Consider the following 71,014-nt stretch of genomic DNA (forward strand, 5'->3'; position numbering starts at 1 on the left):
GGCTAAGCCACCCACTGGGGGATTTGAACACATATGCTTATGTGATACAATCATTGAGATACTGCGAAAATCATGTCTTTGATAAGCAAACTGAAAGATTCTTTATTACAACTCGTCGATCCGAGTGTTCTAGGTATAAAAGCGGCGGAGCAGATCCGCATTCCACGAGCATGGCTTGTCTTCTTTCTTGGTTACGTTGTAGAGGTGATATGCCCTGTTGTGGAGCACCTTGGTGATGATGAAGGGCCCTTCCCATGCCGGAGCGAGCTTGTGAGGCCGTTTTTGGTTCACTCGGAGCACAAGGTCTCCTTCCTGAAATGCTCAGCCTCTGATGTTTCGGGCATGGAATCGACGCAAGTCTTGTTGATAAATGTTGATCGGATCAGAGCCATCTCTCTTTCTTCCTCCGGGAGATCAACTGCGTCCTGGCGCGCCTGTTCTGCTTCAGCTTCTGAGAAAAGTTCCACTCGGGGGGCATTGTGCAGCAAATCACTCGAAGCACGGCTTCAGCACCAGACACCATGAAGAAAGGGGTTCGATCGGTCAACCGATTGGGAGTCGTTCTCAGTCCCCATAGGACAGATGGCAATTTAGTCTCCCAATCTCCAGCAGCATGCTTGAGGTCGCGCATCAATCGGGGTTTTAGCCCTTGAAGGATCAAGCCATTTGCTCTTTCCGCCTGCCCATTCGACTACGGGTGCGCAACGGATGCGTAATCGACCCGAGTGCCTTGGGACGCGCAAAATGCTCTGAACTCATCAGAATCAAGGTTGGAGCCGTTATCTGTGATAATGCTGTGAGGGACTCCATATCTGAATATCAGCTCTGTGATGAAACTAATGGCAGTGCTTGAGTCGAGATTCTTGATAGGCTTGGCTTCGATCCACTTGGTGAACTTGTCGACTGCTACGAGCAAATGAGTGAAACCGCTTCTGCCACTCTTGAAAGGTCCAACCATGTCCAACCCCCAAACTGCAAAAGGCTAGACAAGTGGAATAGTCTTCAAGGCAGGCGCAGGCTTGTGAGACGTGTGTGAGTAAAACTGGCAGCCTTCGCAGTTGTCAACTATATCCTTAGCCATCTCATTCGCTCGCGGCCAGTAAAATCCCGCTCGGTATGCTTTGGCCACGATGGTCCGAGAGGACGCATGGTGACCACAGGTCCCCGAGTGAATCTCATTTAAGATCAGTCGACCTTCTTCTGGAGAGATGCAACGTTGAGCCACTCCGGTAACGCTTTGTCTGTAAAGTTGTCCACTTATTACTGTGAAGGCTTTGGATCTGCGGACGATCTAGCGGGCCTCATCCTCATCCTCTGGGAGTTCTTGCCTGAGCAGATATGCAATATATGGCACCGTCCAATCGGGAGTGATCACCAAAACCTCCATGATCAAGTCGACTACCGCTGGAACTTCAATCTCAGTCGGATTGGTTTTAGCTTATTAGTTGCGAGGGCTCCTCTGTAAAGGGATCTTCTTGGACCGATGGGGTATGAAGATTTTCTAAGAACACATTACTGGGAATTGGCTTCTGGGTGGAACCCAACTTCGCCAGATCATCAACCGCTTGATTCTTGATTCGGGGTATGTGGTGGAGCTCTAACCCCTCGAACTTCTTCTCTAGTTTCCTCACTGCATTGCAGTAACCAGTCATAGCTGGGATCCTGATATCCCACTCCTTAATCACTTGATTGACCACCAAGTCTGAGTCGCCGCAGACCATCAGGCGACGGACGCCGAGTGAGATGGCCATACGCAACCCATACAGAAGTGCTTCATAGTCAGCTTCATTGTTTGAAGAATCAAAGTGAATCTGGAGGATATAACTGAGCTTGTCACCTCTTGGGGATACCAGGACCACTCCAGCACTAGAGCCATTCAACATTTTGGATCCATCAAAGAACATAGTCCAATGTTCCGAGTGAATCTGAGTCGGTTGCTGCTGTTCGATCCACTCGGCCAGGAAATCTGCTATTGCCTGAGACTTGATTGCCTTTTTTTCCTCAAACTTGATATCCAAAGGGAGGAGTTCAATCGCCCACTCGGCCACTCGACCGGTCGCATCTCGATTGTTCAAGATTTCTGATATCGAAGCATCGCTGACGACTGAAATCGAGTGGTCTGCGAAGTAATGTGCAACTTTCTTCGTGGTCAGATAAATCCCGTAGACAAGCTTCTGATAATGCAGATACCTTTGCTTGGACGGAGTCAAGACTTCAGAGATATAGTATACTGGGCGCTGAACTTTATACGTTTTGCCTTCTTCCTCCCGCTCGACTGTGAGCACCGTGCTGACAACTTGTCCCGTGGCTGCGATATACAGCAGTAGAGGCTCTTTGCTGACTGGGGCAGCAAGCACCGGCTGGGTGGAAAGCAGGGCTTTGAGCTCTAGAAATGTTGCTTCGGCTTCAGGAGTCCACTCGAACTTGTAAGATTGCTTCATCAGTCGGTAAAGAGGCAATGCCTTCTCACCGAGACGCGAGATGAATCGACTCAGTGCAGCCAAACAACAAGTAAGCTTCTGAACATCATGCACACGCACAGGACGTTCCATTCGGAGAATTGCTCCAATCTTCTCTGGGTTTGCGTCGATTCCTTGTTCGGAAATGAGAAAACCGAGTAACTTTCCTCCCGGGACTCCGAATGTGCATTTTGACGAATTGAGCTTGATGTCATATCTTCTTAAGTTGGCAAATGTTTCGGCGAGGTCAGTCAACAGATCGGAACCTTTACGTGACTTGACCATGATATCATCCATGTATGCTTCCACATTCCGACTGATTTGTGTGAGCAGGCACTTCTGAATCATGCGCATGAATGTGGCGCCAACATTCTTAAGACCAAAGGGCAAGGTGACATAACAAAAACACCTGAATGGGGTGATGAAGGCTGTTTTTATTTCATCGGGTCCATACAGTTGGATCTGATGGTACCCAGAATATGCATCCAAAAAGGACAAACGCTCACACCCCGCAGTTGAGTCGATGATCTGGTCGATGCGGGGGAGAGGGAGTTGATCTTTCAGGCAGGCCCGATTGATGTGCTTGAAATCGATACACATACGAAGTGAATCATCTTTCTTGGGGACCATGACAACATTGGCGAGCCACTCGGAGTGGTATATCTCGCGGATGAACTTAGCTGCCAGAAGCCGAGCCACCTCTTCACCAATTGCCTTTCTCTTCTCCACGGCGGACCGACGGAGATGTTCTTTGACAGGTTTTACTTTTAGGTCGACGCGCAGACGGTGCTCAGCCAGTCCCCTGGGTACACCTGGCATGTCAGATGGTTTCCATGCGAAGATGTCCCAGTTCTCATGGAGGAACTGGAAGAGCGCTTCTTCCTATTTGCTGTCGAGTGTTGTTGAGATGTGGGTCGGAGCAGCATTGGGGTCAGTCGGGTGAATATGAACAGGCTTTGTCTCACCGGCCGACTGAAATGCGGACTCTGAAACAGGCTTCTTGGCCCACAACAAATCACTCGGATCTGCATTTTTGTTGTATTCTTCCATCTCAATTGCTGCCAACTGTTCATCGACAATTTTTGAACCCTTCTGGAGGCACTTTTCCGCTCTTTGCCGATTCCCTGTGACTGCGATCACACCTCTGGGACCGGGCATCTTCAACTTGAGGTATACGTAACACGGTCGAGCCATGAAACGAGCATATGCGGGCCTGCCTAGAATTGCATGGTAGGCGTTGTGAAAATCCACCACCTCAAACGTCAACTTTTCCTTGCGGTAATTCTTTGAATCACCGAAAACCACGTCAAGAGTGATCTGACCGAGTGAATCTGCTTTCTTTCCTGGGATGACTCCGTGAAACCCCATATTACTCTCACTGAGTTTGGACATCGGAATGCCATCCCTTGGAGGGTCTCAGCATACAGAATGTTCAAACCACTACCGCCATCCATCAGAACTTTGGTCAGTCGGGTGCCCCCAACGACTGGGTCGACCACCAACGCTTACCGCCCAGGGGTAGCAACGTGTGCTGGGTGATCGGACTGGTCGAATGTAATGGGAGTTTTTGACCACTTCAAATACGTCATAGTTGACGGAGCAACCATGTTTACTTCTCTATTGATAACTTTCAGTCGACCTTTGCTCTCGATGTCAGCAAAAATCACCAAAGTAGCATTGACATTGGGGTAACCATCATCTTCCTCTTTATCCTCGTCCTTATCAGATTCTTTTTCCTTCTCACTGGGCTGACCTTCTCGGAAACTCTGAATCAGGAGTCGACACTGTCGAGTGGTATGCTTGGGCAGAATCAAGTTACCCTCTGCATCTGTTTTGGTGTGTATGTGGCATGGCAAATCAAGAACATCATTTCCTGCCTGGTCTTTCACTTTTTGGGGGATCCATGGCCCTTTAGGCTTTCCCTTGAACATCCCTTGATTCAGAGCTGCAGCCTCAACAGGACCTGCAACTTCAGCCTTGCGCTTCTGCTTCCGACTAGAATTTCCTCCTCCGGTGTCTTGGGCGACTGGTTTGTTCTTGCCACAGCGGAGTCGGTCCTCCTCTTCGCCGTTAGCGTACCGAGTGGCTATTTCCATCATTCGGGCCAGGGACATGTCACCTGACCGACCGAATTTCAGGTTGAGCTCTCTGTATCGAACGCTTTCTTTGAAGACGCAAATTGCTTGGTGCTCTGACACATTTTCTACAGTATGATGAAGAGTAGTCCATCTTTGGATGAAGTCTCTCAAAGTCTCATTCTGTTTCTGAACGCAGTACTGCAATTCAGTCAGTCCAGCAGGTCGCTTGCAGGTGCCCTCAAATGTTTTGATAAACACTCGAGCCTATTCTTCCCAACTGAAAATACTTCCAGGGGCCAACTGATTCAACCAGGCTCTTGCTGAACCTTCGAGCATCAGGGGGAGGTGCTTCATGGCTACGTCATCGTTGCCTCCACCAATTTGCACTGCCACTCGGTAATCTTCTAGCCAAGTGTTGGGCTTCGACTCACCGGTGAACTTACTCACACCCATCGCCAACCTGAAGTTGGGAGGGATCTCAGCAGCTTGGATGGCTCTGCTAAAACATTCAGGTCTAGAAACATGTACTCTGCTACCACTCGGACGGTTTCTGTCTTGTCCTTCTCTGTGCGCCCGGCCCCTGTTGACCAGACCTTGTATGAGGAGTGATATTGCATCAAGCCCAGGCTCTCTTGGGTTGAATGGAGCTCTCTCCTCATCGTCATACGGGCGCCTGTCATCATACCGCTAGGGCGCGTATGATCCGCCCCTCGGAACGGGCATAGGCACTCGTCGGTGGTCATCACGGGGGAATCGATGATCATACTATCCGTGGCCCCGATCCAAATACTTATCTTGGCGGCGCCCACGATCATCACGCCGCGGAGGCAATCTCGGACTGTGTGCCGACTGAACTGTGTCTACAACCACAGATCTACTATGGATCATGTTGCGCGACTGAGAAACAGCTGAGTTTTGTTCACCCGCCGCTCGGAGCAGCGCGCGGATCTGCAGCGGCCCTCTACCAGCTTCTGAACGAGACGGTTGAATTGACTCTGCTATTCGTGCTGCAGCTGCAAGATTCTGGACTGGAGTACGGTATAGCTGCGGTTCAGGCGGAAACAATTGTCGAGGCCGTCGACTGGATTCGGGGATCTGCCGACGGGCGCGCTCGTCGAGTGAATGTTGGAGATTCTCCAGTCGCGCGTGCTCAGCCAAGGTGGCCAGACGCACAGCCTCTAAGGCCCGAGCCTCGGAGGTCTCCCCAATGATGGGGGTGTGGAGTGCCTCCACGTTGCGACGATGCAACTCGTCCTCTGCTATGAAGTGAGGGCTTCGGGATGATATTCGTCATGACCATGCGACGGGATGCCGCCATCATCGCCACCGCAACCGTGACGGAACCCAGGTGGGCTGCGCGGCGTGTCGACCATGAGGACTTCCGCCGCAGGGTCGCTGCTTCCGCACTCGGAAAGAGTCTCCGCGGAACCAGTCGACAGGTCGAATGGTCCATAGAGAGATTCATCGGGCTCGATTGCCGCGACTTGAGGGGTGGCTGTCTGTTGAGCCACCGCATGTCTCACCCACCGCTGAAGCCGCGATCGACCGAATCGCTTGCGGCGGCGCACAGCGGGGAGAGTGGATGACGCGGGAGCCGACAGATACTGGGTCGACGGCTGCCGCAGGAGGACGCCGCAGGCACTCGCTCGGAAGTGCGCCGCCCCGCGGAAGGGAAGGGCCTCGACGTCGAGGGAGGCCTCTTGGAGCCAGGCGGAGTCCTCGGCGACGAAAATGATCGCGCCGAGATGGATCTCGCGGCCCAAAGCCAAACCACCGCCGGAAACCATGTTGATGAAGATCGGAAAAAAGCTGCAACCTCACCGGAAGTCGCTAAGACGCCTGCCCCACGGTGGGCGCCAACTGTCGTGGGAGTAAGTCTGACAGTAAGAATAGGGGGTACGTAGGTGGAGGCAAGCTCCTAACTATGGCGAGGTTGTACACGCAAGATTTACGAGTTCAGGCTCTTCTCAGAGAAAGTAATAGCCCTACATCTCGGTGCCCGGAGGCTTGGTCAACTGGATTATGCGTGAAAGTTACAGGGGTCCGAACCCTTGTGCCAAAGGAGGGGGGTGGCTTATATAGAGTGCGCCGGACCCCTCCAGCCCTCAGTTACACAAGGTTCAATGTACGTTAAGACAAGGCGTTACTGGTAACGCTAGCTATAAAGGACTATAAATGACCTTTAAGACTACAGAGTGAATGCCTGACCATTGCCATCCTGGGTGGCTTTAGATCTTCTGTATTCCGAGTGATTCTTCGTATGGTCGAATGGCTCTATCTTGGTCGAGTGGAATTGGGATATCCGAGTGGTATATCTGGTCGAGTGGATTGCACTCCAAGGCGATTTAAGTCGGTATCTTCGGTTGTACTTTGAATGTCTTTGAATCTAGGGTAGTGTCCTTGGGTAGGGCGTCTAGGTCAGGCCTATGACCCTACCCTAGGTACATGTCATCGTCACCAGCCAGAAACGAAACATACAACGAGGAAAACCAGATGGGGGGGGGGGGGTCTCGCATATATATCGTATTATTGTGTACATTGTTTCTGTTCATACTGAGTTCAATATTATGTTGTAGTAGGTGTCTTCATTTCTTTACAGGGATACATACTATAAGCGCTAAAGTTTTGGCGAAACGTTGATTTATTTTCATTTCACCAAGTTTCTAACACTTAATGTGTCCATTTTTATGTAGAGGTCATGCCAAAATTCTGTGTTTATTCTTTATTCAAATTGTGTTGTAGTAGATGTCTTAAGTTCTTTACATGGATTCATATTATAAGCGCTAAAGTTTGGCAAAACGTTGATTTATTTCCATTTCGACAAATTTCTAGCACTTAATGTGTCCATTTTTATGCAGAGGTCATGCCAAACTTTTTTTGTTTTTTCTTCACATTGTGTTGTAGTAGATTTCTTCAGTTCTTTCGCCAAATTTATTAATCTGCATGTTCTAGGTCATTTTTCCTTTAAATGGCGGACAACAGCAGGTACCATGGTATTTTCCAGAGGCCCTCGGAAAGTGGGGCGCCCAAATCCAAAACCCCATCACTGGCAAGAAACAATGGCTCGCCACGTTCGACATCATCGAGAAAGTGACACACGCTTATCATGCCATGGCGCTCGAGTACCAGGGGCCAAGGGCCCAGCTCAACTTTCCTCAGGATGCTTGGCGCATGAGTCAGATAGTGCCTCCTAATATGAGGATAGTCTCCAAGGCCGAAGGGCTACAGCACCTAAAGGCCGAGGCGCCCATCGGGGCCCGTGAACGGCAGGGCACAGATCCCTTGGTGGAACAGTATCTTTGGAAGTATCCGCATCTATACACCATTAAGGAGGCATTGTTGATGACCGCATGCAACCAGAAGGATGCCGAGGATGACCCGATAGACTGGGACCAAGTCGTCGAGTTCTCCGATGAGGATGAGGACTTCGGCTCTGACGTTGAGTTAGCTTAGGAGTTGATCTCTCCACCGTGGCTAGTCGTATAACTCTATGCTTCAGATGTTTGAACCTTTAATGTAGTACTTATGAAACTTGCTATGGCATACTATATATGTCCGTGACTTCGTAGAGCCTTTTTTAGACGTGATAAACCTGCTTATATATATCATCGTAATACCTGGTTGTAGCAGTGTTGGTAATCTGTGATCATACCTCATCGTGATGACATTTTTTCCTGTCGGTTTTTATGCCGCTTCTCAATATTACTTTCATGACTTAACACCAATGATAATAGTGTTGGACTTCTTGAAGGAGGGATCATGGTGCGTAAGGTCTGCAATATCCGCAAAAATCCATGTAGGGATAGTTTATCCCATGCAGTAGAATTCAGGCACTTTTTGAGAGAGAGAGAGAGATCCGAAAAATCTGTGGTAACAATGTTATCATTCAATCCTAACCATTTAATGAATTCTTGTACTTCCCATACCATTAATAATTAACTGAATTATTCTTAATTGTTACATAGTGCATATAAGGGTCGAATTCAATAATTTAATCGGTGACAGTTTCAACTTTTCAGATGGTTAACAACAGTCGTACAAAATTGACGTTTGTAAACAAAAGGATAAAACCATCATAGGAGGCGATGGATGGAACAAATACATTTCAAATAATAAGTTCACCGGGGGGAGAGTACATAGGCTTTTACTTGAAAAAAGCGGTCAGCAAGTTAAGGAGTAAGTATTTCTCCGACCAAGATGATGGGATTGATGAAGATGATGATGAGGATTGCCAGGATGATGAGGATGATGACCATGACGACGATGATGATGATGATTTTTTTTTCTTTTTGCGGAAAGATGATGATGATAAAAGTCAGGATGATGATGATGCTACCCAGGATGACTATAGCCAAGAGCATGAGGATGAAGAAGATGATGAGGGTAGCAGAGATGATAACGATCATGATCCATACAATTCTGCAATTTTCTCTCAAAGAATGAAAGAGCTTACTGAGGATGAGAAAGCCAATCTCATCGGATCCTATCATCAAGTGTGCACTGCTTGGGGAGGTCATTTGTGCACCATTTTACTAAGATCAACATCGTGAAACACATCATGCATGGTATGTTTTGTAAATTTTCTCTCTCTTTTGTTCGTAGCACTATATGGCGAGATGTCTAACATTGCTTGCTCTATGTTGCCTTTAATCACGAAGATCATAAAATTTACCTATGAAGATGATTTCTGGTGAGGACATCCCTGTTGCCGGCATGGTTGGAGTACGCCTTGGAGCACTAGGTCCTGTCACCAGCGTTCAATACAAGACAAACACAGATGACCGCATATCGTTATATGAGGTCGGCTGGCGGGAATTTCTGAAGGGAAAGAGACGACTAAGGGTTAACACCGCAGTGGTCATCACAATAAGGAAAAACAGGAACAACAACTTTCAGATGATGGTTGTTGTAAACCTTGTTTAGAAATAAGGTCCAAGTCAAATATCTCCAAGCCGATGAACTCTTAGTTACTTAGTTAAGATGTCTGTGATACTTTGATGTTGGTTTGTTAACCAAAACAAATTTGAAGTGTTAGTAGTTGTTATGAAGAGTACTAATTACCTAGTGAACTTGCATGCCTAAGATTATAATGCATGTTTTATTTGCTTTTAGTATTGAATTTCTTAAATTGAATTTATGCAGAACGCAGTTGTGATAGCACAATTATTGTCGTGGCTATTTTTTTCTAATTCATATGCCTAAGCTTTTAGTGGCAGGCACTCTAATAAGCCCGTCATTGTAACATGATTGAATAATGGCGGGCAAATACGCTTTGCCCGCCACTACAGAGGCTCTACCAGTAGCGGGCGAGCACCCGCCACTGATGCAGTTATAGCAGTGGCGGGATGTCGGTGGCGGGCGCCCCTGGCAGCCTGGCCCGTCACTGTGTGCATTTTTGCATGCACCACTCCTAGGCATTCCTGCAGTAGTGCGTCCTCCCATGCTTTCCTTCCTACGCATCGTGCCGCTTGCTGCACCGCATTCATGTTGGCCCAGAACATGCAGCGGTCGGCATTGATGCTCGTGATTTGACCGGAAGGGAGGGCGATGCGGACGGACGCAACCTCTCACTGCCGGCATTGAAACGGAGCACCGGCCGAGAGAGCGCCGCCAGCTGCTTGCCCGACTGAACACGCCTCCTCGCCGCATTCAAACGGTCGCAGACTGCCACCTCCTTACTCTATTAAAACTCACGCGTGCGACGAGAAACCTACTCCGGCCACACGTCTGTTCACGAGCTGCCCATCATTAAACACAACGCCGGTTGGCTCCAGTCGTCCTCCGCTATTTACAACATGGTTATATTTTAGTTGCCCATGGACGCTCACTTTGAATCTGCAAATGATGTCCGTATTTAGCACTTAGCACTGGGCTTAAAGTATGTCGATCTGTATGCGAGGGAGGGTTGTACAAAGCTTCACAGCATGCTCTCGGTACCGCCCTACTGGAGCCATTGATGCGATGTCGTTTTTCGTGCCAGGCTCTCAGCCTCCTCCTCACTGACGCAGCCAGAGCCAGACTTAAAATGATCATGGGAAGACTTGGGAAGCACTGACAAAAGTTCTGAATATTTGTATATAGAGCACAAGGATCAGTTCCGGACCAGTTCACTATGGTATATTACCTCTGTCCTGGTTTATCAGTCCCTTTTATATTTTGTGTCAAATTTTGACCTTAAATTCCACTAATAAAATGTTAATCCATGTTATAAAAAATAATATAATCGGAAACTATGTTCAAGTACAAATCCAACGAGATAATTTTTGATGACATGCATTTATATTTTATTAATTAAATCTCTAGTCAAAATTTGACACAAAATACAAGAAAGACTTATAAATCAGGACGGAGGTAGTACACCGCAAGAAGCACAGACCCTCAGAGTCACTCATATCCACCAGAAGAACTTGTCAGTTCCGAATATTTGTATATAGCTCCAGCATCTTCTTTGCTGCCAAATGGTGGTCATTTCTCTTGCACATAGTGTTATTAACCGACATTCCTATTCAATTTTTTTATAGTCCAGGATGAGTAGGACTGACATTCTGATGTTTATACCAGTATAGAACAGAGTCATGTTTCATGGCCCGCAATGTGCACTATATTTTGTCTGGAAAATCGAAATTATTTGATTTTATCCTGCTAATAAAATACCCGGTGCTCTGAGGAATAATTGACCTTTTCATTTCTGGGGCTGACTAGGATGGAATGACAAATGAAAGGAAGGGGAAAAGGAGTCTTGAAAGAAATTTAATTGGCAGGTGAATCAAGGCACTGAAATCTGGAGCAAAGTTTTTAGCAAAGCCCGGTAAATATGTTACTTGTATGGCTTGCATGATTGTAGCAAAAATGTGAACAGTGTGGGTTGACATTTGGGAGCAATTATATCATGTCCCCTCAACGTGGTAGCTGCCTGAGACCTTTGGTAGGGAAGGTTGTGCAAAGCTTCAGATGATCTGGCTCTCTGCACCATTGCTACTGGAGCACTATCTGCCTGCTCCTGCTGCTGTGGCGAATTTTGAACCATCTGAAAGTTGAATAAAATTGTTGCTTATTGATGATTTGGTGCGGCATACAAGAGTATATAAGAGGGTACAAACCGACTTGGGGTAGGGGTACAAAACAGACTTGGACTAGAAGTCGTATACCATAATGACTACTCTAACATCCCCCGCAGTATCAACGGCAGGCTCGACGACGTTGAGACTGAAACAGATATCTTGAAACGGCTTAGTTGGCAGTGCCTTGGTGAAAATGTCAGCAAACTGAGCCATAGAGGGAACATGAAGCACCCGAACCTGACCAAGAGCAACCTTTTCACGAACAAAATGAATATCAATCTCAATATGCTTTGTGCGTCGGTGTTGAACTGGATTGCTGGTCATGTAGACTGCTGATATGTTGTCACCGTAGACAATAGTGGCCTGCTCAATAGGCCTATGTAGCTCGGAGAGTAACTGCCGAATCCAGATTGTATCTGCAACGGCATGTGCCACAGCGTGATACTCAGCCTCGGCCGACGAACGTGAGACTGTAACCTGTCTTTTCGAAGACCAAGAAATCAAATTGTTACCAAGAAAAACACAAAAACCGGAAGTGGACCTTCGAGTGTCAGGACAACCAGCCCAGTCTGCATCAGAGTATGCGGTAAGCGAGTTTGGAGAAGAATTATTGAGGTGGAGACCATGATTGAGAGTTCCTTTTAAATACCGAAGAATGCGTTTAACATGATTATAGTGAGGAACCCGGGGATCATGCATATAGAGACATGCTTGTTGAACAGCAAAAAAGATTTCAGGACGAGTAATGGTGAGATATTGGAGAGCACCTGTTAGGCTACGATAGAGAGTAGGATCGGAAAAGGGTTCACCGGTAGCCGAAAGTTTAAAACTAGTATCGACAGGAGTGCGAGATGATTGACAGTCAAGCATACCAGCACGATTAAGAAGATCAAGAATATACTGGCGTTGGGAAAGAAAAAGGCTGGAGGAATCTCGAACAACAGCAATGCCTAAGAAATGATGAAGGAGTCCTAGGTCAGTCATAGAAAATTCAGATCTAAGAAGAGAGACAATATGATCTAAGAACTTTTGAGAGGAGGCGGTAAGAATGATATCATCTACATAGAGAAGTAAATAGGCAGTGTCAGAAGTTTGATGATACACAAAAAGAGAGGTGTCGGAGAGAGATGGAGTGAAGCCTATTGTTTGAATGAAGGAGGAGAAGCGTTGAAACCAAGCTCGTGGGGCCTGTTTAAGACCGTAGAGAGATTTCTGAAGAAGACATACATGAGTTGGAAAGGATGGATTTCAAAACCCAGAGGTTGCTGGCAGTAGACAGTTTCTTGAAGGGAACCATGGAGGAAAGCATTTTTCACATCAAGTTGGTGAATGGGCCATGAAGAGGAGACAGCAACACTAAGAATGGTAAGAATGGTGCTAGGTTTAACAACAGGAGAGAAGGTTTCTTCGTAATCAATTCCTTGTTGCTGAGAAAAGCCACGACAAACCCACCTGGCTTTATATCGTGAGAGGCTCCCATCGGAGTGGAACTTTTGGCGAAAAATCCATTTGCCAGAAACAATATTTGTATTGGGAGGACGAGGAACAAGTTGCCAGGTGTTGTTTTGAAGTAAAGCATTATATTCTTCTTGCATGGCAGCGGCCCAATTGGGATCAAGTAGAGCAGTTTTGTAATTCTTTGAAAGAGAAGTGAGAGATACGGAGGTATGAAGGTTTAGGCGGTCTTGGGGTTGATGAAATCCTGATTTGGCCCTAGTACGCATGCGATGATCATTAATCGGGGCTGCTGTAGGAATAGCACGAGGGGGTAAGGTGGGTACTGGTGAGTCCGGCGCAGCGGAAGAGTCGGACGAAGGAGTAGGGCTGGGTGGTGGAGTGGGAGCAGGGCTGGGTGGTGGAGTGGGAGGAGGGGCCGGGGGTGTTGGGGAGGGAGCAGGGGTCGGGGTGTTGGGGACGTCTCGGGTGGGGTGAGTGTATGGTTGGGATTGGCTATGGTGGGTGTTAATGGTGGTGGTGATAAGTTGTGTTCGGCAGGTAGGGGAGTATATAGTTGGAAAGGACGGGGAGAGGGGGTGTTTGCGGAGCTAGGGGTGTTGGATGGTGTAGTAGTGCGTTGTGAGAAAGGAAAAATGTGCTCAGCAAACGTGACATGACGAGAGACATGAACGTGTCCGGTGTGAAGGTCAAGACAGCGATAGCCTTTGTGCTCGTCAGAGAAGCCGAGAAAAGCACATGGGATAGAGCGTGGTGACAATTTATTTGCAGAAGTGGCGTAGGCATTGGGAAAACAGAGACAGCCGAAAACACAAACCGCGGAGTAGTTGGGGTGGGAAAGAAAGAGGGAATAATAGGGAGTAGTGTTGGGTTTAGTTTTAGAAGGTCGAATATTTAGAAGGAAGGTGGCCATGTGTAGGGCTTCAGCCCAAAACTTGGGAGGCATAGATGATTGAATGAGGAGAGTGCGAACTATATCATTGAGGGTGCGAAGAGAGCGTTCTGCTTTACCATTTTGAGGGGAGGTGTAGGGACATGAGAAGCTAAGCAGGATGCCATGTTGTAAGAAGAAAGTACGATTTTTAATGTTATCAAACTCGCGACCATTGTCACATTGGATAAAGCGAATTGGGAGGAAGAAGTGAACAGACACATAGCGTTGAAAATTAAGGAAAAGAGAATGGACCTCGGATTTGTTGCGTAGAGGAAAAGTCCAGACAAAGTGGGTGAAATCATCTAGGATAACAAGGTAGTATTTAAAACCCGAAACACTTGCAATGGAAGAGGTCCATAAATCACAATGTATTAATTCAAAGGGATAAGTGCTACAAGAACTAGAGGAACTAAAGGGAAGACGCACATGTTTGCCTAATTGACAAGACTCGCAAAACACAGAATTATGAGAGTCCCTATTACATGGTATGGTAAATTCACTAAGCATAGAAGCTAAGACGGCGGGGTTGGGATGGCCCAAGCGACGATGCCAGAGATCGACGGAGGCCAGCATGGATGTTGGAGGGGTGGCGGCAGGAACTCCATTAAGAGAATAAAGATCACCGGAGCTATTGAAGCGAGCGATCTCGGCCTTGGTCAGGTAATCCTTCACAGATAGACCAAAAGGGTCAAATTCAGCCGAAACTAGATTGTCGCAAGTAAATTGGCGAACAGAGATAAGATTTTTAATGAGGGCGGGTGCAATTAGAACATCGCGAAGTAAAAGAGGTTTGGTGGAAGAGGGAAGTTGAGCCTGACCAACACAATATATAGGAATAGATGATCCATCTCCAAGGATAATGGAAGGGAAAGGAGATTTAGTGCAAGAAGATAACCAATTACTAGATGCAGACATATGACTAGAGGCCCCTGAATTAAAGATCCAATCCGTACCTGAGTTTCCTTGTGCAGCAAAGTTATTCATGGCCTGGAGAAAGGCAGCTTGATCCCAACTCGGCGTCGCAGGTGAGGGTGGCGTCGGAAGCAGTGCCGGCGGATACGATGGTGAAGGCAGTAGGGCCGGCTGGGGAGTGTAGTAGGCATTGGGCGGCTGTGGTGGGGGTGGCGTCGGGAGCAGGGCCGGCTGAGGTGTGTAGTAGGCGCCGCCGTCGGTACTGTAATGACCATAAGGAGCATACGTCGGGGCGGCGTGATAGGCATTGGCCGGCTGTCGGGGGTTGAGAACCCCGGGAGCACCAGTAGGCGGCCGAAGGCCGGGTTGCCAGACACCTGAGTATGCCGGCGGAGCACAGAGGGTGGACGGAGCGGACCAGGGCATGGCCATGCTTGAACAAGCCCCGTCCAAGGATCATGAGGAGGCCGCCATGCAACCGCAGATGGAGCACTGGTGGGTGGTGCAGGACTCGGTGCTGGTGATGTCGTAGGCGGAACCGAACGAGTCGGCGGCGGCCTGTAGATAGGGTTTTTGCCGCGGTAGTTCGGACTAGGACGCCAGCCTGGGGGCGGTTCAACAGATGACGATGCGGACGGCCCGGCGGCAGGAGCCGGCCTGGAAGGCGGCGCTGGTGTAGACGACAGAGGAGGACGAACCGCAGCATGAAAGACCTTGGGGCGAGAGTCCTTGCGAGCTTGTGTTTCCGCCGCGAGTTGTAGCAAGGAACGTACTTCAGCGAAGGTAGGAGGGGGCCGTATCATCGGTATGAACGAGGCTTGCTTGTCAAAGTCTTCGCTGAGGCCGACGACGACGATATTGATTAGCTGTGAGTCGCTAACTGTATCGCCGAGTTCGCGGAGCTCATCGCCAATGGTCTTAACGCGCTGGCAGAACAGGTTCACCGGGGCGTCTTCTTGCACCATATTGCGAAGCTCGGTGTGGAGAGCGTTTTTCCGAGCGTCGGTGTTGCTTTGGAAGAGCTGACGGAGGGAGTGCCAGATGTTGGCAGCGGTGGCGCCGTCGCGATCGAGCATGTTGAAGATCTCGGTGGTGATGCGGGTGTAGAACCACTGGACGGTCGCGAGATCGTCTTTCAACCATTGCGGATCGTCGGGGCGGGGAAGACAGTTGGCGGTGACATGCGAGCGCAGGTTGCAGCGGCCGAGGTGGAGATCGAAGAGATGTCTCCAATGGTAGTAGTTGTGGGCGGTGAGATCAAGAACTATGGGGATGTAGGGGCTGACGTCGGAGATTGTGTCAGCAAGAGATATTGGTGCGGCGAGGATGGGTGCAGGGTAGTTTTGTGGAGCTATGGTGAGGGCCGAGAGAGAAGCGGCCGCGGCGTTGGCAACCTTGGCGATGAGTGCGGCCCGGCGCTCGAAGTAGCCAGGGGGCGGCGGCGGCGGCGGTGGCGTTGGCGGAGCCATACCCTAAACCCTGGGATCGGTATCTGATACCATGAAAGCTGAATAAAACTGTTGCTTATTGATGATTTGGTGCGGCATACAAGAGTATATAAGAGGGTACAAACCGACTTAGGGTAGGGATACAAAACTGACTTGGACTAGAAATCGTATACCATAATGACTACTCTAACACCATCGACACGACGTCATGTTCCGTGCCAGGCGGCCCTCTCTCAACCGCCTCCTCACTGACGCTGCCGTGGATGTCATGGCCTGATCTTTCAGGCTATGCAGCCAGACTTAAAATGATCATGGGAAGATTTGGGAAGCACTGACCAGAGTTTCAGAATATTTGGGAAACTACCCGAGCCTGCATGTTTAACTGCGGTTCCGGACCAATTCACTATACTCTGGAATATTTGGACCAGTTTCAGAATATTTGGGAAACAACCTGAGTACGCACAATATTTTGGACCAGTTTCATTAGATTATTTATAATAAAGGATAACTAAACCAAAAACCGGCAGAAAACAGTCAAATTTAAAACTTGGACACAACCTAGTGTAGATTGTAATGGTACAACACTAGGAATAATATTCTACTCCCTCCGTTTCTAAATAGTACCCTGACATCAACTAAATTTCGCAGCATCTGATTGAATCTATTATGGATAAATTGTAGGAATCCAACACTTTTCTCCTAGTAGAAGAAATATAAATGCTATTTTAGCTGCACATAGAGTCTATGCTGCGTTTAATGTCATTGGCGATGTTCTTAGCATCCATGGCAATACCGGCCAATCCCCTTCTCCCTAACCCGGCAGAGTAGAGCCCATTTGCCCCTTTCCAATGATTAGGGAATTCCTTCTTGGGCACGCCGTCGCTATTAAGCATGTCCTCATCATTCTGCACTTGCAAATCTTACTCGATTAAGAACATATAACAAGTCTTGCATCTAGAGAAGTTACAGTGCATGAAATTCAAATCTCAGTTTATCTTATTACCTTGAGCCACGAATTTGTTGTGCTTTTGTATCCGGTTGCAAACACAATGGCATCAAAGGAGGCTTCCTTCCCACCTTCAAATTCAATTGTTTTTCCTTTGATCTTAGTAATCCTTCCATGAACCTACAGCAGGTTAAAAACTATAACTTGTCATATATGAAACTAAATTTCTTATACTATGTATGTTTGACCGAGGATATGCTCACTTTAATTTTGTCTTTCTTGATTAACCCTATGGTGCCAACATCAATCACTGCGGATCGACCAGTTTCCGACTTCAGCACAAATGGACCCTTTTCTGGTCTTGTGATGCCATGCCTGGAGAGGTCCCCGAATACGGCATTTGCCATCATCAAAAGGAGACCATCTATCATCTTTAGAGGAAGATAATGGACTAGTGTCATCCCTAGTCGGATTAATTCCTTTGTCATTACATGAATCTGCAGTCACAAAAGGGTCACCATCTTTTACAATATGCAAGATAAAATAAGATCTATAAAAGAGATTTGCAGTTAAAGTCACATATAGTATACATACCGGACTTCGTATAATTATAGAAGTATTGGCACCATGAGAAGCAAGGTCGTAGGCGATCTCCATCCCAGAGTTACCAGATCCGATGACCAACACGTTCCTCCCGGAGTAGTCGATGCCTGACTTATAACATGATGAATGGATGGCCACACCCGGAAAGTTTTCCAGGCCAGGGATCACTGGAATATTCTCAACACTATTCTCACCACTTGCCACAACAAGAAACTTTGCCCTGTAATTAACTATTTTGCACTTTGCCATGTCGTGCGCCATGATGGACCAATATTTTCCATTGAAGTCATATGTGGATGACTCAACAACAGTGAGATACCTCGGATGGATAGCGAAACACTCAATGTAGTCATCCACGTACTTGATGAAAGTGTTCTTTGGTATGTATGTTGGGGTATCTGCAGGGTATGGCATGTGTGGCAACTCACAAAATTCCCTCGCTAGATGTAGCTTCAGACGGTCATACGTGCGGTTGCGCCATAGTGATGCGCTGCAATTCTCACGCTCAACGATGACATATGGGATGGAGAATTGGCTAACGCATGCTGCAGTTGCGAGTCCCGCAGGCCCTGCGCCAACAATCAAAACTACGACCTCCTCCATCACTACAACAACAGAGCCAATGAATGTGCGAGATTACATATGTATGTAGGATTTTTTTTGAGCTACATATGTATGTAGGATGGACACTCCATAGTAACTCGAGCTATATTTTGCTCCCTTGATAGAATATTGCGAAGAGCACCTACATATGTGGCTTATATATTCATATTTTTCACATGACAATTCTGTTTTTTGAACATGTTTATATTGTGAAAGTTAAAAGAAAACACATGTTTATATTATGGGATGCAGAAATGGTAAACTTTGGTTTACATTAACTCGGTATGTCATATTCCCTTCAATAATTAGAGAATTATAAATACCACATTTATTGTGAAATCTAATCTAGATACAAAATTGGTAGGAAACACAACTCCGTTCACTTACATTTCCCATCTAAATTCACAATAGAGACGATTTCCTATGCGTGGTGGTAGCTACGCACGCACTGTGATAGCTGCACATGCTTTGGCATAAGTGCCTTTTTCTATATATGATGTGTCGGGTTTCTTCTGGCATTGGCACAAGTGCATTTTTTTGTATAGAAATGACCTTTTCTCACTTCTCTTTATCTTTTCATTACCTTTTTGACACTTGTCTTTTTGTTGTGTAGAAAGGGCCTTCTCACTTCTCTCAGTCTTTTTGCTTGCCTTTTTGGCACAATTGCCTGTTTGCTTGCCCGGCTGGTCCAAAGTCACGATATTTCTGTTATAGTCATTTTTCATAGTCCAAAATAATCTACCAAAATACTTAGACTCCATTCTGTTACATTTCCCATCTAAATTCACAATATGATTCAGATATATTTAGGCCATATTTGATGCTTTTATTTTATTTTTGCAGGGAAATGCTTCTAATTACAATAACTACCAATTAAAATAAGTTAAGGTTATGTTCAGAATTTTTTTGTAATGTTTCCTCTTTTCCTCGACAACTTGGACAAGTTCTGCAGGAAATGCCCGATGAATAAACCCACCGCCTAAGTGTTAGTTGTGCGCCAAATATAGGGTATGTGGGTCTCCTTCCAGTGAAGGCTTCAAGGTGCATAATTCCGTAGCTTAACAGGTCGCTCTTCCTTGATGACTTTCCGAGTGACCCGTACTCTGTTCAAAAAAACGTTGTAGGGGAATGCGACAGAAAATGGAAATTTTCCGCACTACGAACATGCCCAAAATCATGCATACAAGGTTTAGATCTGATTATTACCAACTCGTAGCGCAGCGGAAGTATAGTCGGTGTAGATCGTCGATGCAGATCCCGCAGCTAGGATTTACAACCTCCCAACCGCGAGGATGTTCTTCCTCATCTATACCTCGGACAACCCTTCGGAAGGCGGTCGGAAAGTCCCTTGGACGGTGTCATGGACAGCTCTTCGGGAGGCACTCTCAGAAACTCGTACGGCCACTCGGACAGCCCTTTGGGAGGACCCTCAAACAGTCCCTTGGTCCAAAGATTGAACCTACGACCTCTCTATGGGACTGCACACATACGGTGTCAGCTATCCGGCAGGGCTTCGCAGCCCAGAACTAGTTCCTGCAGGAACCCAGACAACCTTTTGGCTCTACGAAACTATTTTTTAGAAGGGAGAGAGAAAGCCAGATCATGCATGGCATGTGTATGAGATTTGGAGTGAGTGTGGAGAGCTCCTATCCACCTCTATTTATAGGAAAATGCAAGAGTAGGGTGGCACATGTAAACCCCAAAATGCCCATGCTATATGTCTCACATAAAAGACATGATGGGGAGGCAAGTGGAGCTTTACCCCTTGGCTGGCCACCACTAGTGGCCCCCTTCAAAAAGGGGCTCTTATCCTTCCATGTCATCGATCTAGATCTTTTGGGAAAAGCCCCAAAAAGTGGCTTTCTGAAAAGCATCTAAATAGTGTTTTCCACTATTCATGAAAATATTTTTCCGCGATCGTTTAATCCAAAAATATTTGTGAAGGTCCAGAACATTTCCAGTACCCCTAGTGCAAGCCGTGTAGCACCGTCGTGGACCATCTTAGGCTGCTCCGGCCGCACATGCTGTCGCACTCTGTCGACGGCATCATCAGCAACTACTTTGACTTCCCGCACTTCTTTGCCCGTCCCTCCTGCACAAGGATCGACTCCGCGTTCGACTCCGTCCAGTGCGGCAAAGACGACCTGACCAGCAGGATCATTGACCACTGGAATGGTCTCCTCCTCTACGACGACGTTTGGCAATGGACGCACATCTACGTTTGCAACCCCTCCACCTGGCGCTCCTCTCGTCTATTCAGGGCCTCGATCCCTTCCCAGGTCTGTGCTTTGTCGACGCCTACCTCGCCTTCGACCCTGCCGTATCGCTGCACTACGAGGTGTTGTTGATTCCAGACGTGCTGGAGAAAACCACTGAATATGACGAGGAGGACCCCGAGGACTTGATGGAATGGCCACAGTCATGCCATCAGCTGATGGTGTTCTCGTCGAGGACCGGGAGATGGGAGGAGAGGGCCTTCGTTCGCGTAGGCGAGGCGCCGGGAACCATAGCCGACGTGTGGTCACATCTGGTGGTGGATCACAACTGGAAGACGGGGTATAGCTACGCCGAGTACTGGAGAGGAGCCGCGGGAAAGAAGCTTGGCCGCCCATCCAGACAGGTACTTTAGAAAGCGATGGATGATAGGTTCAAAAGCGAAGGACGGGAGGCGCGTGTGAGATAGAGGTAAATTTGGGGGGAGGAGGAAAGTGCACAGCCAAAGGTGAGGGCGATATTTTGGCTAATGATAGTATCCTTGTTGAGGGGCACGAATGTAGTTTTATGGAAATTGATGGCAAGACCAGTAGCCAGGGTGAAATTGTAAGCACATCCTTGAGGGTGGTCGCGGCTTGGGTGGAGGCCGGCGTATTGAAGCACATATGCAGGACAATCGGTGTAAATCGGATGGCAAAGCTGGTCGGCATAATAAGCTTGAAAGATTAAAGGTTGAAGCAGGTCGGCGATGATAATGAAAAGGTAGGGGATAGGGGGTCACCCTGCCAAGTACCATTTTTGCAGTTAATCCAGGGGCCCGGTTTTCCATTTAGGAGTATTGCAGTCGTGCTAGAGACCAGCAAGTCTCTGATCCATGCTATAGTTTGGGGGGCACCCCTGGTGAGCAGAATGAGAAGAAGAGATTCCCAACAGGTTGAATCGAAAGCTTTGAGGAAGTCTAGTTTGAACACCATAGTGGGTGCCTTCCGAATGTGGCAGACGCTGAGAAGGTCAGCAGCGTAGATGAAGTTTTCAGCAATGTACCTTCAAGAGATGAAGCGGGTTTGGTCACCATGGACGAGAAGAGGGATGAGGGGCTTAATCCTGTTTGTGATAACTTTAGCTAGCGCCTTAGGTGTACAGTTTTGCAGCGAAATAGGTCTGAAGTTTTTCGTTGTTCTTGCCGAGTCTTTTTTTTGGAAGGGGGGTCATGTGGGCTCGGTTGAAACGCTTGACAGCCACCTGAAGGTTGGCGAAGTCATCGAAGAAAGGTAGGATTGTGTGTTTGATGTTATGCCAAAATTTTCGGTAGAAACCTGGTCCAAGGTCGTCTAGGCCAGGGCTGGCGCGTAAATTCATTTGAAAGAAGGCGTCTTGACTTTCCTGAGCAGTGAAGGTGGAGTCCAGATGGCGTAACTGAGGAATTTGCGTGGTGTAGAGATCGGAAAGGGAGAAAAGCCAAGTCGAGACCTTTTCAGTACCTAACAAATTTTTGAAGAAATTTTGGAGGATGGTTGCCTTATCATCATGGGCAGAGAATTCCACCCCGTTATCCTCGAGGATGGCGATGTTGTTTTTGCAGAACCGTTGGGAAGCGGAGACATGAAAGAACTTTGAGTTTTCGTCTCCGTCGACAACAGCTTTGACTTTTCCCCTTTGTTTCCAGAAGAGGACTTTTTCTCTGACCGCACGTTGAAGAGAGGTGATAACTACTAGTCGGAGGGACACCTCGGGCCGAGAGAGAGAGAGGGCACATTTTTCTTCAATGCGATCAATTCTGCCGATGACAAATTTACACTCAATTTCCCTCCGGTGGACATGTCTTAAAGTTTTTGACCACGCTTTGAGGTTGGACCGAGTGCGTTGATGGCGGTGGCAAGGTCTAAGTCAGATTGAGTGGTTGGAAGAGGACGAGGCTAGGCCTCAGAGACAATGTGTTTGCAAGCCGGGTGAAGGGCCTAGAAGGACTCAAAACGGAATAGACGCGAGCGAGGGATATGCAAGGAAATGTTTACGATGAGCGGAACATGGTCGGAAGAGAACGTGTTAGGGGGGAGAGGGTTGAGTTGGGAAAGCGATCATCCCAAACGAGGTTAAAGAAGGCTCTATCAATGCGCTCGAGGGTTGGGTTTAGCCGGTTGTTGGACCAAGTGAAGGACCGGTCGAGAAGAGGTAGCTCTAAGAGTTGCAGGTCAGGTCAGAGATAGCCGTGTTAAACAATTTCAGAACAATATACCTAGAGTGTTTAGAACAATTTCATAAAGTAATTTGAAAGACCGTCATAGGATGTGAGGGAGCATGCCATGTATTACCGACATACACGGCCATATATCTCCAAAGTAGTTGGATTCAGAGCCACTATAGCTTCATCATTCTTGTACTCGAAACATGTCAACTTGCATAGGTACTAATTGAGTAATTGCGCCATCGGTATCTGCTATGGATTTTTTTTCGAGAGTACGCTAAAAGCGTACCTTAATTTTATAGAAGAGAGCAAGATAATGTACAAGAAGCCTGTGGATGGAAGCGAGCTTCCACCAAAGGCAAGAATTTAGACACACCCACTACACCCTAGTAGATTAACCTACGCCTACACTCTCACAAAACGCTGCAAACCCCGTCCCACCCAATCCGGCCATCTTCCAATCCTTGAGCTCAGCAACGACTTCTAAGGCCAGATCGTGAGCACTAAGCTGCTGACTCGTCCGATGAAACACCCTGGCGTTGCGTTGCTTTCAAAGAGCCCAACTGACCACAATGACAAGCGTGTCCACACCACGCTTGCTGCCTTTCCTATAGTGTGCCCGCGTGGCCAGCCACCAGTCCAGCAAAGAATCGTGAGCCTCCGGAATGCTACCTTGCAAACCCAGCACATGAAAGATAAAATGCCCCGCATAACCACATTGAACCAAGATGTGTTCCGCATTATCTTCATCTTAGAGGCAAGTGAAGCACGGGGAGGGGGCGTCTTGGAGGCCATGTCTCGCATGTCTGTCGGATGTCCAAATCCGGTGTTGCACTGCCAGCCACATAAATAACTTACACTTCAAGAGGGCCCAACTTCTCCAGATGCAAATCGCGTATGGGACTCTCTCGGCACCAAGACAAAGCCTGTGGTACATGGAACTAGCCGTGTAAATACCAGACGGGTCGGCCGGCCACGAGAAGGAATCTTCACCTGCAGGGTCACGGTTGACCGTGCTAATCGCCAGATTAAGGTGGAGGAGCTGCATGTGACCTCCAAAAGTAACTTCGCCCGAGAGATCAAGCAACCAATTCCCATTGTCAAGAACTCCCTGCACCGTGCGCCTGTTTATAGTGCGTGTGTCGACCATGGCGTGAATGAGGGGGGCTATGTCCTTAACAGCAAATCTGTGAATCCACCCATCTCTCCAAAACAGCACTCTATTGCCGGCTCCCACCGATATATGCACCAGACTGTCAAAGACGTCGCGAGCCTCCCTATCTACTGCCATCGGCAGGCCTTGCCATGGCCTCTCCGGATCAGTCCGTCTCAATCATTCCCATCTCACTCTCAACGCCAAACCTTGCAACTGAAGGTTGCGGATTCCCAGACCACCAAGCGAAGTGGGTTTGCAGACTGATTTCCAAGTTACCAAGCACTGGCCACCGTTGGATTTTTCCTTGCCAGCCCAAAAGAAGGATCCCATCCACTGCTCGATCTCTTCAAATACCCACACGGGAGCATGTGTCACCATGAAATGATGGATGGGTTTAGCCGCAATCACTGATTTGACCAAAACGAGCCGTCCAGGGCGATGGATGAGGCCTCTTTGCCAGGCCGGAGCAGACTTCTTAGCATGATCCAACATAGGCTGCCATTCCGCCCTCGTTAGTTGTCTAATGGCAAGTTGAAGTCCGAGATACTTGCAGGGGAAAGAACCCAAACGACATTGGATAATGGACTCCACCCGCGCCCTATCACTGTCATTGCCATGGATCAGGATCGCCACAGATTTGTGGTAATTAACTCGAAGGCCTGAGGCAGCACCAAAAGCATGGAGCACGTTCCGCGCGAACGTGAGGTCAAGCTCCCGTGGCTTGATTATCTGCTATGGATTGAGTGGCGTAAGATGAGCAACTTCCATATCTAAATGTGATTGATTTCCAGGGATGAAATCTCAACCTTCCATCAGCACACGATTGACCTCATGCTTTTGTGACAATTAACTCTGTCTATGTGCTGCGCCGCCGTGTGGCGCGATGGATCTGCTCCCCGAGGACGTGATCGGAGAGGTGCTGCGCCGCCTCCCCGGGCGGAGCCTCGCGGCCTCCCGTGGCGTGTGCAGGGCGTGGCGCGCCGTCGTCGACGGTCTCAACCTGCTCCTGCCGCACATGCTGCCGCACTCCGTCCGCGGCATCTTCACCAACTATTCGGGCTGCTCACGCCCGCGCTTCTTCGCCCGTCCCTGCAGCTGCTGCCCGGGGATCGACGCCGCGTTCGACTTCATCACGCCCGTGCAGCACGGCCAACACGGCGTGGACTGCGTGATCGTGGACCACTGCAACGGCGTCCTCCTCTACGACGACGGCTGGTACTGGACGAACCTCTACGTCTGCAACCCCGCCACCCGACGCTGGGCGCTCCTCCCGCCTCCTCCGGGGGACCATTACTACCCAGGCCTGTGCTTCGCCGGCGCCTACCTCGCCTTCGACCCCGCCGTGTCGCTGCACTACGAGGTCTTCCTGGTCCCAGACGTGCCCGAGAAAACCACCACTGACGACGACGAGGAGGAGGACCCGGAGGAGGGCTTGCTGGAGTGGCCACCGTCGTGCTATCGGCTGCAGGTGTTCTCGTCGACGGCGGGAAGATGGGAGGAGAGGGCCTTCGTCCGCGCAGGCGAGGCGGCCGGAACCGTAAAGGAGGTGCGGTCGCATCTGGAGGATCGTGACAGGTTCAGGGAGTATAGCTACGGTGAGTACTGGAGAGGGGCCTTGTACGTGCATTGCCGCGCCGGCGCTTTTGTTTCCAGGTATGTAGTTAAATTGGAATTGACGGTGCAAGCTATTGGGATCATGTCCTAGTTCAAGCTGACCAATCCATGTGTTGATTGTGATGATTATATATAGGTTTTGCACTTCCGAAGGTAACTACCAAGTAATAAAAGCGCCAACAAGCATGGAGGAAAACCATGACATGCAATCCCACTTCGCGAGATCGGAGAAGGGCATGTATTATGCTTGTTTGGATTACCTTAGACTTCGGGTGTGGATACTCTTGGAAGAATCACATGACTCAGAAATCTATGTAGCTCTTTATGACTCAGAAATTATTTACTCCCTCCGTAAACTAATATAAGAGCGTTGATCTAAAAGCTCTTATATTAGTTTACAGAGGGAGTACTACAGAAGCCATCCATTGGGTTTTGGTCATTGGCAAACCGAAGACAGTCGCTTATGTACACATCTTGCTTTCCTGATTTGCTGCCTCCAAGAGAATGATAGTGGAGATTCAGCCCACTCTCCTCATTGAAGACACTTTGATTTGTGCAATCCAAAGATCAGTAGCTCTCTATGCCTTAGAAATGATTTATATAGAATGACGTGCCATTTCGACCAAAATCAAAGACAAAGGAACACAAGGGTGAAAATGGTTCCTGATTTGGACGCTCGCTTCAGGAGATATTTCGATTTGAAATTTAGATCTAAAATAGCATCCAAAACTCACTGGTGATGACAAGTGATGCACCTCATGTGCGCAATTGGAAGTATAACATTTGCAAGTGGTACCCTCTAATTGGTGATTATCCACTATCTATTTATCGACAGAAGCAAGGTGTTTAATATCAATCTTAAACAATGAGCCCAATGTAGAGTGAAACCTACAGGCGACATAGATGTGGCTATTTCCCGCTTATCTTATGGTTTATTAACTTTTGTAGTATTCCCACTGTAGGGTTATTCTTGTGACACGAACCTTAACATTAGAGCAGGGTTATTCTTGTTCTTCTTCTATTTCCTGTTTGGTAATTATAGCCGGACTTGATTAATCTGCGCTGATGACGATCCCGGATTCCCGGTAAGAATGTTAGGTCCATGCATGTCCCCCGGCCCTCCTCCATCGTGCATATGTATATGCAACTATACTTTTGTTGTTCTTTTAGGACATGACGACATACGCCTATTTGGTTCAGCAGCAATCTAATTTGCTCCCCCTTTTTTCCTCCCCCGAAAACCTCGCAGAAACAACATAAGCTAGCATCCCTGATAATTTGAAAATGAAACTAGTACCAACTATTTTTGGTTTTCCTGAAATGACAAATGAACCGACCATGGAGCCGACGTACATAAGTATGTATGGTAGGACACTGTAACATCTCCCTATGATGGAGTGCCTGATGAAGCATGAAGAGCAGCGGGACAACATCCATGCATTGTTTTGTAGAAAGACAACTTTGGTCCTTAATTAGTTGAGAGAGTGAGATGAGTGGCTGAACCTGGTCTGGTAGAATATCGTAACTGGATTCGTTTCATCGATGAAACGGAAGAGAGAAAAACACGAAGAACTGACCAATATGTAACTCCAGGATCATCATGGATGCAAATGCGCCGTCAGGGTCGTCATGTATGCAGCTCCAGGCGTAACTTGAGCAACATTTGGCGGATGAACCAAGATACTAAAATCTGGAGCAAAATTTTACCAAAGCCCAGTAAATATATTAATCTCAAAGTTGAACGGACTACATGATTCAAGGAGTTCATCCACTTCATACTTAAATGAATCCAAGAACAATCCAAGCGTGAGCCCGGCTTTCCAGTAATTGAATATGGAAATCATATTCTTCATCCTGCCAAGAAGCGCAAAGGAAGCCCTGTACATGAGAGCGCCAATAACCTCGACGATGGCAACAGCAAGTCCAGCAGAAAGTATGTCCCAGTCGCCTGTTTGCCCGATGACGGTGGCAAATGCCGTGGCACAGTAAAACCCTATCAGGAAGAATAGGATCTTTACTGGAAACCCTCTACTTACTTTCTTCAGCTTGCCAGACAACTTCTTTAAAAAAGATTGAATTGCATTAAACAGCCGAGTGCAATTGCCTGAATTGTCTGGATTGTCGTCTGCCATAGTCTTGATGGCCCATTGCATCCCCCTACAGAAAGAACAAAATAGTTCCGATTAATATGGTATTGAACATTGTCAGAAGAAAGCATGCTGTCTTTCAAGACACAGAACAATAGCTCGGCAAAGGAAGGCAGAGGAACACGGAGAGCAGATTATTAGATCAAATGCAACTGACAGTGAACTGTTGCAATAAAGACCATCTGATGGCACAAAAAAACACAAGAGCCCTTAATTAAAACTGAGTTCTCAACCCATGCCATTTAGAATGCACTCACTGAGCTAGCACTCATTTCGGCTTCTCTAACTACAGAACCGTGCAAGGACCCACCAACTGAATAAACGGAAATCCCACATTCTCTCCCTAGTTGATATTTGATGCACAAGGACTAGGGGTGCAGAGCGGCGCCCGAACCCGCCCCACTTCATATACAAAATGAAAATTTCTAGTTATAGCTGGATTCCAGTACGCTAGTACAATTTGTGCTAGCTTAGCACATTGGCGGGTCTTGGCAGGACGCCACCCTGCACCCCTAATAAGGACATCAACCTTCAGTGAACAGGTTAAATCTGGGAAACTTAGGTTAGGCATAACTAATCGCATTATTTAGTTAATTAGCTGCCACATCCAAACAGAAGGGTCTGAAACTGTAAGCTCACTGAACTGAGAACCTAATGGTAAAATCGTAAAAGGGGGGTGTATATGCGTGTGATATATGCATGCAATCAAATTTCTGTCTTGAATGTAATACTTGGCACATTGCCTGCTCACCATTCAATATACTTGCCTTGCCATTGCAAGTTAGCAACTGAACTCAGTGGTAAAATTAAATAACCTCTCCATCGGAATTGAGCATGAGAAAAACTACCAGTCACTAGAATTTCCAATGAAACCATGTAGCATCCGATTCAAACAAACAAAGAGGCTGTAACAATCTTCAGCCATCCATGTTCTTAGAAAACACAACACTGAATAATTTCTCATTTTTTGCACAAAACTGACTGAATACTAACTAGATCAAATGCAAGATACTAGACAGTGTCCTGTTGCAACAAAGACAACTATTTTGACCATCTGATGGCACTCCAAAAAGTGAGAGCACTTACTTTAAAATGAGTTCTGAACCCATACCACTTACAATGCACCGAATGTGCTAGCCCATATTTAGGACTCGCTACCTATAGAATTCTGGAGTTGTGCATTGTCTGTGATGCAGGAACCATACAAGTACCCGCTAATGAGTAAATCATGCATTCTCTTCCAAGCTGACATCTGACGCATAAGCACATCAACCTTCAGTGAACATGTGAACGCTGGAATGCTTAGATTAGGCATAACTACTTTTCACTATTTATTTAGTTAGCCGCCACATCAGAACAGAAGGGTATGAAACTGTAAACTCTTGCTAAAAGGGGGAGGGTGTATACGATGTGAGACACACATAAAATCAAATTTCTCCCTTAGGTGAAATGTTTGGCACACTGCCTACCGGTGAGTCAATTCACTTACCTTGCCATTGCAGCTAAGTTCAGTAGTATGATGCACCTAAACTGAACTAACTTGACATCAGAAGTGACACTCAACAGGGACTAATAGTCAGCAGTATTTACACAACACCTAAACGCCGCAGTATCTGATTCGAACAAACAAATCGCTTTAACAATCTCCAGTCACACATGTTGTCTAGAAAACACAAGACTGAACAATTCCTCATTTTTTACGGAAACCTGACTGAATACTGCAATACTCATCAAACGACCTTCATCGGTGAAATCGATACAAATCGCACAAAAACGTGTAGGTTGTAGCTACTTATTTGGGTATTATTCAGAGGTCTGTGTGTGGTAAGTGGTAACACACTGGCAGTAAAGACTACCTGCTGCTTCTGCCGAAGGAAGGGGGCGAACGCACCAAGCGGAAGCTCCCCTGCTGCTTGTTCCGGCAGCACGCGACGGCGGCAGCCCCTCTCGGAGCGCAGGAGGACGCGGCAGCAGCGGCGACAAGGTTCCTCGACCTCGACAACCCCCACCAGCAGCGGCACCCCGGCTGCGACGAATGGACGGCTCCCTTGCACAGACGGAGAGCTGACATGTGCGCTGCCCGAGCATCCGCGCTGCACACACAGGATTCGACCAAAAAATCTCAGACATTTCAACCAAATCGGCCTCTGACGGAGCTCGCGCCCGAGCGTATTGAGGGGGAGATTGGAGGAGGTGCAGGTGGATTACCTCGGAGGAGGCAAGTTCGTCAGGCGGCGGCGGCGGTCTCACCGGCCGCCGCCGGAGACCGCGGCAGTCATCGGCGGAGAGAGATATGGGATGGATGGTTGGTCGGGCTGCGGTGGCCGCCGAGACAGTGAAGGGGAAGAGAAGCGGGCCAAGCCCATGGACGGACCCAAATGTAATATCTATCTATGGGCCAGAGTGTAACTACAACTACATTACTAGGGCTTCCCGTCGTGGGCCACTCACTCCTCGTCTTGGGCTTCTCTCGGCTGAAACCCCAGCGAAGCGAGCGGGCGGCGGCGGCGGCGATATGCAGTTCCTGCGAGGCGTCGGCGGCGGCGGGGGAGGAGGGGCCACCTTGGGGTCGACGGCGTGGGAGGCGTTCAGGAGGCATTTCTCGCGGAAGCGGGCGGTGGACATCCGGCGGATCAACCCCAAGGTGCCCAAGGAGGAGGCCGTGGCCATCTCCGGCCGCCTCCTCCAGATCCTCGCCGACCACGGGCCCCTCACCGTCGGCAGCACCTGGAACCACGCCAAGGTACCCTACTCGGCTCGGCTGCCCGTGCGTGTGTCACCAACCCCTAGCGATTGAATTGCGCTCGATGTATTGCTGCGGCTTTGACTGTTCGTCCATGGCCGGCCAGTAAGATGCAGTAGTAGTAAGAGCTGATGGAACTGATGCCCGGAAGCAAGTAGTAGAGCTTGCCCTCGGCCTAGACTACCTTTTTTTATCAGATGATGTTTAGACCAGGAAGATTGTAGTTTCTGCCCTCTTTTTAGTGCCTTGGCTTTCTTGCATTTGGGAAGCAAACAAAGTAGGAGTAGATAGTTTTACTCTTCTTCGCGCTTAGCCGTACTCTTGTATATCAATACCAGTTGGTCTATTACAGACTAGTGTCTTGTGATTAGATGCAATATGGTGTATGTTCAACTCAGTGATCTGCGCATGAGTATTTGGGTGCTACTGCTAGTAAGAACCTTTTGCAATTAGGTTTTAGTCATCCATTGTCACCGAATAAGCTGAATGTGTATGCTATGATAGCCACCTAGAGTAGTGGTGAGGTAAACAAATGATACCTGTTTATGCCACTTCTGTTTTAGATGCTCAATGTTTGTTACTGCATGAGTTTGTTATGTTTATTCAAAGCTTGGGAAATGGCCCGTCCTTCTGGACATGCAGTTAGTCTGAATCTGACTTATGCCTCATCATTCCGACTAACTGCTTGCTCACTTCATGGCACTTGGAGAACATCAACCATCTGTTTTATCCATTCTTGCGTTCTGGCATTCTAACTAGTATTTCTACAATCTCCCAGTGGCGGTTTATATCTATGATGCGATACTACTGTTTGTATCTAAGCAGGAGCTTGTGATTTGAAGATCATGTAATTCCACTGCTTATATCTAATCAAGTGTTTTTGTGCTGATGCAAATCATCTAACGATGGCGACAGGATGCTGCGATCGACAGCCTGAACAGCAAGACCCACATGAAGATCCTGCTCAAGTGGATGTGGGGGAGGAGGATCATCAAGCTCTCCTGCACGCAGGCCGGCAACACCAAGAAGTTCCTCTACTCGCCGTTCACCGCCGAAGATACAGAGGCGGCTGAGGAGCCAGCCGAGGAGCAGCCGAAGAGGAAAGGGTGGAAAGGGAAACACCCAAAGTACCAGACCAAGAAACAGCCGGCAACAGCGGCTTGACCCTGGTCTGCCTGCTGTGAGCATCCCTTTCGGACATTTTCGCGCTGCTGCTGTTATTTTTTTTCTGTTTTTTACTTAGCACAGAATAGTTTTCTCGTCATCTGTTTGACATCAAAGGATTTTGTGATGGACCATTTGGGTTGGCGCAAATTACGCTGGCAGGCCAGTTTGCTAGGCTCTGTGTTGTAGACTCGCTGTCTGGTAGAATAATATGATGACATGATAATCTAGTACTCCGTCCGTAAAGAAATATAAGAACAACATTTGGATTAGTGATCTAAATGCTCTTATATTTCTTTATAGAGAGAGTGTCTATCAGTCTTGAGATGTGTTGTCTGAGATTTGTGTGACTGCACTGGGGCTGGGGTAACCGGGGTGAGGCCAGAAAGGAGGATCTGTTAGCGTAAGGTGAAATGGGTCCTTCCTCTTTGTGTGTACAATGCGCATCCGTTTGCTTCTCTTTCAATTTTATTTTATTTATGAAACTAGTCCCTTCCTTTTACCATTACAAGCAAGAGGTGTACCGCCGCCACGAATGCGGCGCGTTCCCTTTGGTCACACGCGGGAGGATAGACGGCAAGGGGTTCATTGGATTTTTAGAGCCAAAATTTGGTAAAGCTCTCTCTGACTGACAGAATTGCCAACATTTGACAGTTGTGGCTATTGTTTGATTAGAAGAATTGCCAAAAATTAGAGCCTAACAAATCGGCTGCCATTTTTGTCAATGTTTTTTTTTGCGGGGTAGCTGCTAATTTATTAGGGTTGCTGAAAAAAAGGCCTCCAAACCAAACCAAGCAGGCTCTAAGTGCTCTGGGTGCTGCTAAATCCATGGCGTGTGTGCAAATTATGAGTGTCACGGCTTGTTGTTGTGTGTACAATACACTGTGCCTCCCGGTGCTTCTGTAATTTTTGCGGGGGTAAAATAGCTAGGATTGTCTTCTTCCTTTTCACGAGCAAGAGTTGTACAAGCACGAATTCGGCGCACGGCAAGGGGTTGATTGGTTTGGAGCTAAAAATTTGGTAAACCTCTAAAGTACTGTAATTGTCAAGAATCGACAATTTTGGCTAGTGTTTTTTGAAGGAAGGCCAACATTTGACAATTTTGGACAAATTGCCAAAAAAGTGAGCCTGAAAATTTGACAACATTTGACGTAATCGGCTGCCAATTTATACGTACTCCCTCCGTTCGGAATTACTTGTCACATATCTAGACGTATTTTAATTTTAGATACATTCATTTTCAAGACAAGTAATTTCAAAAAGTCTCCATGAGAAGACAGACATGATGGCATTGCCGCTGCCTCGCGTGGCTTTCCTGCTGCTCCTCCTCCTCGTGGTGGTGGCCGTGCCGAGCCCCATCTCGCAGCCGCCGGCGCCCACCGCGTCCCCGCTCCTCCGCCCCGACGCCGGCTCAGACAACGACAACGGATCCGCTGCTTCCCCCGCCCCCGCACGCTCCCCCTGCGACTGCGAGGTCAAGGCGTCTCGCCGGCGCCGTCGTCGGCCCTGCACTCCGCCGCCACTGAAAAGGACGACGAGTACCACAAGGCCCCGGCGGCGATGGATGTGAAGGCCGGCAGTGGCGGCGCGAGAGGAGATGAGTGGCGCCAGCGGGACAAGGCGGGCGTGTTCCATTTTTCCTCCTTTTACCGCTACAAGAAACAGGTGTACCGTCATGAGTGCTGTGTGTACCTAGAGGACGGACGGTAAAAAGGCCAAAATTTGGTACTCCCTCTGTTCTACTAGATTGTAGTGCGCATAAGTTATCTTGGCATATTCCATATTGTAGTGCGTATTAGCAGCCGCAATCGCCCCGCTTTATCCCCTTCCTCCCGCACAAGCACCACGACGAGTAGAGTAGTTGTCAACATTTGGCAATTTTGGCTAGTGTTTGATTGGAACAGTTGGCAAACATTTGAGCCCAACAAATCGGCTGCCAAACAAAGCAAGCTCTAACCTCTTTGGGTACTGCTAAATTCATTGTGTACGTGCAAAGTATGAGCATTCACGACTTAAGTTCGGACGGACTGCATTATCAGCCCGGTTGAATTGATGAATTCCATTCTCTTCCTTTTTTTGGAGTCTGTTCTCTTCTTTTTACCATTATTACAAGCAAGAGGTGTACCGCCATGAATGCCTAGTACTCCCTCTGTAAACTAATATAAAAATGTTTAGATCACTACTTTAATATTCTAAACGCATTTATGTTAGTTTACGGAGGGAGTACTCTTAAGAGCTGTCGAACTGGTGCCCGGAAGCATGTAGTACAGCTTGGCCTCTGCCTAGGCTGGTGACGGAGCAAATTACGCTGGTAGGCCGGTGTGCTAGGCTCTGTTGTACACTCAGCTGGTAGAATAATGATGATATGATAATCTAGTACTCCCTCTGTTTCGAATTATTTGTAGGACTACTAGATTTTCCATAGATACGGATGTGCTCAGACATGTTTTGGTGTTAGATACATTTGTATCTAGAAAAATCTAAGAAATAATTTGGGATGGAGGTAATATCTAGCACCCTTGAGATGCGTTGTCTGGGGTTTGTGTGGTTGCACTATGTAACCAGGGTGAGACAATGGGCTGAGCCATCGGTATCTCCAGAAAGACAACAAGGGTGTGTTTGGTAGCCTGCTTAGAGGCCAACCACTGGGTTGTTTGCCTGCCCGCATCGCACAAAGATTATTAGCACTTCCCGGCCAGGCCAGCTAGGAACGGCCAAATCGGTAGTTTCTAGCGAGTAAGGCTCGGCCGAGGCGGGGGAAGGGAACACAGCGCTGAGCTCATGCGACCACAGAGATGGCGCGAGCTCATGCGCATCTTCGAAAAATCGGTGGGGGGATTTCGGTTGACCTCTCGCCGATTCGGTCGCCATATATAGCCCCCTTTTGCCTCATAGCCAAAACTCCCGCCGACGCGCATCGACACCGGCGAGCAGATAAGCGGCACTCCTTCCCAGTCCGGCGGTCCACAGCGGCGGCGACTCGTGACCACTTCTTCTCCGACCGTTTTGGTGTCTCTCGCGAGCTGCAGCGATGGCCTCTGTGAGTTCAATCACCCCCTTCTCTGTACTCGATGTAGGTACATCTGAGATCATGTGGTAGGGTTTGATGTTCGAGCTTGTGGTAGGGTATGATCTGTGAGCATCTTGTAGCATGGTTGTATTTGGGTGCCAATATGTGAGATTTTGATCTTGTAGCATGCTAGGGTAGTGTTGAACACACTGGATTGGTAGCTAGCTGTGATGTATGCTGCTCATATGGTGCTATGTTGAGCTAGATTGTCCGGTAGTGTGTGATATGCTCATTTTTATTTTGTGCAGCGATTGTAGGAATGACCACGCAAACGCAAGATCTTAGCCAGGGCCTTATCCTGTCTGAGAGCCAGTTCCCTATGTCCTATGTCGAGGACTCCCAGCCCCCTTGATGAACAGATGTCTGCTGATTCAGATGTGTTCGAGGTTTCAGGCATGGGTCCTCCTTTTGTGCCTACAACCTTTATGCTCGCTGAGCCAAGTGTTGCTGCTGCTGCCGCTGCACAATTGATAGCAGTAGAGGCCAAGAAGGATGGTAGGGGGAACAGCATGAAGTGGCAGTCGTTCATGTCTACGTTCGTGCTTAACAAGATGTGTGAGCTCACATCTAGTAGGGTTAGGAGTGACAAGGGCTTCACGGAGGTGCATTTGGACACCTTTGCGAAGAAGGTGTTCGAGTTTTGTGGCCAGGAGATGACTTCCATCCAGGTCTACAACCACCTCAGAAAGTAGAGAGCTCGATGTATCATAGTGTCCAAGCTCACAGGCCTTAGCGGCGCCTCATGGAATCAGAACACTTGATCGATCGTTCTGGAGTCAGAACACTACACCGACCATGTTGCGGTTAGTTCACGCCCCCCTTGTTTTTTGTCAACCATTGCCTTCTCGCAACTAACAACGTTGTGTTTCTTTCTTAGGACCATGCCAAACACGTTGAGTTCCTCAACACACCCATCCAGAACTACAACCAGATGGAGCACATCTTCTCCTTTGGGCTGGCAACTGGCAAGCATACCATGGGCTCCAGTGAGCGGTTCGCCCATGCCTGAGTTCCCAAAGACCCCGGATGCAGAGGCGGTCCTTGATGGCCCTGACAAGTCTTCTGAGCACGTCCTTGTGCTTGATAGGAAGAGGAAGAGGGGCGGCTTGATGGAGGAGGAGATCAGTGTCTTCACCAGCATGATAGAGGCAGTGAAGGAGGTGACAACTACCATCAGGGAGAGCAAGTCCCTCGACATCCACACTGAGTTGTACACCGCCGTCATGGACCAAGGTGGCTTCAGCCAGGAGGCTCTAATGGTTGCTTTGAGCCACCTGCTTGACAACAAGAACTAGGGTGTTCGTTTGTTGCCATGGCAGACACTCACAGGATGCTCTGGCTCAGGAGCTGACTAGGCAAGCACTACTACTAGATGTAGTGATGCCTCTGGTTAGTGCGTTCATGATCCTCGATGACGATGGCAATGGCAATGATGATGGAGACGATGATAACGATGACGACATACATTTTTTGTAGCTCGGGCTTGAAAACTATTTGATGGTTTGTATATTTTGCTGAGGTGTTATATACTAACCGCTCACGATGATCGTGAACTTGTGGTGGTAGGATTACACCCTCTTTTGGATGTGGTGGTAGGATGACAGCATAGTAGTGCTGGGTTGAACTTTCTATGATGTATGATCATGCATGCTTACTACTGCTCTTCTGTTCCATTATTGCTTGCTGTTTGTGTGCTCAATTGCTTGCTGCTTGTGTGCTCCATTGCTTGCTGCTTGAACTATTTTCTTCTGCACTACTAGGACAAGTGGTATGCGATGTTCATCGAGAGGGCTCTAGGGGTTTACAGTTCATGGGAAGCTTGCAATGAACAAGTGTCAGGGTACAACAACAGCAGCCACATAGGGTTTAAGACTACGCAGGCTACAAAAGATGCTTACTCCAAGTTTGTGCGAAAGCAGGCGTGCAATGGTGTTGAAGTTGGCAAGGTGGGGTGCCTTTTACATTTTTCTTTCTTTCAGCCCATGTCACCCTCCCACCTTAGCAGTAGCGCGGGGTAGGGTGCCCGCGCTACTATTAAATAGAAGAAGCGCTCAGAGAAGACATGCGCTACAGGTACATCTTAGTAGAAGCGCCGGTCTAGCTAACCAATGCTACTACTAAGTGCTCGCCAAGGCACCCCCGGGGCAGGCCACAGTAGCAACGTCGTGTATATTACCCGCGCTATAACTAACTGGATAGCAGTTGCGTTGGTTAGCTTCCTCTTGCTGCAAGTATGGATACACGGGGCCAATTGATGGGCCCTAGTTAACAGAAGCGCGGGATCGCAAACCAGCGCTACAGGTATTAGACTTAGCTATAGCGCGGGCCTTGTGCCCTACGCTACTACTAAGCCCACCTTATCCCCTACCCGGCCGTCGTTTTCCTCATCACTCTCCTCGTCGCCGTCGCTCTCGCCCGCTGCCGCTGTCAACAATGTTGGAAATATGTCGTAGAGGCAATAATATTTGTATCATTGTATTTATGTATTCATAATTAAAGAGTTTATATTCTATGCTATAACTGTCATGAGCCTGGAATACGTGATTCAGTGAAAAACTCATATGCACGTGTGGAATGATAAACGGTTAAATAAAAGGTTCCTAGTCTTGCCTCTTGGACTAGCTTAAGTGTTGTTGGTGATCATGTTTTTCGGATCTTAGGATATCGTTTAAGTATTAAACAATAGTCCTAAAATAATTTGGAGATTATGACACTGGAAGAATGATCCTATTGAATCGACTCAATCTTGTCTGATATGAATTGAGTTAATATTGTTTGTAATCAATTGTAATAACATGGAGTGTGATGGAGGCAAAAGTGTCCCGTCTTTCGATGAGATGGTGGCTATCGTTTTTGGTGGAGTAGACTTTGACGATCTGACTACGAACGTGCGAAGACGTCGCGCCTTAACAACCGTTAAACCAAATCCGAGAGGTTATTTACCACGCCGGAGCACGATCAACCTAGCCACGAGGGTCTGTTTTCTACACGCAAAAGAAGAACAAGCAAAAAACTGAAATTGCAATCTGGATATTCCGAATATGAGAGGAAAGCTTTATTAATGAAGGCGGGGTTCTGTGACGTCTTTGTCTGGTCGTTGAACACGAATGAAGTGCATGAAGTTGCAGCTATGGCGAACATTTAACTAAACAAAACCCAAAGTCTAAACAACGCCCTAAGGGCTGTATATATGGGGCAATAGGGGGAAATTTTGTGACCCCTTGGAGCATGGATCCGAAACCAACCCTAACTCTGTTTCCCCACACATACGAACTCTAAAAACAAACTATGCTGAAGTATTTCAAAATTACATGGCCTAGCCCAATAATTAGGTGACACAACACCTATAATAGCATCTGGATGAAATTAATGAAGAAGCATCTTGTATATTTCGTCCAAGCCTTCGTGCACTCATTATGGTGGCTTTAAAGCGCTGAAATCATCACTTGAAACTCCGTCTTGTTCCCCTTGCGCATGCCATCATCTCCATGCTTGATCATACTCTAATGTTCATCTTTCTTGTCCAAGCTATGGCCTTAATTTGTAAGCAAAATAAATGTATCCAATTTAGGCACCATCATATTCTCATGAACATTAGAATCATTACCAAGAAACGAAAGTACCTGGTAATTTAATTGGCGTGCGCGAGCTCTATTAATTGGTCCAGTATATGTGGTAGTAGGGGCCGTGGGTGTAACTTTGTTAGTGATGTCCTCATCAATGTTAACGGGTGATTTTGCTGCTTAGACCATGAGAGTATCATGGTCACTTCTTACCGTACCGTGGGCTTTTGGGTTGCTCAAACGGATCATAACGACAACCACTAGTAGAAAAAGGGTCTAATGTTCAGCATATTAGTACTAGTTTGTAGATGAACCGGCACTAATGGTCACATTAGTGCCGGTTCAAACGGCTAGGCGGGCGTCGCTCATTAGTACCGGTTCGTGGAGAACCTTTAGTACCGGTTCATGCCACGAACCGGAACTAAAGAGGCTGTTGCAGGCTGTTGGCAGGCTGGGGCCCCACCAGCACATTTAGTACCGGTTCATGCCACAAACCGGTGCTAAAGTTTTTAGTTGCAACGGTTTTTTAGTCCCACCTCGCTCGGCTAACAGGGTTTTTACCACCTTAAATATGTTACTTCTTAAACTATCACAACCACTTGGTCTTTAGTGAACTGTATGTGTAGGATCTGTGGCCGCAATAGGAATCTTCGCCGGTTCTTAAACCGGGGAAGATTCCTATTGACAATTTAGATTCTACACAAAAAGATCATTGATGATCAATGTATTTTTGATATATATTTTAACATGTTTACACTGACGAAAACTCATCTGTTACACCGACACTTTGTTTTTTCAAACTTATTACAACTCTAGACTTCTTTGCGTTCAATATGCACCATTCAAAGCCACGTCATCAACTTTCAATCCTTTCTGACATCATTTGCTATTTTTCATGCATTTACAGATTTGTTTTGAGTTAAATGACCCTGAAATTAAAAAGCACTACAAATGAACTCTGAAAAGGTTGAAACTTGGCATGATATCATCATTTCACCCATATATCATGTGCGAAAAAAGTAGAGAGGGTTACGGCAAAACTGGATGCACTTCGTGTACAAACTGACAATCTCTTTCGAAGTATCAGGGTTTCGGACGAAAACTCATCTGTTACACCGGCACTTTATTTTTTTAAACTTATTACAACTGGAGACTTTTTTTGCGTTCGGTATGCACCATTCAAAGCCACATCAACAACTTTCAACCCTTTCTGACATCATTTGCTATTTTTCATGCATTTACATATTTGTTTTTAGCTAAATGACCCTAAAATTGAAAAGCACTACAAATAAACTCTTAAAAGGTTGAAACTTGGCATGGTATCATCATTTCACCCACATAGCATGTGCGAAAAAGTAGAGAGGGTTACGGCAAAAACTGGATGCACTTCGTGTACAAACTGGACAATCTCTTTCGAAGTATTAGGGTTTTAGACGAAAACTCATCTGTTACACCGGCACTTTATTTTTTTAACTTATTACAACTCTAGACTTTTTTTGCGTTAGTATGGACCATTCAAAGCCACATCATCAACTTTCAACCGTTTCTGACATCATTTACTATGTTTCATGCATTTACAACTCCAGACTTGGTATGGTATCATCATTTCACCCACATTGCATGAAATTAAATTTTTTGTACCTAAAGCAAAAATATTCACAAAGAAACTCTAAAGACAACATAAAACAACTCAGAAATAAATAAAGCAGAAAAAAGACAACATAAACAAAAACTCTGTGCGCTGCCCAGTGGACCTGCCTGGCCTTAGGCCTGTAAATAGGCCCATAAGGCCGAGCAGGCCCACAGGGCAGCGCGGCAAAGTTAGGCCCGAAAGCCTGCTAAAGAGAGGAGCTTGAGAGAGCTACCGCACTGGGGCTTATAAACCAGTGCGGACGTCTCTCGACTAGCGAGGTGGGACTAAACTTGTCGCACAGGACCTGCGCCAGCGTTTAGTACCGGTTCATGGCTCCACCCGGTACTAAAGGGTGGCCTTTAGTATCGGTTGATGCCACGAACCAGTACTAAAGGGGTCGCTTCCTGCCGTTTCGCCTGGCCAAATTTGACCTTTAGTACCGGTTGGTGGCTCCAACTGGTACTAAAGGCATCTCCTATATATATAGCACTTACGAAAATTTCAGTTAGTTTCTTCTCATCTGCTTCTTCGTCGTCGCCGCGCCCATCCCCGTCGCCGCCCTCGCCGTGCCCGTCCCCGTCGTCGCCGCCCCCGCCGCGCCCGTCCCCGTCGCCGCCCCGTCACCGCGCACGACGCCACGTCGCCGCCCCCGTCGCGCGCGCCGTCGCCGTACGTCCCCATCCCCGTCGCCGCCGTACGTCCCCGTTCGTTGCCGCCCCGGCCGTCGTGGTCGCCCGGCCCGTCCCCGTACGTCGCCGCCCCCCGTCGCCTCGCATCGCCGGCCGTCGCCCCCGCTGTAAATATTTTGTTTTTAAATTTTTTATACTTTTAGTTTATATAAATGCATGTTAGATTAATGTCAATTGTTAGATGATTATATAGAAATGTTAGATACTAATGTCATAGATGAATTAGATAGAAAATAATGTAGATATATTAATGTCAAATTTAGGTATATATATGAGATTTGATGATCTAATAATTAATTAAAAGTTTACTATAGAACTAGTTGATCTAATAATTAATTAAAAGATTTAAAAGTTTACTATATATGAGATTTTAGTAAGAAGCTTAGAACTAGTTTATTTTTAGTAAGTGCTTAGTTGAATTAATAAAACTAGTTGAATTAATAGAACTAGCTAGTTGAATTAACAGAACTGCTAGTAAGTGTTTATATCAATTAATGTGTCAACTATATATGAACATAGGAAATGTCTGACGACGAGAATGATTTCGTTATGTGCGAATACTGTGAAGACAAGTGTGGCACGTGCGACCGAAATTTCCTAGTTGATGGTAGGCGCTTCAGCATCAAGCTGGATGAGACCTTCGAAGTGAATGCAGTAAGTCACAATGACAAGTCTTTTTTCATAATTAAGCATATGCTTCATTTGCTTCAACTTATAATTTTAAATTTTTACTATTCTACTAGCGTATCCCCCGCCATGCAAGAATTTTTGTCTTGGATAAGATAGGTTTCAGTACTATGAAAACTATGGAGGTAAAGAGAGTTTAATTGAAGACCGAGCATGGTTATACTTTACACGCAAAATTTTACAATGCAGACACCTACACCTATTTTGAATGCAAAACTTGGCAAGCACTATGCAAGGCTTATGCATTTGAGCCTGATATGGTTATCACTATTGATATTCATCCGGAAGATGATATTGAAGGATATACCGATATCTGGGTCGATGTGCAGACGCCTCCAGTTCTACCATTATGTGAGTTCCTCAACCATATTTATGTCTTTGATATTGTTTATTTCAGAAATAGTTGACAACTAATTTCTATTGACAGCTTATTTCCATTCAAGCAATCATGTCCGGCACTTGGTGGACAGGACCGTCCATTGTCTCGGGGCTGAACTAAACTGCGAGGAGATAAGTCAATATATTTCATGGCTTGAGGATCTTGATGCTGTCAAGAGAAATTATTTTCCTAGACTTGCAAATCTTAGTACTCAAAACGTGCGACCAATAGTGTTCGTATTGAACTATGGTCACATCTATTTAGGAAAGATGGTAAGATTTTTACTATTTGTCCTCAGTGTATCTTTTGCATATATTATTTTTTAAGCTAAACTTCATTGCTAAGTATGTTACTATACGATGTTTTTCAACAGGGACTCCCGATGATAGTTGTGCCTCAGTGGATCTCGACTAACGGTCGCATGTCAATGGTTAGCTTACGGCCAAGACATCCTACATTGCACATGAGTGCATTCAAGATTTCTAAAACCGAGGAAATGCTTAATAGTGAAAGACTGAAGCAAAATTGTGAATGATCGCGGAGAAGTACTAGGGGGCAACAATCAGAAGCGCAACCCATGATTAGGAGGCAGGTTCATCTGCATGCTCCAATATGATGAATCAGGAGAGCTACACATGTTCTATGCCATTTTACCTGAGAGAGAGCAGTAGGAGTGATTAGCTAGTTCCTGCTCTTAGTACTTGTCGTCTCATGTCCGTGTTCTTCATCCTGAGCTTAATTATTAGTGATTTGCTTTTGTGGTCTTCGTTATGAACGCTTATAATAATCTCATGACCATGTTAAACTCGATGATTCTTTGCTTTTTGTACAAGTGAATGTTTCTTTTTTAAGCTACTGTTGGTGGTGATTACATAATGATGATAAAAATAGTGGTAATGACTATATATATATATATATATATATATATTATTAGCTAGTGTTGTTATTGGTGATGATATGAGATGCAAGAGTTTTTATATTAATATGATGATGATGATGAGTTATTATATAATTTATGAAAGGGAAAATAAATGGAAAACAATCTCTAAATTAAATGGAAAACACAAAATTAAATGGAAAATAAATAATAAAACCAAAACCCCCCAAACCTTTCAGTACCGGTTGGTGTTACCAACCGGTACTAAAGGGCTCCCCGCCCCCGGCGCTGGCACGTGCCACGTGGTGGCCCTTTAGCGGCAGTTCTTGCAGAATCGATACTAAAGAGGGGGGGGCCTTTAGTCCCCACCCTTTAGTGCCGGTTACAGAACCGACACTTAAGGGCCTTACGAACCGGTGCTATAGCCCGGTTCTGCACTAGTGAACTTACAGGTTCATCGGAAAGTTTGACAAGGGACTAGATATCTCGAGAGTAGGATTTGCTCCTCCGATGATGGAGAGATATTCTTAGGCCGCTTTCGGTGTGACGGCACCCGTCATCGTCTGGCCAGACTACATCACGGGGATGCGAGAACACGACAACGAGAAAAAGGAACAAAACTGATGACGAGGGTTTTGGTATAGCGCCGTTAGGTGTCGTGCCATGTCACCACCTGGGTGGGTCCCCCTTGTCAGTTTGAGTGTCAATTCGTGATCAGTGTTTTTCGCAAAAACCTTGAAAATTTCTGGTGGTTTTCTGTCCTCAAAACGTAAAGTGGTATCATTTGGTGAATTTGACTCGAAAATTTTGGTTTTATGAACATCTCATACATACACAATATCTCCCGTGCATGGTAGAAAATCCACTCCCTATAGTACCGAGGGTACGGCGCGTACAGCTACCGAGAAGCACAGTCACGATACAATCTCCTCCTATGCCCACATGCATACCATGCATTCTAACACAACACTGTTATGAAATCAAGTAAAAAAAACACTGTTATGAAACCCAAACAAAGAACTAACTAACATTGAGCCAGTTCCACTGACGGCATGGTAGCAGAGTAACTCTTCAAGATGTTCTCGAGCCTTACAACCACGTCTGTCATGCTTGGCCTCTGGTCAGGTGATTCGCTCGAACACATCAGACCCAGTTCGAATATTGGCACAAGCAAGTCGCTGCTCCTGCACACCAATGAAGTGCTGCTCTGGTGATTTAAGCAAAAATTTCTTTCCTCAGCTTGAGCTATCTTAACGTCCAAAATGCCAGTAAGGTCTGCTGAAAACGCTTGCCAAACCCATTGCCTAATGCTCAATTCTCCCCCAAACATGGCATCTGTGGGTCTTCTCCCTGTGAAGACTTCAAGCAGCATTATTCCAAAGCTAAACACATCGCTCTTTCGTGATGCCTTCCCCATGAATGCGTATTCTGTTGAAGAACGAAAAATATTTGTTATGATAGAAACTAACAATACATAACTTGCCAAACTAGGTGTTCAAAGAGTTGTTGATGCAAGTACCTGGTGCCATGTATCCAATGGTCCCTGGCATACTCGCTGAAACCAAGGAGTTGTCATCTCCAACAAGTAATCTTGCAATGCCGAAGTCCGCAACATGCGCCACCATATCATCATCGAATAGCACGTTTCTAGGTTTGAGGTCACAGTGCAACACAACTTGATGGTGATGGTGGTGCAGATACTCCATTGCTTTCGATACACCAAGCATAATATCCAATCTCCTCATAAATCCTATCGATTCTCCATTTTCAGAGTGCAAATGTACATCCAAGTTACCTTTGGGCATGTACTGAAGTAGTACTGCTCTGAATTCAAAGTTGGAGCAAGTACTTAATATCTGTATCAAGTTGCGGTGCCGAGCCATCCTTAGCACTTGACATTCAGCATCAAAGCTCGTCACAGCCTGCTCGACTTGCATGTTGAGCACTTTTATCGCAACCTCCAAACCATCTTGTAATTTGCCCCTGAAAACTTTTCCAAAGCTTCCAACTCCAAGTAGGTTGTCCTCGCTGAAATTTTCAGTGGCACGAGCAATATCGAGATAGGAAACTTGTCTATGACTGATAATATTATCCATGCCAATGGAAGTCGTAACTTGTAGCTGCTTTTTATTTTTCTTCATGATCATTAGATATATGAGAATTGCTATAGCTCCTACAGCTACCAAGATAGCTGGGAGAACAATCCTTAGCAGGTGTCTCTTGGTTTTGTAGGAAGTGTCTAGGCAAGGCAAAAATCCTAGACGTGAGGCACCACACAGCCCAGCATTTCCCATCAAAGACAATTGTGCACTGGTGTTTAAGAAAATACCTCCACTTGGTATCTCACCTCGGAACTCGTTGAAAGAAAGGTTCAAGCTAGTCAGTAAAGTAAAGTTGGCTAAATACTTTGGAATGGTACCAGAAAGGTTGTTACAAGACAGGTCCAACTGTGTTAGGACGATTGACTCCTTGAACGAACCATCGATTGAACCTGTGAGTGTGTTGTGTGATAGGTTCAGGAAGCTTAATAGTCCGAGATTCCCATATGAAGTTGGAATACTACCAACCAAGCTGTTGGCTGATATATCTAGCATGTATATTTGCTTCATGGAATCAAGATTAGAGGGCAGTGCACTTGTAAAGGAGTTGTGAGATAGATCTAGCACACGAAGGTTACTAAGATGAAACAATCTTTTAGGTATTGCCGAGGAGAGATGATTATCTGCAAGCGACATATATTCTAGGTTACTTAGGTTACCGATGCCATCCGGAATGGCGCCAGATAATTCATTGCCCTGGAGGGATAGCCTGTGCAATCTTGTCAAGGCACCAATCTGTAACGGGATTGGGCCAAACAGCTTGTTACTAGAAAGGTTTAGCTGCTCAAGATTCTCCAATAATGCAATGTGTGCTGGGATTATGCCGCTTAATTGGTTGTCTGCAAAGGACATTACACTAAGACCACTTAGATTTGATAGTGTCGCTGGAAGACCCCCGGTTAAATGATTCCCGGCTGCACTGAGGTATGTCAATTGTGTGGAGAGGTTACCAATATATGCAGGAATGTTTCCAGTGAAGGAGCAATAAAACATGGCAAGCAATTGGAGTTGTCTACAGTTTGACATAGTGGCCAAGAACTCAAGGGTCCCGTTGAGCTGATTCATTCCAATATGGAGACGGTTAAGGTACCTGAGGTTCCCAATAGTTTCGGGCAAAGATCCAGTTAATTGGTTCGAATCAACTAGCAGACTAGTTAGTTGGGATAGGTTGCCAAAATTAGCTGGAAACGGACCTGTTAGTTTGTTTGATGTAAGACTTAAATCTGTGAGCTGACTCATTTCCCCTAGCTCGGCTGGAATATTTCCGCTTAGGTTGCAGAATGAGATGTCAAGAACACGGAGAAGAGTGAGATTTCTGAGCACACCTGGAATTGACCCGCTAACATGGTCGTTGCCACCTATAGTAAGGTAAGTGAGTCGTGATAGTTGAGCGAGCCATTCTGGGACATTGTCCACAAAGGAGTTTCCTGCTAGAGAAAGTTGCACAAGTAACTTGCAGGATACAAGGCTTGAGGGAAATTGACCTGTGAAACTGTTGAGACCAATGAAGAAGACAGTTAACATGGGCAACTTGAAGCTTTCATTGCCAGGGATTGTTCCTGTGAAGTGGTTAGATGAGAGGACAAGAGTGTCAAGCCTAGACTTGTTGAATATGGTTGGAGGTACTAGTCCGGACAGCTGGTTATATTCAAAGTTGACCCATTCAAGCATGGCACATGTGGCAATACCATGTGGTATTGACCCAGACAGACTGTTGTTTTGGAAGTCAAGATGAGTTAGTAAAGGCGTGTTGTTGAAGAACTGGTCTGGTATGAGGCCACTTAACCGGTTCACCCCGAGATGAATCCTCCTCAGGCTGTTCATGTTCTGGAGGAGTTGATCCGGGATATGTCCGGAGAGACCATTTCGGCGTAGAGAAAGGCGTTGAAGCTTTGTGAGGTTTCCTAGGGCACGGGGGATGGCGCCTGAGAGGCGGTTGGAGCTAAGATCAAGAGCGATGAGGCGACGTAGCCGTCCTATATCGGATGGGATGGTGCCCGTGATTTCTGTGTTTGAAAGAGTGAGGACGGCGAGGAAAGAGAGGTTACCGAGATGAGGAGCGATCTCTCCTTGGAGAGGAACGTCTGCCAACACAAGAGCGGTGACGCGCTGCCGATGGCGGCGGCTGCAGGAGACGCCAACCCAAGAGCAGAAGGACGTGCCGGTTGTCCAGTTCCTAGACAGGAGGCCAAGCGGATCGGAGAGCCTGGCCTTGAAGGCCACAAGAGCTGAGAGGTCGGAGTCGTCGTTGCTGGAAGCAGCAGCCACGCTCGTGATCACAAGGAGAGAAATGGAGAGTAGCAGCTTGATGGGAGAAGGTAACGGATGGGCCATGCTGGTGCTGCTACTGCTAGCTAGGGTGGTGCTCTGCTCACAGAGGAGACTACTAATTTGGTACCACCATCCGTAGGCTGCTCTCTGCTTAAGTAGAGGTTAGAAGAAGCCAGCTAGGTTCGTAGACTTGATGACAACCCGTTCCAGACATGGCGCCGGGTCTTCCCCGTTACGCACGCTGCCTCCTCGAAATCTCCTAAGACGCGTTCAAATGAGTGAATTCGTCTAGGCCAGTACTAGGCGCCGGCCGGCTCAAATTTGAGCCTTTTTTTTACCGTCTGATTAATTAGCTTCGTCCCAAAAGGTCAAACCTACAGGAAAAATTGGATAGAAATCACTACAAGAAAAAACAAACACATGTTGCCTTGTACTCTCTTCGTTTCTTTCTATAAGGTGTATTTGTTTTTTGATAAAATTCTAAAATGTAAGGTGTATTTTTTTTAATTCCTCATAATTGCCTTGTTAGCCCTCCAAAAAAAGGAAAGTATTTCTAACCTGATTGTCTGTATCTCTGCTTGTAGCAAAGGAAAGAAAGTATTTCTCTGTCAACTGCACGTATCTCTTACTTTCCTGGACTGACTATTACATCGGATGTTTTCAAATATATGACCCACTGCTTGATGTTGTGTTTTTTTATAGGGTGTTGTTGTTTTTAGAAAGTTTTGTTTATATAGGATAAGGTCTATCGATGCGTTGAAATTTGTTTGCTCTCTTATCCTCATAGGTATCGCTTTAGGTAACTTTTAGTTTATATAGTTCAAATGGTTGTGCTTAGTTCATGCCTCTAGATTGTACTTGTTTTGGGTAAGCATCGCTATTAGGTATGTAGTGTGTTGACTTTCATTCTGATGGTGCTTCCTTTCGAAAGAGATGAGAGTGAGAGATGAGATGCTCTTGAAGGAAGGATACCGGTTGTTCGTAGTGGTCGGTCTTTCTCGTCCTCCTCCTCCGAGACATTGGTAAAACAGTGGGAGAACGGAAAGACCGACCATCACCGACGGTCGGAATAATAATGAGAGATGAGAGATGTTATGAGACGAAAGATACCGGCTGTCGTCGTAGGTGGTCGTTGCTCCTCATCTCTTCCTGTCAGAGCTTGGTAATGCAGCAAGTGATGGGAGTAACGACCGTCACCTACAGTCAAAAAATAAAACAGGCAAGGAGTGCCCCACCATACATATATACCACCACGAGAAGTGAGAGTTGTTGGAGGGAGCATCGACGGAATGAAAGTTAGCCCACATGAAGAGTTGTTGTCTATTCTTCGTTTTTCAACTTTGCAAAAATAAAGTTGATACTGAGACCGTTGTCGGATGACACTCGTGTAGGTGGATGGCGCCGCACCTCACGACCGGGTTTTGTGGTGTTCGACGCCGGGAGTCGGGTCGCTACGCCGCTGAGATCACCTGCTATGGTGATCGGCTGTGGCTTGGCACGTTCGATACCACCGAGCTCGTCGTGCGGGCGTATGACGCGGTGGCTTCCATGTATGACCGGAAACCGGATAAGCTGAACTTCCCCGAGGATGCCAAGCATGCTTGGTTCCTTGCCCCGCTTTTGCCGCTTCATTGGGACACGTGGTGTGCGCGGTGGTTGGGGACACGTGTGAGCTGCTCGATTCGCATGCATCTGATGACGCCTGCATGGCCGGCGAAACTTTCGGCAGGCCAGTCGGATACAATTGTTTCCCTTTCAATTATTTATCGCACCTTTGTATGGGTTTTTGACTTCGGCCAATCAAACTCGTGTAGATAAGTACACACAAATCCATGTCAAAAATCTTTGAAATAGTTTCCATTCGAGACGTGGAAGTTTGAAAACAGCCGTAATCGTGTGAAATAAAACTCGACGGAAAAGCATTTCTCCGTTTCCCATTTGTTTCCACGAGCCTCCGCGGTTTCTAATTTTTTTTAACTCCACAGCGGTCGCGTTCTAGAGCTTGAGGCGGAGGTGGTGGCCGGCCGGAGAGGAGAGAGGCATGACCGGGAAGAAGCGCGTAGGGGTGAGGCCCGCTCCTTCCTCTCCCGCCGAGGGCAAGGAGAGCGTTCTCATCTTCACTGCCAAGCACGGGCCCGGTAGACCTAAGAAGGGCCTCGTCCCCGCCGCCGCCGCAAGCCCCGGCTCCAAGCGCGGGCTCAGGAGGCCTAAGAAGGTCCCCGCCCCCGCCGACTCCGAAGGAGAAGGGAGCAACCCCGGAGAAGCAGGGGAAGGGGAGAAAGAGAATGTGGTGACCCCGAAGAAAAATGACAAGGGGGAGAAGGCAGAGACCCTGATGAAGAAGGAGGAGAAGGTGGCGACCCCGAGGAAGAAGAAGGGCGAGAAGCCGGTGACCCCGAAGAAGAAGGAGAAGGGAGGAAAGGCTGCTGCCGAAAAGGAGGAGGAGGAGATGGCGGCGTCCCCTGAGAAGAAGGAGAAGGGGGAGAAGGCAGTGATCCAGAAGAAGAAGAAGGAGAAGGGGGAGAAGGATAAGGGGGAGATGGCGACGTCCCCGGAGAAGAACGAGAAGGGGGAGAAGGCTGCGATCCCAGCGGAGAAGGAGAAGGGGGACAAATCGGCAAACCTGAAGAAGAAGGGGGACATGACAGTTGTTGGGGAACGCAGTATTTCAAAAATTTACCTACGATCACGCAAGATCTATCTAGGAGATGCATAGCAACGAGCGGGGAGAGTGTGTCTACGTACCCTTGTAGACCGAAAGCGGAAGCGTTTAGTAACGCGGTTGATGTAGTCGAACGTCTTCGCGATCCAACCGATCCAAGTACCGTACGTACGACACCTCCTCGATCAGCACACGTTCAGCTCGATGATGTACCTCGAACTATTGATCCAGTTGAGGCCGAGGGAAAGTTCCGTCAGCACGACGACGTGGCGACGGTGATGATGAAGTTACCGGCGCAGGGCTTCGCCTAAGCACTACGACATTATGACCGAGGTGTGTAACTGTGGAGGGGGGCACCGCACACGGTTAAGAGAAACTTGTGTGTTCTAGGGTGTCCCCCTGCCCTCGTATATAAAGGAGGGGAGGGGAGGTCGGCCGGCCCTCCTAGGGCGCGCCAGGAGAGGGGAATCCTACTAGGACTTTGATACGTCCATTTTGCATCATGTTCTCTTACTGTTATTTATAATGTTTTTATCCATAATAATGCTTTTTGGAGTAATTCTGATGCCTTTTCTCTCATAATTTGCAAGGAACACACCAAGAGGGAGAATTCCGGCAGCTGGAAATCTGGACCTGGAAAAGCTACGTCAGGCCGGCTATTCTACACAACTCCAAATGAGCTGAAACTCCACGAGGATTTTTTATGGAATATTTAAGAAATATTGGAGCCAATAAACACCAGAGGGGGGCCACCAGGTGGGCACAACCCACCTGGGCGCGCCAGGCCCCCCTGGCGCGCCCTGGTGGGTTGTGGCCTCCTCGGCCCACCTCCGGTGCCCATCTTCTGGTATATAAGTGATTTTGACCTAGAAAAAATAAGAGAGAGGCTTTCGGGACGAAGCGCCGCCGTCTCGAGGCGAAACTTGGGCAGGAGGACTTTTGCCCTCCGGCGGAGCGTTTCTGTCGGGGGAACTTTCCTCCCGGAGCAGGAAATCATCGTCGTCATAATCACCAACAACTCTCCCATCTTGGGGAGGGAAATCTCCATCAACATCTTCACCAGCACCATCTCATCTCAAACCCTAGTTCATCTCTTGTATTCAATCTTGTTACCGGAACTATAGATTGTTGCTAGGGGGTGACTAGTAGTGTTGATTACATCTTGTAGTTGATTACTATATGGTTTATTTGGTGGAAGATTATATGTTCAGATCCATTATTGTAGCGACCAGACCTCAAACAGTCCGATCTCTGTGCATCAGTGTCATCCCTGGATCGGCAATGCTGACACGCACAGTACTTGAAGGTTTTATAACAGAGTAGCAATCACACACTTATTACATCGAATAGTCTCAAGCGAGAACTTATTACAATAAATTTGGCTTAAGGCCATCTAAATACGATAACAGCGGAAGGCTTGGAAGATAAAGTGAGTCCATCAACTCCAACGGCATCACTGAGTATAAGACCACGACCTATGGCATCTTACTCGTTGTCTGAAAAGTCTGCAACATGAACGTTGCAGCCCGAAAACAGGTCAGCACATGGAATATGCTGGCAATGTAACGCATAGAGAGTAATGAACAGAATAATGCTATCACTACATGCATATTTGGCTGGTGGAAAGCTCTATGGTTACAGTTTTGCGAAAAGCCAATTTTTCCCTACAACAAAGGAATAAATTTTATTTAAGTATCATGGTGGTTGTTAAACATTGAGAAGGTTCCTCCAACTCAATCCAAATTAAGAACGTGACTAAACCCAATCAAATTAAATTAAGTAACATGATGAGATCCACATGATAATCCAAGAACTAGATACTCAAGATGTCCATAACCGGGGACACGGCTAACCATGATTAGTTTATACACTCTGTAGAGGTTTGCGCACTTTTCCCCACAAGAACCGATCTCCTCCATTTGATTTCTCGCACTACATGGTGTTTGAGAAACGGATGACCGAGACACAGTCTTTCAGAAACAATAACTCTTTACTCCTGGTGGACAGTTACACCTACTTTCCCCTACATCTGCTAGCCCACCACTGAAAGAGGTCTTGCAACTTACTCAGCTATGCTAGAGCCCATAATAGCTTGTGGCTTCACACGAAAGTTTCTAGCATGAATAATCTCATGATCCCTTTGAGTCTGGGTGGCGGTCCATAGGTAAATCACACGGAACCCCGGGATTTCCAAAAATACAGGCAACACTGGGTTCTCCAGGTGCCTCAATCCACCCAGATGTGAATTAAAGTAGCCACCTTAAGTTGAACCATTAATTAACAATCTCACAACTGTCATGGAAATACACTCAAACCCAATCCACGTCTACGAGCATAGCATAGCAATATAAGCAACGTAGAAGTAACTCCCAAAGGTTTGATAATAAACAGGGCAATAGGTACTACCTCATCTACTTCCCAAGACCCACATATTAAACAGATCCTAACCATGCAATTGTTTGAGGATTGATCTAATGCAATAAAACTGGGTAGTAAAGAGGTATGATCAAAGTGTTACTTGCCTTGCTGGCGATCCTTGAAACCTAGAGACTCGTAGTAGCACGCTTCGCACTCCGGGTACTCTATTGCAAACAAACAATAACATACATAAGCAATCAAGCAAATATGCACGGGTAAAACTCAAATAAGAGAGCTAACCAGAAATTTCAACTTAAGAACTCCGGTTTGTAAAAAGAATCAAATCGAACGAAGCAACGAAACTCAAACTGCGAAAGAAACAAGATCTGTTTACTAATCTGGACTAAATTCAAATTTTACAATAGCAAAAACTGGTTTGAGTTGCTTAAACAGAAAGAGGGTTTCGAGACGAAACTCTAGGCGCTTGAATCGCCTGATTCCGATAAACGAGCGAAAAGTTATACTAAAACAAAAATCGGATCAGAAATCACAATCAAAAATAATCGCGAAAAACCCGAGAAAAGAAAAACTGACGAACAGGCTAACGAACGAACATTTGCTGTCTGCGGCTAACGGGCGAAAACCGTTCGTTAAAACGAACATACGGACGAACGTCCGCTAAATAAACTAAACCGAGAAAAACCGACGAACCGATCTAAAAAAACCGGGGTTTTCTTAAAAAACGAATCAATTTTCTCCAGAAAACCGGCGGTGGCGGCGGTTACCTCCGGCGAGGTCCGCTCGGGGCGGTCGGCGGCGGGGCGGCGGCGGCGGGAGCGGCGGCGGCGTCGGCGACGATGGGTGGCGTCGGCGGCGGCGGCGGCGGCTTAGGGTTAGGGTATCGGGCAGGGGCGGCTGGTGGGCTGCGGGGCACCGGGGTGACGGATTTTAAAGGGCCGGCCCGAGGTCTCCTGGCTGGGTACGGCCCGAAGTCGGTTTGACTTTTTTTTAAACAATTCCGACGTGTAGAAAAAGAACGAAAAGAAATACTAAACGGAGTCCAAAAATTCCGAAATAAATTTTCCCCGTCCTCTAACAATAAGCCGGACATGATGAACATTTATTTGGGCCTAAAATGCAATTTTGAGAAACGCATATTTTTCCTATGCAAATAAAATAGCAATAAAATCCCAAATAAAATCAAATATTTTTTTTTTAATATTTTTCCTCCAATATTTCATTATTTTCGGAGAAGTCATATTATCCCCTCTCATATACTTTAAATATGAAATATTTTCGGAGAGAAAAATAATTAAACAAATGATCCTCGTTTCGATATTTGATAAAACTCAAATATGAAAAATCGTGAAATCCCCAACTCTCTCCGTGGGTCCTTGAGTTGCTTAGAATTTCGAGGATCGCAAATCGAAATGCAATAAAACATGATATGCATGAATGATTTATGTATAACATTCCAAATTGAAAATTTGGGATGTTACAATAATGCATATTAATACCCCTCTTATCATGAGCATGTTTGTTGTTTGTGAGTAGTTACCTTTGTTCTTGAGGTCACGGGATAAATCATGTTGCAAGTAATCATGTGAACTTGATATGTGTTCGATATTTTGATAGTATGTATGTTGTGATTCCCTTAGTGGTGTCATGTGAACATCGACTACATGACACTTCACCATATTTGGGCCTAAGGGAATGCATTGTGGAGTAGTAAATAGATGGTGGGTTGCGAGAGTGACAGAAACTTAAACCTCAGTTTATGCACTATTCCGTGAGGGACCGATTGGATCCTAGAATTTAATGCTATGGTTAGAATTTATTCTTAATACTTTTCTCGTAGTTGTGGATGCTTGCGGGAGGGTTAATCATAAGTAGGAGGTTTGTTCAAGTAAGAACAACACCTAAACACCGGTCCACCCACCACTACTAGAAAAAGGCTTACTAGTGGCGCATCAGTTTTGCCTACTAATGGCGCACTACTGGTGCGCCATTTTACTAATGGCGCACCAGTAGTGCGCCATTAGTATCTGGTATACTAATGGCGCACCAGGCAGTGCGCCATTAGTAAGCCTCCCAGGGGGCCATATTTACCCATGTGCCTAGCCATACTAATGGCGCACCGCGTGATGATGCGCCATTAGTATCCTTTGGCATACTAATGGCGCACTGCGTGGTGATGCGCCATTAGTATCTTTGGCATACTAATGGCGCACTGCGGTGTGATGCACCATTAGTATGTATATTAGGGATTATTATTTTCTCTTTTCTGATTTTTGCACAGATTACAAAATATATTATTGGACAGAATATAAGCAGCACCGCACAGCAACAGCAGATTCATCGAATACAATAGAAGATTAGTCTCCGAATACAATTCATCATATTAGTCTCCGAATTCAAAAGACCGAACAAAGATAGAACATTACAAGTCTCGAGACCGCGAGTAGCGAGTTTGTCTTCACATTAGAAGTCGATATCGATCATCTAAACTACCATCACATAGAAGAGAGCTACGGTCATCACGATGAGCATCATCGCGATGAAACTGGTCTTCATCCGGTTCCTCCAACGCTCCCTCCTCTCTCCCGCTAGATAGCGCGCGTATCTAGATTCCGCCTCCGCCCTAGTGGTGTACCCTTTGTAACTGTTACCGCTGAAACGGTGAACCTGTCTCCGACACTCCTCCCAGTCGTCGTAGACTCCGGGAACCTTACCCTTGTACACGACATACGACGGCATCTCTATGCACTAGCCAAACAACAGACAATACATAAGCAATATATAAGTATGCAACAAAAGGATCGAAAGAGAAAAGCAAGACATTAATAGCACGATTCATGGTCCTACTAATAAATAGCATTGATTACATCTAAGTTGAACGACTGTCCAAACCAAAGAGACATACAAGTTCATTAAAGTTTAATTACAACAAGAGCTAATCAATGTTTCAGAACTACACATAGCATCACTACTTTCGACTCGACTCATGGGACCGGAGCGTGGATGAAGCCGCCGTCTGTCGTGATGGTCATGAAGTCGCAGGCGTTGTCAGCCTGCATTTGTAGCGTTGTGTCTATCTCGCTGTTGGACGGTTGAAATTTGAGGTAGAACTGCCCCGAGGTACGAAGGACATCTTGATGGATGATTTCTGCAAACTCCGACAGGATGCGAAAGAATTCTTGTCGGATGTCCGCGTCCTGGATTGCCGCCAAGCTTGCGGCCCAATCTTTGAGATTATTTGGTAGCAGAAGGTGATTATGGTCCCGTACGATCGCCCGCATGTGATGAAGGGCGTAGTAGGCATCCTTCTGACCGCCAGGCGGCTGCTTGACGCAGGGGAACGTCGTATTGTGGGTGAACACGTGCCTGCCGTACCTACGAGATGGCCTCTTAAAGGTGCATCCAGATGCGGCGTAGCCGGGGAGAGCATCATCAAGAACTTTCTTGATATTTGTGTAGTCTATCTTGGAGTCACGGTCAGGGTCAAAATACGTGGCCATGGAATATTTCGGGCTTAAGAGGATGAGTGTGCAATGTGTGTCACTGCACAGAACACAAAATGTTAGAAAAAAAAGAACGATCGAAATCTAAGAAATCATATGTTACGGGGCGGTTAGGAGATGACTTACTCGGGAAAGTAAGGCACGAGGAAGTTATCCTTATCTGGGTTTGCCAGAATGACGCCTTCGAGGTGTGAAATCACGACTTGCCGGTCCCCAGCGCTGCCCAAGATCTTGGTACGCATGTAGAAGGGGTCGACTATCACAATGTCCGGGGTCTTGTCTCTAATGATCCGCATCTCCATACTCAGCGAGAACAGCCGAACGAAGGTGTAGTGCAGCGGATGAAGGTTAAGCATAGCAATGATGTCATCAAACCGCAGGACGATCGTACCCCCGACGGCGCTATCCACAAAGCCCTTGCCCTCTGGCACCTTGGCCACGAAAACCGGGTATGCCACATCATTCTCTCTGAGACGCCGCTTCTCCAAAGGAAGAACACTGTCATGGAGACTCCGCATAGCACCGGTTGCAGCATTGAGCATATTTGTCGGTAGCATCGGCCTACCCGCCACATGCACCCTCCTCGAGATATCCTTAGGTGAAGGTGGCCCGTCCTGAGCACGGATCGTACTCGGTGCCGGCTGGCTCGCACTGGCGCCCTTGTTAGTCTTTCGTTTCCGTCCCTTCTTCCTGATCTGCTATAATGGGATCGAGTTCTGCTCACAGACCGCCTTCTTGAGCGTGTTGGGGCTGATAATATTTGGCACCTCAGCTATCTGAGGCTCGGTGAAGGCGGCAGCTGGAGGCGTCTCCTGAGAACTGAACGCCAGACGACGCCTGTTGCAATTGGGTTTCTCCGCCGTACCAGCTAGATCGTGGTCGTCTTTTTCAGGGTTGGGTTCTTGAGAAGGAGGCCCGCAGAACTCGTCACCGTACCCATGTTTGGCAAAGTACTTATCGACGTTGGAAAATGTACCGCCGTCGTTGTCGTCGTCGTCCGGATCCTGTGCCATATGCATGTCCGGATCCTGTGCCATAGGGATGTCCGGCATGTCTGGTAGCGTTGCGGCGTTCTTGCCATGGCTTGGCGCTGGCACGACTGGCGGTCTTGTCTGTGGGGTGGTGTCCCCCGCCCCCAAACGAATCTGGCTCTTCAGCCAAAGCAGGGGCCAGCTTACACAGGCGCTGAGGGTCATCACATCATCTTCGTCGGCCCCAGCGGGTCGAATCGGAGGTAACAACTCGTCGCAGCCTGGCAGCACCCGAACCAGTTCAACCCTACACAAGGTGGGTGGCATCGGATTACCGTGGAACACGCGGTTGCCCTGTTGAACGATTTTGCCCTTGGCGACATCAACCAACTCGCCGCCCACGAAGTGCAGGAGAGTGCAAGGAACATCAGTGGCGCCCTGCGAAAACATGTAGGGCGTCAGGCATGCCCAGTCAAAGGCAAGGAGATGAAGTCATCGGCCGAGAGGCTTAGTTACCGTGATGCCGTCGAGCTCGGCTAATGTCGAGGCACCGCCAACGGCGGGCGTGCGCGTGCACCTGACGGAGGGGCCGCTTGCTGGCGAGGTGCCGGCCGGCGTACACCCGGGTGCATTAAGGTCCAATGCCCGTGCCGGCGCCGGAGACACGAATACCGCCTCCTCCGGAGACACCAATGGCGCCGCCTGCGCGTTGTGCGAGTTGCTGGCCGTGAAGCTGGGAACCGGGGGAGGCCCCTGTTGGCCGCCCGCAATCCACATCGTCAGCCCCTGAATCAAGGTAGGCACAATGGCGGTGAGCGTCGTTCCCAGTTGTTGTTGCACTTGCTCTTGGACAATCTCCGGAATCCGCGCCACTTGTGCCTTGAGTTCTTGAACCTCGCGCGACTGGCTTTCCGAGCTGGTCTTTTTCTCCTTTCGCCCACCAGCGGTATAGTATGACGACCATTTTGTGGACAAGCCTTTGCCGGCCACACGACCAGCTGACGACGGCTTACTGAGCTTATCCTTGTTTTTCATTACGTTCAACGCCCTATTTAAAGGGGTGTCAAAAGGGGAGCTCTGAGACGACCCCGCGCTACTGCTTTCAGCCTCCTGCGGAAGGAATGTGAACCATTTAGAAATTTGGCTTCATTAATTAGAATGCAACCATATGGAGCTAATTACGCGGGGGTGTATTCCTTACCAGAACAAGCTCAAGCGCCCTGCTCTTCGGATCTGTGGTAAGCTCCTTTGTTACCGGGTCCTCCTTGTACCGGGCCCTGACAAAGTTCCTGGTCTGCTTTTCACGTAATTTCTCGAAGCGGGGCGGTAGGCCTTGCTCGGCACGCTCCGCGTCCTCCTTGTCCCATATAGGCTCCGCCACTCTGTAACCGCCGGGACCGAGTTGGTGGACCCCTAAGTTCAACTCCCGCATTTCTTTCCCCCACTGACTTGATTCGGAGGTTGCGCTGCTCTCGCACTTGATCTTGAACTCCTTGTAGTCATCTTCGCTCATCAAAGGATATTTCGCCTTGATCTTCTCATAACTATCACCTTTTTCAATCATTGCCTTCACCGTGCTTCTCCATGTAGACAGGGCCGTGCTAATCCTCGTGAGGGCAGCACTATTCACTTTATTCCCTGAGAGGCGTGTGTTTGCAAACTCAGCGGGGAACTTGTATCGTTCGTGCAGCTTCGTGAAGAGGAGGCTGCGCAAATTCCCGCGGTCCTTATGCCTTAGGTTCTCGGTGTTGATCGAGACGGTGCTCCGGAGAATGCACCCGAGCTGAACCGAGTACCCCTTGACTACATGTTTGGGCGCCGTTGGATGCCCGTCGGAGTTCACTTCAGTAAATTCCTCCTTGACGGTGCCGAGCACGTTCGGGCGCCGGTCCTTCCGTTGCCTCTTCGGTTGGCTGCCATCTGTGCGTGCGCCGCCATCATCAATGGTGGCATCCTCGGCGGTACCATCAGTGGTGTCATCCCCGACGCCACTAGGGGTTGTGTAGTCAGGATCGGTGTCTTCCGCGGCGGCGTCCTCATAGCGGTGAGGTTCTTCCTCCATCTCCTGGGATAGCTCCCAGAATTGCTTGCCGCCCGAACCGCCGGCCTCATCGTTGTGGGCTATGTTTCGCTCTAAATAGGAAAAAAGTTTGGTCAAAAAGTTGGTTATTGTCAAGGAACAAGATCATGGTCTCATCATTTAGGGTTTGTCGACACCGAGGCATCCTAAAAGCTAAGCTTTTATCATTTAGGGTTTGTCGACGCTGAGGCACCCTAAAAGCCTAAGCGTACATCATTTAGGTTCTCATCGACACCGAGGCACCCTAAAAGCTAAGCTGGGAAGGAGAATTCTAAGTTGGGCCTAATCACTTGGCTCTATTGCCACCTATGGTTTAATGCAGCAAGAATAAAGGGGCAGTTGATCCTACTTAATTAAGTACTAAGATACCCCGGCCCATGCATTAGTCGCAAGTACCCCATATGTCCTATTTTTAGCAAAGTCATGCTAAAATTCACGGAAAATTTCAGCATGACCTTTGCTGAAAATAGGACATATGGAGTACCCGAATTTGCCGGAACGGAAGTTAATCGACATTCCGGCAAACTCAAGGGCCTCTCGGGGTACAGCAGCAGCATCACAAGTCCTAGATTATGATGATACAGCAGCAAGTTGAAAAAGTTGAAGTTCTCAGCATGAAGAATCACACAACACAGCACCTACATTATGATGATACATTTGGAGATTGCACATACAGTTTTCACATAAGCATAATTGTTCTGGAGATTGCACATACAGTTTTTGGCAGCACAACACCTATGACAGCACATACAGTTTTTTACATTTGGAGATTGCACATATAGTTTTCACATAAGCATGAAGAATCACACAACACAGCACCTATGGCAGTTTTCACATACATGAAGTTCTCAGCATAAGCATAATTGTTCTGGAGATTGCACATACAGTTTTGGACAGCGTCAGTAACACAGAAAACAAAAACCATCAAAAAAATTGGGTACATATTTGGGTACCTCTATACAAGGTGGTACATATTTGGGTACACAGAAAACAAATACAATTTGGGTACATAAGTGTTATACATTTCTCTGAATAGTATACAAGGTGGTGTAGATCTCTAAGGAGCTGCATTAAAAGGGAAGGGCGTGCGGCAAGATGCCATCAAGCTCCCACCAGCAATGGTCACAAGTGACAGGAGCTGTGCCTGCCACTAGAATGAGCACTTTTAATTTTTTGCTTCTTCTTTTTTTGAGATAGAAGCACTTTCAGTCTCAGAAACAAAGATCACACATCTTTATAAAATCAACTTTACAGGAAGTATTCGTGTTAGGAAACATTAATAAGTATCTAAGTGTTTTCAGTTCATTTTATACAAAAGACAAACAACAGCCCTTTTCTTTTGCACCGGAAGAAAATGCTAGTACTATGTGATAAGCTTTAGAAAATGGAGTACTTACAGCAACTGTGTAGCCTTGAGTACATTCCCAGGACCTGAAGGTTGTTCACCCTGCTCATATCAAATATTATGTTGTATTAGCAGCAAGTAGACAAGCCTCCATACATCACGCCCTAGTTATCTTATGCCAGTAAATATAAAATAAACAAACTTAATAGGTGGTTTATTTTTACTCTGCTCTCACCCTTCCTATTGCGTAGTTACTGTGTTCCCAATGTCAGTGAATTTGCAGTCTTCAAAGATCAGAAAGTTGTGCTCTTCAGCAATCTTCAGAAAACAATTTAAGAATCATCAAATAAAAACAAGCAATATAACAGTAGTTCTTGTGCTCATCCAGTAGCAACATCATTCATACATGATCAGTAGTCATGTACCAAATTTTTATTTAAACTGAATATGCAAATCACCAAGAGCTCTACTAGTTTCAGACTAGATTTACAGAAACTAGCTGCCTTAAGATTGATAACAACAGAACCCACTAGCTGCCTTAAGCATCTCATCAAAAAAATAACAGGAGGGGATCCCTAACTACAAGTATGCTGATAACTAAAATCAAGCAGAAAACCTTGGATGGCTGCGGCGGCAGTTGCGGTCTGGCGGCAGGTGGGAGGAGACGGGGCGACAGCGGCGAGGCTCTCTGGGCTCTGGGGGAGAGGGCGAGGGGAAGCGAAGGCGAGGGAGGGGGTGGGTGGGTGCGGCGAAGGCGAGGGAGGGGTGGGTGGGGGCGGCGGAGCCCGGGAGCTAGGTCGGCGTCGGTGCAGCGTCGTGCTCGCCGGAGGTAGCCATGGTGGGAGGAGGCAAGAAAACCTAGGGGGAAGGGGGGAGGGGAGGAGAGGGGAGGAATCACCTGTGGGAGAACGGCAGGCTGCCGTAGGAGAACACCGACGTCGAGGAGGCTGCGGGCAGCGGCGCGTCGAGGAGGCGGCGCAGTGGGTCGGGGGATGGGGGAAGGGAGGAAGGGGATGTACGTGCTGGGGCGGGGCGGCGAAGGAGCGGCGGGGCGCGGGGGCGGCGGCACGGGTGGATCTTGGCAAGGGAGAGGGACGAAGGGGAACTGGCGAGGGAGAGGGAGGAATTAGCTATAGTGGGGAAACATTCTAATGGCGCACCACGAAGCGGTGCGCCATTAGAATGTTTTTTTATATAGCAATGGCGCACCCACGATCGGTGCGCCATTAGTAAACTTTTTTTTTATGTAGCAATGGCGCACCAGCCAGAGGTGCGCCATTAGTAAACTTTTATTATTATTATTTTTTGTTGCATGTAATAATTTTTTAGAAAATGAATATGAATATGAAACAGTAATAATTTTTGGCCTCGTGAAGGAGAAAGTATCGTTCTAGCTTGGGGGAGGCTTAAGTCAATGTTATATTCATGCCCCAATCATGAGCTCTCAAGAGAAATTATTATCCAGAATTTGTATGCTCGGCTTTCTCGTAATGATCAAACCATGCTTGATACTTCTTGTGCTGGTTCTTTTATGAAGAAGACTATTGAATTCCGGTGGGATCTTTTGGAAAGCATTAAAAGAACCTCTCAAGATTGGGAACTCGACGAAGGTAAAGATTCAGGTATTAAGCTTAAGTATGATTGTGTTAAATCTTTTATGGATACCGATGCTTTTCAAAAGTTTAGCACTAAATATGGACTTGACTCCGAGATAGTATCCTCCTTTTGTGAATCATTTGCTACTCATGTTGAACTCCCTAAAGAGAAGTGGTTTAAATATCATCCACCTATTAAAGAAGAAATTAAAAACCAATACCAGTTAAAGAAGAAACTATACTTTATAATGTTGATCCAGTTGTTCCTACTGCTTATATTGAGAAACCTCCTTTTCCTGTTAGGATAAAGGAACATGCTAAAGTTTCAACTGTGGTTAACAAAAGCTCTGTTAGAACACCTAAACCAGATGAACAAATTAGAGTTGAACCTAATATTGCTATGGTTAAAGATCTCTTAGAAGAAGATGTGGATGGGCATGTTATTTACTTCTGTGTAGAAGCTGCTAGAATTGCCAAACCCGAAAAAAGGGATAAAAATAGACCAGTTGTTGGCCTGCCTGTCATTTCAGTTAAAATAGGAGATCACTGTTATCATGGTTTATGTGACATGGGTGCTAGTGTGAGTGCTATTCCTTACAAATTATATCAAGAAATTAGGGAAGACATAGCACCTACAGAGTTAGAAGACATAGGTGTTACTATTAAACTTGCAAATAGAGACACCATATCACCTTGTGGGATTATTAGAGATGTTGAAGTCTTGTGCGGGAAAATAAAATACCCTACTGATTTTCTTGTTCTTGGTTCCCCACAAGATGACTTTTGTCCCATTATCTTTGGTAGACCTTTCTTGAACACAGTTAATGCTAAGATAGATTGCCAGAAACAAAGTATGGGTGTTAGCTTTGGTGATGAGTCTCATGAGTTTAATTTTTCCAAGTTTTAGTAGAAACCATGATGAAAAAGAATTGCCTAGTAAGGATGAATTAATTGGTCTTGCTTGTATTGTTGTGCCACCTACTGATCCTTTAGAGCAATACTTGCTAGACCATGAAAATGATTTGCATATGCATGAAACAAATGAAATAGATAATATTTTCTTTGAACAACGTCCTCTACTTAAACACAATTTGCCTATTGAAACTCTAGGAGGTCCTCCTCCACCTAAGGGTGATCCTGTGTTTGAATTAAAATAATTGCCAGGCACTTTGAAATATGCTTATCTTGATGAAAAGAAGATATATCCTGTTATTATTAGTGCTAACCTTTCAGAACATGAAGAAGAAAGATTATTGAAAGTTCTAAGGAAGCATCGAGCTGCTATTGGATATACTCTTGATGATTTAAAGGGAAGTAGTCCCACTCTATGTCAGCACAAAATTAATGTGGAACCTGATGCTAAACCAGTTGTTGATCATCAACATCGACTAAATCTGAAAATGAAAGAGGTGGTAAGGATGGAAATATTAAAACCTCTGGAAGCAGGTATAATTTATCCTATAGTTGATAGTAGATGGGTAAGTTATGTTCTGTGTCCCTAAGAAAGGAGGTATTACTGTTGTTCCTAACGATAAGAATGAACTTATTCCACAAAGAATTGTTACAGGCTATAGAATGGTAATTTATTTCAGAAAATTAAATAAAGCTGCTAGAAAATATCATTACCCTTTGCCTTTTATTGATCAAATGCTTGAAAGATTATCTAAGAACACACACTTTTGCTTCCTTGATGGATATTCTGGCTTTTCACAAATACCTGTTTCTCAACCTGATCAAGAAAAGACTACTTTTACTTGTCTCTTTGGAACTTATGCTTATAGACATATGCCTTTTGGTTTATGTAATGCACCTGCTACCTTTCGAAGATGTATGATGGCTATATTCTCTAACTTTTGTGAAAAGATTGTTGAGGTTTTCATGGATGATTTGTCTGTTTATGGGAAGTCTTTTGATGCTTGTTTAAGCAATCTTGAGCGAGTTTTGCAGAGATGTGAACAAACAAATCTTGTCTTGAAGTGAGAGAAGTGCCACTTTATGGTTAATGAAGGCATTGTCTTGGGTCATAAAATTTCTGAAAGAGGTATTGAAGTGGACCAAGCTAAGGTTGATGCAATTGAGAAAATGCCATGTCCTAAGGACATTAAAGGTATTCGTAGTTTCCTAGGTCATGCTGGTTTCTATAGGAGATTTATTAAAGACTTCTCTAAAATTTCTAGGCCTCTCACTAGTCTTTTGCAAAAGGATGTTCCTTTTGTTTTTTATGATGATTGTTTAGAAGCCTTTGAAACACTCAAGAAAGCCTTAATTTATGCACCTATTGGCCAACCACCTGATTGGAACTTGCCTTTTGAAATTATGTGTGATGCTAGTGATTATGTTGTTGGTGCTGTTCTAGGACAAACAGTGGATAAGAAATTGAATGTTATTCATTATGCTAGTAAAACTCTAGACAGTGCTCAAAGAAATTATGTTACTACTGAAAAAGAATTCTTATATTGTTGATTCAAAAGTGATTGTTCACACCGATCAAGCTGCTATTAAATATCTTATGGAAAAGAAAGATGATAAACCTAGACTTATTCGTGGGTTCTCTTGTTGCAAGAATTTGATCTTCATATCATTGATAGAAAAGGAGCTGAGAACCCCGTAGCTGATAACTTGTCTAGGCTTGAAAATGTGCTTGATGACCCACTACCTATTGATGATAGTATTCCTGATGAGCAGTTAGCTGCAATAAATGTTGCTAATAGTACTCCTTGGTATGCTGACTATGCTAATTACATTGTTGCTAAATATTTACCACCTAGCTTTACATACCAACAAAAGAAAAAATTCTTCTATGATTTAAGACATTACTTTTGGGACGACCAACATCTTTATAAAGAAGGAGTTGATGGTATTATTAGACGTTGTGTACCTGAGCATGAACAGGGACAAATCCTACGGAAATGTCACTCCGAGGCTCATCGAGGGCATCATGCTGGAGATAGAACTGCTCACAAGGTATTGCAATCTGGATTTTATTGGCCTACTCTCTTCAAGGATGCCTGTAAGTTTGTCTCATCTTGTGATGAATGCCAAAGAATAGGTAATATTGGTAAGCGTCAAGAAATGCTTATGAATTATTCACTTCCTGTTGAACCATTTGATGTTTGGGGATTTGATTATATGGGACCTGTTCCTTCCTCTAATGGATATACACATATTTTGGTTGTTGTTGATTACGTTACTAAATGGGTAGAAGCTATTCCAACTAGTAGTGCTGATCACAACACCTCTATTCAAATGCTTAAGGAAGTTATTTGCCCAAGGTTTGGAGTCCCTAGATATTTAATGACTGATGGTGGTTCGCACTTTATTCATGGTGCTTTCCGTAAAATGCCTGCTAAGTATGATGTTAACCATAGAATTGCATCACCCTATCATCCTCAGTCTAGTGGTCAAGTTGAGCTTAGCAATAGAGAAATAAAATTAATTTTGCAAAAGACTATTAATAGGTCCAGGAAGAATTGGTCTAAGAAATTAGACGATGCACTTTGGGCTTATAGATCAACTTATAAAAATCCTATGGGTATGTCTCCTTACAAAATGGTTTACGGAAAAGCTTGTCATTTACCTCTTGAGTTAGAACATAAAGCTTATTGGGTAGTTAAAGAACTCAAATACGATTTCAAACTTGCTGGTGTAAAGAGGATATTTGATATAAGCTCATTAGATGAATGGAGAACCCAAGCTTATGAAAATGCAAAGTTATTCAAAGAAAAAAGTTAAAAGGTGGCATGACAAAAGAATCCAAAAGCGTGAGTTTAAAGTCGGAGAATATGTTCTTTTGTACAACTCTAGTTTCAGATTCTTTGCAGGCAAACTCCTCTCGAAATGGGAAGGCCCCTATGTTATCGAGGAGGTTTACCGGTCCGGAGCCATCAAAATAAATAACTTCGAAGGCACTAACCCGAAGGTTGTCAACGGATAACGCATAAAGCATTATATCTCAGGTACGCCCATTAATGTTGAAAGTAATATTATCCAAACTTTGACACCGGAAGAACACATAAAAGAGTCCTTCCGGAACACTCCATAATCGTCCAAATAAGGAGGTACACAGTACGGTAACTAAACAGACTCCGAAAAATCTGCAAAAATATTTTTTGTCAGTTTTTGAATAATTTAGAATTTTGGGAATAAAGAAACTACCAGGAAGCGTCCCCTGGTGGGCACAATACACCAGGGCGCGGTAGGCTTGCCTGGCGGGCCCAGGTGGGTTGTGCCCACCTGGGACACCTACTGTACTCCGTTTTTCTTGTGTACATGCGCTTCGTCAGATAGCATTGTCTGCTCTGAAGACCTTGTTTCCACTCCAGATTTTTCCATGACCGTGCCGAATGGCTGACGCACAGGAAGAGTAATTGAATGTACTAAAATTGTTGACAAATTTAACACATAATAAAAAAATGAAGGCATGATATAATTCACATATAAGATGACTGGCTAACCAGGGTGGCATTGCAAAATTCACATATATGATGCATGGCTAAACAAAATGGCATCGCATGATTCACATATACGATAAAGAAACTAAACAGATGGCATTGACACAAAGCATGTCTAAACTAAGCATATGACATCTTTAATGTATACAGTAAGCAATGCAAGGCACCATATGCATGATATTACCAACATCAGCATGCCAAGTTAGAGCGAAGACCTCATGGGGTAAATAGGAGTGGTCTTCTCCTTCTGAATCCCCCTCAGAACAGTTATCTTCCTCTTGATTACGATCCGAAATGGGTGGAGGGGGGCTGCCTTTGCGCCCACCATGGAGCGACGTCTGCATGAAATATTATTGCCACGCAAGGCTCGTCTCTTTTGCTCTACATGATCAGTTCCATTGTGTACAATAACTGGCATGCATAGGAATAAAACATAGTGAGATTATGTAAGGAGTGCATGCACAAATCCAGAGTGATGGTAGCAAACTGTGGATAGACCCAAAACCAATGATAGCAGGCAGATAATAGCTTTAGTAAAAAAATACAGATAATGGCTCCTTTAATGTTTGTTTGCACCCAACATGAAACTCATAGTAGACACCTGAGATTAACCAGATAGTAGACAGATAGTACTGATTGCTGCCCCAATATGTACCCCACAACCATTTAAAAACTCAAGTTTCAGCATTAGTTTGGACCTGACTCGGAGTCTAATAGGTGAACACGACGATAATGTAGCATGTCATCATATTAAGCGACGCATAATGTAAGCAGACACGAAAGAGTGCGACCTCTCTTGCGGACCCGTGTAGTCCTCAAGGTCATCTGCTCAGTTGATGATGGTAATGCAGTTGTCGTGGCTGCCGGCGGCGGGGAAGAAGATCTGAGGCGGCGAAAGACAGTCTGGAGAGCGGATCCCTGCTGTGGTGAACCCTTCCGTCGTTGGAGCAGCTGAGCTGGGGTGGAACACAGCGCCGCAGGAGCAGGACAAACCACACAAGGTTTTCTTTGACACATCTGTAACAGAAGTAATTGAGTAAGGGCTTGTTTGAATTTGAGGATTCTAACAATGCAGGGATAGGAAATAGACAGGAATAGGATAGGAATGCACGTGCAAAACAGATAATTTAAAAACACAGGATTTCCGCCAATCTGGGTGTTTGATTCGCAACAATTGGAAGATCACAGGATGCAAAAAAGCATGGTGAGATTAAGTCAAACCACGAGAAAATGTACGGTTATAATGCTATTATGCTACTATCTCTTAGTCTTGTGCTTGATGAATAGGAATATGAAAAGGAGGACAAGTGGAAATTAGAATTCCTACGGTTTTTCTTTCAAGGAGACACTAAAGGAACAAATCCTACAGTTTTGCTTTGATGCATTCCTTTGCACCAAATTCATGAAAAGTAGTACCATAGGAAACTTTCCAATTCCTATGTTTTTCATTCACTTTTCCTTTCAAGAACTGGCGATTCTAGTAGGCAGGCTTGAGCAAGGAAAATCCTACACTAAAAAAAATGTTTTTGTGCTACTTCTATTACTTTGGACCCAGGCCACTGCCATACTAGCTCAACTCCCAGGCACATCGACAAATGCACAGCTCGAAAGCGCGGAGATAAATAATGATGGCGTTCATGAGAGTCCATCACAGATAGCTAAGTTGCCTGGTACCTCGCTGCTTGTCATATAGTAGGATAAAATAATCATATTTCCCGTTACTACGAGTGCTCAGTGGACAATATATATAACATGTAGAGTAAAAAAGAGATGCAACAAGTGTACAACCTCTTTGGCGAAGCCATGTCGATCTCAGCGTGATTGGGTTGGCCGGTGAGGATGCTCCGGCTGACTTGGCTGTCGGAGGAGGGGAAGAAGATCTTAGGCGTCTGGAGATGGAGCCCGAGGTACTGCTCCGCTGTGATGGAGGGTTTCGTCGTTGGAGCAGCTCCGGTGAGTTGTACGACGCCGAGGCTGAAGCAGGACAAGAGAGACAACGTTAAGCTGAGTGGAATTCTAATAGCATCTCCAATACATGACGTAAAATACATAACCACAAAGTGCTAGATGTAAAATACATCAGCCGGTCATCTCTGAACTTAACTGTCGATACTGAATTTAACTATCGAAACTGAACTTAATTGTCGAAACTGAACTTAACTGTCGAAACTGAATTTTGCTGTCGAAACTGAATTTTGCTGTCGAAACTGAATGCATTAGCAAGGTGAGGCTACACGTCGGTCGACTGACTTTTTCATCTCTGGTCAGTCGATTTTGCAGCCGTTGGATACGAAATCAAGGGCTAGCCACCACCGGCTAAACAGCAGCCCCCCGCCGCCCGCGGCCGGCGGTGCGCCGCCCTGCTAGCCCCGAAAAAACTCCCCACCGCCTGTCCACCGCCGCCCCGGCCATCCCTCTAGCCCCCCCCCCCCCCGTGCCGAGCTTTTTCTCCGGCGATCCCCACGCCAACGCCCCGCCACCGCCGGCGACCACCGCCCCCACCCTGAACCCTAAGATAGATAGTGGGGTACCTCTCCGGCGAGCCCCCTCCCTGCTGCGGCTGGTTCTTCCTTCACCCCGGCGAGCCCCCCCCCCCCACCCCCTGAAAATCGACTGACCCAAAAGTCGATTCAGTCGACTGAAGTGTAGCTAAATCGGAGCAGCATCGCAAGCAAGAGCAAGAGCGAGAGCAGCAGCGCGAGCAAGAGCAATAGCAAGAGCAGACCAGGCAGGGGACCGAGAGCAAGAGCAGAGCAGCAGCGCGAGCGAGAGCTAAAGCAGCAGCAGCTCCTACTGATGTGGACATCGCCGCCGAGGGAGCGGCATCGTGGAGAAAGTGGCCGGCGACGCCGCCGTGGATGGAGCCGCGCCGTGTCAGCTCGGGACCGAGCGCCGGCAGCACCGTGAGATCGAATCAAGAAGAAAATGCGGTGATTAGTGTACAACCTCTTTGGTGGCGCCGATTAGGCTGCAGCTTCATCCGAGGAAACGGTGATGATGATGCTCTTCCGGTGGTGCAGGTGAAGACGGCGGTATGGGAATGGAGGTGGCGCGAAAGACGAGGGGAAGATCGGGGCAGCTCCTTGGAGGTGGAGGACGGGGTGGCTGAACCGGTGGGACGACGAGATCGACGACGGATCCTCATCTGGTACGGTGGATGAGGGACGTCGAGGTGTGGCTGTCGACGACGTCGTCGGGGAAGAGGCTCCGGCTGGGTGGCGGACGGAGCAGGGTGTGGGGCTTCGTCGCGGGTTTTCGTGGCCTCGGTGTACGAATGGGTGGGCGGATGGGATGGCACTGGGGAACCATGGCTTGGGACGCGCTTGTCCGAAATGTGGGGTAAGTTACGAAAGTACCCCCACCGAAGCGGTTCTTTCGGTTCCGGGGTACCATGGGCATTTCGTGTGTCGGGATTTCACAGGAGGTGCGAGTTTTCGCGCGCGTTGTAATTTCGGAATAGCAAGGCGCGGGTTGAGATGGAGGGAGTTGTCGGAGCACAACGAGACAATGATATATCTTAAATATTTCGGGCTAACAAGGTGCGGGTTGAAATTTCCGGACAAGCCTAACGTGTACTGTACCAAATCAATGCGCACTACGAATGTCATTCAAAACTTTGAATTCATTTTATGTTCAATTAAAATATTTCGCTACGTGTATAATGCACGCAACCTACTACTCAAATGAACGTTTTAGTGCATTCCAAACGTATATACTACCGCTTCAATATGAACTAAATTTGAATTCGTTTCTCTATTTGAATAAGATCTACAGTAATGATTGTTGTGAAGTCAAAGCATTTGAATTCGTTTCTCTGTTTTAATAAGATCTACGATCATCATTATTGTCAAGTTAAACCATGGTTTGTGTATTATCTTCACAGCACACCACATGATTAGTCTCGAGTTACATATGAACTATGTGTACTATATGAACTCAAACTCAATTTTTTGAATCCACTTTATGTTGATTTCAAATCACATTACATTTCTAGCTCTAGCTAGATCTTCATAATCTAAACCATGTCTCATATGCATAATGTGTTTATCACATTATGTATGGTGCCCCGCCCCCTACGCCTACAAGTATTTAGATGTGAGTTGCAAACACCACACATTACCACAAATTCAAATAAAATGTGAGAATGTTCGATATATAGTATTGTTTAGATTGTTCGATATTTAGTTGTAAGCTGCAAATGCCACACATATCACAAATTCAAATAAAATGTGAGATTGTTTGATGTATAGTATGATTTAGATTGTTCGACATTTAGCTGTGAGTTGCAAACGCCATACATTATCACATTATGGTATAACATGTGCAAAGCACGTGTATCACCGCTATATTCATGCATGCATATGTTTAAAACACTATGATCTCCTATTCAAATATATGAATCCGCTTTCATATCAAATTATGATCTTTGTTAGTCTCTTACACCCACACAATCCTCTAACCTTTGTAGCTACCACTAACTTTCTCTCGTGCATGCACACGCCCTCCTCGCCCTCCCCTCCCTCAGCATTCTATCCACCGGGCACATTCATTTTTTGTCTTTAGGTCGTTCTCCCAGAGTCTCCACAACTCCTTTCCGACACACGCCGATCGATAAACCTCTCCAGCGATGCCTGCCTACAACATACACACGCACCTTCAATCTCCTCCTTTATGTGTCCTTGCCTCGTGTCTCTCATACGGTCACACACACGTGTAAACTCTAGCCCCTCTTTTCATCGATCTCACAACCGCACACTCCTCCCCCTATCTAGCTAGTAGCTGGGCCTCTCGCACCACCTCCTAGCTCCATTCTCTCTGTCTATCCGTCTCGCTGGGCCTTATTTGCCTCTAACAAATGGACGTACACCGACCGATCTCCCGCTATACATATAGCTAGCTAGGTCCTTATAACTCGTTTTTACCCGCGCGTCGATCGATCTACCTCATTAGTTATGTCTCTCCCTTCCTCCGACAAACAACAATTGATTTACCGATCTAGTTAGGTTTGCTTACCAAACACATGGTTCCCCTTCATCATCCA

General features: G+C 46.5%; 5 protein-coding genes across 8 annotated transcripts; 2 read left to right on the forward strand and 3 right to left on the reverse strand.

Moving 5' to 3' along the window:
* Positions 1–16,803: 16,803 nt before the first annotated feature.
* Positions 16,804–20,133, reverse strand: LOC109755251 (probable indole-3-pyruvate monooxygenase YUCCA11). 4 transcript variants are annotated; one of them, XM_045229412.2, is made up of 6 exons: positions 19,706–20,132; positions 19,083–19,602; positions 17,888–18,501; positions 17,557–17,790; positions 17,351–17,473; positions 16,804–17,252 (listed from the first exon to the last, which is right to left on the reverse strand). In XM_045229412.2, the coding sequence occupies exons 2-6, from the start codon at positions 19,258–19,260 to the stop codon at positions 17,073–17,075; spliced, it is 1,329 nt and encodes a 442-aa protein (XP_045085347.1). In that variant the 5' UTR covers positions 19,261–19,602; positions 19,706–20,132; the 3' UTR covers positions 16,804–17,072. The 4 variants fall into 4 exon arrangements, with proteins under 4 accessions (XP_045085347.1, XP_045085348.1, XP_073354625.1 ...); XM_045229413.2 differs by lacking the exon at positions 19,083–19,602 and having other exon boundaries at positions 19,706–20,131; XM_073498524.1 differs by having other exon boundaries at positions 17,888–19,182; positions 19,706–20,131.
* Positions 20,134–24,937: 4,804 nt separating this feature from the next.
* LOC109755265 (uncharacterized) lies at positions 24,938–25,759 on the forward strand. The gene has a single exon (XM_020314173.1). The coding sequence runs from the start codon at positions 24,938–24,940 to the stop codon at positions 25,757–25,759; it is 822 nt and encodes a 273-aa protein (XP_020169762.1).
* A 1,610-nt stretch (positions 25,760–27,369) lies between these two features.
* Positions 27,370–30,162, reverse strand: LOC109755252 (ycf20-like protein). The gene is made up of 3 exons (XM_020314158.4): positions 30,024–30,162; positions 29,672–29,908; positions 27,370–27,825 (listed from the first exon to the last, which is right to left on the reverse strand). Exons 2-3 carry the CDS (start codon positions 29,884–29,886, stop codon positions 27,372–27,374), a joined length of 669 nt encoding a protein of 222 aa, XP_020169747.1. The 5' UTR covers positions 29,887–29,908; positions 30,024–30,162; the 3' UTR covers positions 27,370–27,371.
* A 90-nt stretch (positions 30,163–30,252) lies between these two features.
* Positions 30,253–32,047, forward strand: LOC109755253 (uncharacterized). The gene is made up of 2 exons (XM_020314160.3): positions 30,253–30,558; positions 31,474–32,047. Exons 1-2 carry the CDS (start codon positions 30,331–30,333, stop codon positions 31,720–31,722), a joined length of 477 nt encoding a protein of 158 aa, XP_020169749.1. The 5' UTR covers positions 30,253–30,330; the 3' UTR covers positions 31,723–32,047.
* Positions 32,048–43,390: 11,343 nt separating this feature from the next.
* On the reverse strand, positions 43,391–47,096 carry LOC109755264 (uncharacterized). The gene is made up of 2 exons (XM_045229416.2): positions 44,140–47,096; positions 43,391–44,048 (listed from the first exon to the last, which is right to left on the reverse strand). Exons 1-2 carry the CDS (start codon positions 47,051–47,053, stop codon positions 43,645–43,647), a joined length of 3,318 nt encoding a protein of 1,105 aa, XP_045085351.1. The 5' UTR covers positions 47,054–47,096; the 3' UTR covers positions 43,391–43,644.
* Between the last annotated feature and the right edge of the window lie 23,918 nt (positions 47,097–71,014).

This window comes from Aegilops tauschii, chromosome 5 (assembly GCF_002575655.3).
Source record: "Aegilops tauschii subsp. strangulata cultivar AL8/78 chromosome 5, Aet v6.0, whole genome shotgun sequence".
Taxonomy (NCBI): Eukaryota; Viridiplantae; Streptophyta; class Magnoliopsida; order Poales; family Poaceae; genus Aegilops; species Aegilops tauschii.

Excerpts from the sequence above, each read along its gene's own strand:
- LOC109755251 (XM_045229412.2), bottom strand. The coding sequence starts at position 19,260 with ATGGAGTCTAAGTATTTTGGTAGATTATTTTGGACTATGAAAAATGAC. Across the intron at positions 18,502-19,082 it reads AAAAGACAAGTGTCAAAAAG|TGATGGAGGAGGTCGTAGTT; the intron begins GTAATGAAAAGA and ends CTGTTGTTGTAG. Across the intron at positions 17,253-17,350 it reads CAACAAATTCGTGGCTCAAG|AATGATGAGGACATGCTTAA; the intron begins GTAATAAGATAA and ends TTGCAAGTGCAG.
- LOC109755265 (XM_020314173.1), top strand. The coding sequence starts at position 24,938 with ATGGATCTGCTCCCCGAGGACGTGATCGGAGAGGTGCTGCGCCGCCTC.
- LOC109755252 (XM_020314158.4), bottom strand. The coding sequence starts at position 29,886 with ATGTCAGCTCTCCGTCTGTGCAAGGGAGCCGTCCATTCGTCGCAGCCG. Across the intron at positions 27,826-29,671 it reads TCCTTCGGCAGAAGCAGCAG|GGGGATGCAATGGGCCATCA; the intron begins GTAGTCTTTACT and ends TTCTTTCTGTAG.
- LOC109755253 (XM_020314160.3), top strand. The coding sequence starts at position 30,331 with ATGCAGTTCCTGCGAGGCGTCGGCGGCGGCGGGGGAGGAGGGGCCACC. Across the intron at positions 30,559-31,473 it reads GCACCTGGAACCACGCCAAG|GATGCTGCGATCGACAGCCT; the intron begins GTACCCTACTCG and ends CGATGGCGACAG.
- LOC109755264 (XM_045229416.2), bottom strand. The coding sequence starts at position 47,053 with ATGGCCCATCCGTTACCTTCTCCCATCAAGCTGCTACTCTCCATTTCT. Across the intron at positions 44,049-44,139 it reads CATTGGATACATGGCACCAG|AATACGCATTCATGGGGAAG; the intron begins GTACTTGCATCA and ends GTTCTTCAACAG.